This window comes from Marmota flaviventris, chromosome 1 (assembly GCF_047511675.1).
Source record: "Marmota flaviventris isolate mMarFla1 chromosome 1, mMarFla1.hap1, whole genome shotgun sequence".
In the NCBI taxonomy this organism is placed as follows: Eukaryota; Metazoa; Chordata; class Mammalia; order Rodentia; family Sciuridae; genus Marmota; species Marmota flaviventris.
In genome coordinates this window covers 149283437-149353351 of record NC_092498.1, presented here as the reverse complement: position 1 = coordinate 149353351, position 69915 = coordinate 149283437, and the positions used below count along the sequence as shown (strand labels likewise).

The 69915-nt window shown below is 56.3% G+C and overlaps 1 protein-coding gene across 1 annotated transcript; it reads left to right on the top strand.

Moving 5' to 3' along the window:
• The first annotated feature begins 26126 nt into the window (after positions 1-26126).
• Wscd2 (WSC domain containing 2) lies at positions 26127-63260 on the top strand. The gene is made up of 8 exons (XM_027923396.2): positions 26127-26499; positions 31965-32079; positions 36135-36319; positions 46196-46317; positions 48890-49064; positions 53958-54122; positions 56242-56442; positions 62908-63260. Exons 1-8 carry the CDS (start codon positions 26127-26129, stop codon positions 63258-63260), a joined length of 1689 nt encoding a protein of 562 aa, XP_027779197.2.
• The last annotated feature ends 6655 nt before the right edge of the window (positions 63261-69915 follow it).

The window sequence follows — 69915 nt, the reverse complement described above, 5'->3', positions numbered from 1 at the left end:
CATATGACTTAAGAAATTTATCGATGCCTTCACTATCTTCTAATTTATTGGAGTATAAGGATTCAAAATAATTTTTGATTATCTTGTGTATATCTGAAGTGTCTGTTGTGATATTGCCTTTTTCATCCCGTATGCTAGTAATTTGAGTTCTCTCTCTTCTTCTCTTCGCTAGCATGGCTAAGGGTCTGTCGATTTTGTTTATTTTTTCAAAGAACCAACTTTTAGTTTTGTCAATTTTTTCAATTGTTTCTTTTGTTTCGATTTCATTAATTTCAGCTCTGATTTTAATTATTTCTTGCCTTCTACTTCTTTTGCTGTTGTTTTGCTCTTCTTTTTCTAGGATTTTGAGATGAAGTATGAGATCATTTATTTGTTGGTTTTTTCTTTTTTTAAGGAATGAACTCCACGCAATGAATTTTCCTCTTAGAACTGCTTTCAATGTGTCCCATAGATTCCGATATGTTGTGTCTGTGTTTTCATTAATCTCTAAGAATTTTTTAATTTCCTCCTTGATGTCTTCTATAACCCATTGATCATTCAGTAACCTATTGTTCATTCTCCAAGTGATGTATTCTTTTTCCTTCCTTCTTTTATCGTTGATTTTCAGTTCCATTCCATTATGATCAGATAGGATGCATGGTATTATCTCTACTCCTTTATATTGTCTAAGAGTTTCCCTGTGACATAATATATGATCTATTTTTGAGAAGGATCCATGTGCTGCTGAGAAAAAAAGTGTAACTGCTTGATGTTGGGTGGTATATTCTATATATGTCAATTAAGTCTAGGTTATTAATTGTGTTATTGAGTTCTATAGTTTCCTTATTCAACTTTTGTTTGGAAGATCTGTCCAGTGGCGAGAGAGGTGTGTTGAAGTCTCCCATGATTATTGTATGGTGGTCTATTAGACTCTTGAACTTGAGAAGAGTTTGTTTGATGAACATAGCTGCACCATTGTTTGGGGCATATATATTTATGATTGTTATGTCTTGTTGGTGTATGGTTCCCTTGAGCAGTATGTAGTGTCCCTCTTTATCCCTTTTGATTAACTTTGGCTTGAAATCTATTTTATTTGATATGAGTATGGACACTCCTGCTTGTTTCCGAAGTCCATATGAGTGATATGATTTTTCCCAACCTTTCACCTTCAGCCTATGTATGTCTTTTCCTATCAAATGCGTCTCCTGTAGGCAGCATATTGTTGGGTCTTGTTTTGTGATCCATTCTACTAGCCTGTGTCTCTTAATTGGTGAGTTTAAGCCATTAACATTTAGGGTTATTATTGAGATATGGGTTGTTCTTCCAGCCATATTTGTTTATTTATGTTACTAAACATGGTTTGTTTTCCTCTTTGATTATTTTCACCCCCTTTACTGTTCTACCTCCCACTGTTGGTTTTCATTGTTATTTTCCATTTCCTCTTCCTGTAATGTTTTGCCGAGGATGTTTTGAAGAGATGGTTTTCTAGCTGCAAATTCTTTTAACTTTTGTTTATCATGGAAGGTTTTAATTTCATCTTCCATCCTGAAGCTTAATTTCGCTGGATACACAATTCTTGATTGGAACCCATTTTCTTTCAGTGTTTGAAATATGTTATTCCAGGATCTTCTAGCTTTCAGAGTCTGTGTTGAAAGATCAGCTGTTATCCTGATTGGCTTACCCCTAAATGTGATCTGCTTCCTTTCTCTTGTAGCTTTTAAAATTCTCTCCTTATTCTGTATGTTGGGCATCTTCATTATCATGTGTCTAGGTGTGGGTCTCTTATGATTTTGCACATTCGGCATCCTGTAGGCTTCTAGGATTTGGGATTCTGTCTCATTCTTCAAGTCTGGGAAGTTTTCTCGTATTATTTCATTGAATAGATTGCTCATTCCTTTGGTTTGAAACTCTGTCCCTTCCTGTATCCCAATGACTCTTAAATTTGGTCTCTTGATGTTATCCCATATTTCTTGGATGTTCTGCTCATGGTTTCTTAACAGTCTTGCTGAGCTGTCTATGTTCTTTTCAAGTTGAAATACTTTATCTTCATTGTCTGATGTTCTATCTTCTAAGTGTTCTACTCTGCTGGTAGTATTCTCAATTGATTTTTTAAGTTGGTTTATTGCTTCCTGCACTTCTAGGATTTCTGTTTGTTTGTTTTTTTATAACCTCTATCTCCCTGTATAGTTGATCTTTTGCTTCTTGGATTTGTTTATGTAATTCATTATTGAAGTGATCTTTCATTGTCTGATTTTGCTGTCTGATGTCTTCCTTGAGACTCCAGATCATCTGAAGCATGTATATCCTGAATTCTTTATCTGACATTCCATCTGCTGCAGCTATTACCTCTTCTAACGTTGAGTTGACCTGCATTGCTTGTGGTCCTTTCTTTCCTTGTCTCTTCATACTGTTCGCGTTCCTTTCTACTTGGTGAAACTGTTGTGCTATTGAATTTTCCCCCTATATATTTATATTGGTCTTGTATAGTTGCAAAGTCTCCCTCACAGGCGCGGGCGGCGGCTCTGCCCCTCCTCCAATTGGGGCAATGTGCCTACCACGCCGGCAGGCTGCTGGGCCTGCTCTGCCGGTCGGTAGCAGGTCCGCCTACCTTGCAGGCGCGGGCGGCGGCTCTGTCCCTCTGCGGGCCGCTAGGCTTGTTCTGTCGGTGGTCGCAGTTCTGCCTACTTTGCAGGCGCAGGCAGCGGCACTGCCCCTCTGCAGGCCTCTGGGGCTGTTCTGCCAGTGGGTCGCAGGTCTGCCTACCTTGCAGGCGCTGGGGGGGGGGGCGGCTCTACCCTTCCTCAGGCCACTGGGCCTGTTCTGTCTGTCGGTTGCAGGTCTGGCCTGTTCTGATGGTGGTCACAGTTCCGTCTACCATGCAGGCGCGGGGGGAGGGGGCGGCTCTGCCTCTCAGCAGGCCGCTGCTCCTCTTCTGCCGGTGGGTTGCAGGCCCGCCTACCTTGCAGGAGTGATTGGAAGCTCTGTCCCGCCGTGGGCCACTGGGCCTTTTCTGTTGGTGGTTACAGTTCCACCTACCTGGCAGGTGCGTCTGTCTTGTCTTTTGCCTCGATTCTGTAACGTCCTCCTCGGCGCAGCCAGACAACTTCCTGAGACACACGTCTACGTGTGAGGGACATTCTGTGGCTCCCCAGTGCCCTAGAATAAAACCACAACTCCCCGGGCCCCAGCCATTGCAGCCTCTTGGCTGCTCTGAAGCTGAGCTGGCCTCTCTTGCCTCTGAAGGCTGACAGTGTCCTTTCCTCCAAAGAGTGTCCCCTTCTCCCCAGGGGTCACTCTGGACCCAGCCAGCCCTCCCTCGCCCTCCCGCCTCCCCAGCCCAGCCCCATGATGACCAGCCTTCTGCATACCCAGCTCTGCTCTGAGCCCATGCGTTAGGTCACCTCCTTCCGAACTCCCAACTCCAGGTAGGGGTGAGTGCTGACACCCATTTTCCAGAGGAGACAACCAAGGCACAGAGAGGAAAGTGGCTAAGCTGGAGTCCCACACCCTACGCTGGCCGCTGGCCCCTGGATGCTGAGGCCCACGGAGGCAGGGAATCTATTTTTGCCATCCCTTCCTTCCCAGCACATAGAGCCTGGCTCCTAGTAAGTGCTCAACAAACCCACTGAAGGCTGCGTGCCCATGTTGCTGAATAAACGCACTAGTGACGGCCACAGCCAGCTCCCTCTGCTCAGGGTGGTCTGAATGGGAGGCCCGTTAGTCCTCCAGGACCAGGAGGGACTCTGTCTTCCTGCCAGAGGGGCCCTGGAGGCTGATGAAGCGTTTCTCACTGGGGACGGGGCCGTGGGGGCCTTGTTCTGTGTCGACTATTTTCCAACCCAAACGACCCCTTGGCTGGAGACGGACTCCGAGGGTTTGGTGTGGTTGGGGGGTTTCTGGCTGAGGGCCCAGGGCCAAGAGAAAAGGCGTTTGTGTGACCAGGGCTCTGCCGGGGGCCTCGTGGTGACGTGAGCACCGAGGCTCACTCCTCACAGCCTCAGAGTTGATTTAGGAGTTTGGGGGGACCAGGGCGGGCTGCTTGGCCTCGGAGCCGGGCCTTGAGTGCCAGCCTCCCCAGGACCCAGGGTGGACACGCACCTCCCCTGGGTTCTGCAGGAGGGCGGCTGGTTCTAACTCGTCCCAGAGCTAGGAATCCTGTCCCTGTCCTCTGTGGTCCTTCACCAAGTGACAGAGGACCTGGCCTGGCATGGGATGGCATTATGATGTGACATGGTGCCCTGTAGGCTACGGTGCAGCGACCGATCACACAATAATGCCGACGCTTCTCAGCGTACAGGGGGGTCACATCCTGCTGTGAACTGGAACTTGACATTGAAGATATGAACGCCCGGCATGTCTGTGACCTTGGTGACGGGTCTCCCGCTCTGTGACCTCAGCAGGGCTGAGAAAACGCCGGTCCCCCTTGACCCAGCGGAGCTGAGGTAAGAGATGGCGCCGTGCATTCGGAGGTGGCCTGGTTCGCTGGTGTCCCCACCTACCACAATCCGTGTATGGAAAAGTCCTGACCCTCCGTGTCTCAGAACGTGGCCTTGTGTGGAAATAGGGTCCTTGTGATTGCCATTGGCTGGGGTCAGATGGGGTCAGAGAGGAGCCCAGGGGACCCTCCACCCAAAGTGGCGGGGGTCCTTCTAGAAAGAGAAACGTGGACACACACCGTGGAAGACTGTAGAAGAAGTGGGCAGACACGGGGCGCCTCTGCCAGCCAAGGAGCGCCAAAGCTTGCCGGCAGCCCCCCAGAAGCGAGGGGAGTGTCCCGGAGCCAACCCTGCCAGGACCTCCATCCCAGACCTGTGTGACAGCCTCCAGAGCTGTGTGACAATACAGTTCTGTGGCTCCGGTCCCTCGGCTTTGTTAGAAATCCTAACTCACACAGGCCAGGGCTCAGCCCAGAGCCTGGCACAAAGTGGCCATTGCAAGTGGCCATTCTTGTCCTTACAGTCACGACACTGTTCTGCCCTGTGACTCTTGGTCACTTGCGGTGGCTCAAGAGCTGGTCAGAACCAGATGTCCTCAAACAAGCTGGGCTGTGTGATGTGGGCCGGTTGCTGTCCCTCTCTGGGCCCTTGGCTCCCTGACCCATAAAATGGAAACTCCTCCTGGTCAAAAGAGCTCATGAAACTCCGCACCTGCAGAGTCCACCTCGGTTTTGTGGCACAGGGTCAGTCGGACCCTCATCTCAGCCAGAAGCATGGCCATCTTCCCCATTTTAGAGACGGGGACATCAAGGCTCACAGAAAAGGAAACCTAGGGCCAAGTGGCAGCGAGAGAATCAAACGCGAGTGTCCATGTCCAGCCCTACCCTTGGTCCCAGAGCTCTGTGGGGCAGAGGGCCGGGCCAGTGGCTGCAGGTTCTCTTCCAAGCCTGCTGGGGACAGTGGCCTCGGTCCTGTCCTTCCCTCCCTGGCTTCTCCAGGGAGGCACCCGGCTCTGAGTCCTGCCAGTCTCCAGGGAGGAGTGGCCACCCCCGTTCAGAATCTTGGCTGGTGTGATGGCGGCAGGCGCCTCGGAGACCAGCCAGGGGACCTCTAGCTGTGCAGCCAGGGACGAAAGTGACATCTCTGGTCCCTGAGTTCACAAAGCTTCCTCCTCCCAAGGGGATCCGCTCGCCCTGCCTGTGTCGGGACGGAGTTCCGCTTGTGGGCAAAGGACTTTAAAACCCTCTTCCTCTCTGCATCTCACCTTGGATGTGCACCGGGCACCCACCAGGAAAGCTGCTCCCAGCTCCCCGAAGGACGCACCCCGTCATTTCCTGGAGGGGGTCGTCTCCCGGGGACCCTCCCCGGAAGTTTGTGAAGGAGTCTGAAGTCACACAGGCCTAGGGAACCAAGCCACCCTAGCAGGTGGCTTCTTGCATTGAGATCGTTTGTCCCTTGAGCGTCACGAGGTCTCGGGCCACTTGCTGAGCCCCTCACCGTGTGCCCGACTCTGTGAGTAGCCTCACGGGTCCCTTGCAGCTCCTTCTGGCAGCCCCAAGGAAATGCAGTGACAGCCCACTGGTGTAGATGGGAAATCTGAGGCTTCAGGAGAGGCCGGGTCGAGCCTCCGAGGACACGAAGCTGAGGAGAGGTGGCTCAGTGGTCGGCTCCTGACAGATCCCACCCGGGTCCAAGTCCGTGCTGTTGAAGGGCTCCCCCGTCCTTCTCTGAAAGACTGGGGGGTTGAATAAGGCTCCTGCCCCTGCCCCAAGCTGCCTGTGGTCTAACCCCAAAACCTGGGGCCAGAGGAACCTGGCATTTCTACTTGGTCTTGTCATGGGGACACTGTCCTGGATTATCCAGATAGGGCAGGGCTGGTGTCACCCAAAGGGTCCTAATAAGAGAGAAGAATGAGGGCAGAGACAGGAGGACGATATATGACCTCACAAGCAGAAGCTGGGAGTGACATGAGGAAAGATCTAGGAGCCCAGGAGAGTAGGTGGCTTCTAGGACCTGAGAAGCAAGGACACAGAACTTTCCAGAAGAAGCCAGCCTTGTGGACACCTTGACTTTATCTATTTTTTTTATTATTATTTTTATATTTTGGTGCCAGGAATTGAACCCAGGGGTGCTTGACCACTGAGCCACATCCCCAGCCCCTTTTTTATATTTTAAGTTACCCAGGGCCTCGATGAATTGGTGAGGCTGGCCTTCAACTTTCGATTCTCCTGCCTCAGCCTCCCGAGTGGCAGGGATTATAGGCGTGCGCCACCCCGCCCAGCGGCACCTTGATTTTAGGCCTCTGTCCATCAGAGCTTTTATAAAATAGTGTGGTTTTAAGCCACGAGTTTGTGGCAGCCAAATACAAATTAAGAAAAGATAAGAAAACAATTAATGACGCTCTAGAGAAACATTGGATGAACGAGGGATTTTGACGATGCCCTGCTGGACATTGCCAAGGGTCCTTACTTTCTCATGGCCCAGGACCCCAGGAGGCAGCGGTTACCTTTGCTAGTGGAATTTATGGTCCTTTATTTATTTTCCGTCCATCTACCTAGTTCTTATAATACTTGTACGCTCCTTTAGGACTCGGTTGATGTTCATAGACTACTTCATTGATCCTTAAATCCCAAATCCTTATTTTAGGGGGACAGGGTTTAGAGAAGCTTTTTACGAGTGATAACTTCGCAGGTGCAAAAAAAAAAAAAATCAAAGAGTTTTTACAAACATCTAGAGCCACCCTGCAGCCATCCCGGAGGAAAAGAGGGAGGACATTCTCATCCCCTTCGAAGTTCTTCTGTGTCTCCTGATGAGTCCCTGCCCTCCCTGGAGTTGGGTTTGCCTGCCCTTGACCTTCCCGGGATGGAGTCACGCACTCTTTTCCCTGGGTGCGCCAGCGTTCTGTCTGAGATGTGCCCTGACCTTGCCTGTGTCAGCAGTTCCTCTCATTTCCACTCAATTTCTACCCACTCTGCTCTTGAAGGACATGTCACTGGCAGAGATGCTCGGAACTTTCTCCTACAGGTCTTGGGGGAGATAAAAATGCGCATTTCTTGAACTTCAGAAGACCCTGCTGGACCGAGCTCTGAGCATGGGGAACCCCTCTGTGCCTGCATAGGACTATTATCCTAGACGGTCACCTTCCACCTCTGTGCCCTGCTGGTGACCCTGCTTGTGAGATAAGGAAGGCCCGGGGGTCCCTCTCACCCTGGCCAGGAGCACCTTAGCTGACCTGGTGGGTTTGGGGGAGATGGGATACGGGGGAGGGTAGGAAAGGAAGGGGAAGCCACTCTCCTTTCTAGGTCGGGCTCCCCATTTTCCTAGTCGATAAGGCAGAAATCGGGGGCTCAGCGGATGAGAACTTGGCACCGTTTCCCAGACTTAAGTCATTGCCACCTTCACGATTTTTCCCAAATTTGCTTTATTTTTCCTTGAATTGATTTCGTTTTCTAGTGAAAATTGTTTATCTGGGAAGTTAACTCACCTGCAAATAGGAAATCAATACGCCTTTCCCTAAATAGAGGTTAATCACTAGAAATACTCAAAACCACAACCACTTCGCTCAATTGCAGCCCCGCCATGTCCCCAGCCTGGGGCTCAGAGCACGAGGCTCCGCGTCCTGAAGGCACAGGAGCCGGGGTTAGTTAAAGATCTATTGGCACCAAACGGGGACTTTCTTCTGGATGTATCCAGAGAGACCCAAAGGCAATTAAAAGCAGATCGTTTCTCGCTTTGCGATTGGAGGCGACAGAGCGCCGGCCCAGAATGTCCCCGCCCTGTGGACGTCCCCGGTGTACTGAAAGGTCTTCTGATCGGATCTTGCTCTGAGTGTTCTGCCAGCTCTGTCCTAGTACGTGGGTGACTTCCCCTCTCTGAGCCAGGACTCCCTCCTTGGAGGCACCCAAGAAATGACTCTGCGGCTGGCCTCCCCGTGCCAGGGACATCTAATGACCGCTGACACGGGTGGCGGAATGAATGCCCGGGACGTTTCTGGGCTGAGATTCTGTTAGGGCTCATCCTCCGGAGGAGCAGAACTGTCCCACAGCGTCAGCAAAGCCTTCCACCATGCCAGGAGCGTTGATTGCCCTTGGGATCCCGCCAAGGTCAAGTGTAGAAGACTCGGGAGCGTCCTAAGTCTTGGCCTCAGAGAAGTCCCGCCCCTCAAATCCCATTGCATTCCAGAAGTTGCCAGTGTTCCCACAGCCGTGGTGGTCCACAGACCTGCGTGGACATTCTGCAGCAGCTCGGGCTCAGGTAAGACTTTCTTTACTGAAGGCCAAACACGACTAGAAAGAGTTTCTTAAAGAAAGAAAGGAAAAAAAAAAAAAAACTTATTTTAGCTCACAGACATCAAAATCTACAAATATCTTGCAAGCTTCAGGTGTGGCCTGATCCAGGCTCAAACAAAGCCGGTTGGATCCTGGTTTCTCCACATCTCTACCTTGGCCCAGTTGTTGGCAGCCCCCGTGGTGACAAGAGGACCCCAGAAGCCCAAGCTCATAGATGCCCGCTTCCATAGGAAGCCGGAACCTCTTTCTCCCAGGCAAAGTCTCATTGGTCGTGATTAGATGATCTGCCTGTTCCTGAGCCAATCACTGAAGGGGGACAGGGAGATGGGCTGTGCTGATTGGCTCAGGCTTCCTCATTCTGAGCTGAGCGCCGGGCAGACCCTCCTCAGACTGCACCTGCTGGATGCCCTGTCCGGGTGTGAATGGGAAGCAGGTGCCCAGGGCTGGAGGATCCAGGGGCTGTGATCAGCGCCTGTTCCGGGATTTTTCTCTGTCCTCTGGCAAAGAAAATCAGATTTTTCCATTAGAAACCTAGCAACGCAGCAGAACTGAAAAGCAGAGCCCCCTCCCCGCCCCACCTCACTACCATGCAGCCCAAAATAACCAGGGGAAGGCAGCGCGACGAATGGAACCAGCGGCCTCCACACTCATTTTGCCTGGAAGCTGGAGCTATTTCGGGCTCCTCCCGAGCCCTGGTTTAGCTGAGCTGTGAAGGAGTCAGCTTGACCTCAGGAGTGGGGTGGTTGCAGTAATTGTGCTGGGTAACTTACACAAGCATATAACCAGGGCTGGGCTCGGTCAGTGTTACCTAAGAGAATGGAGATTCTGAGGTCCAGGTGGGACACCAGACTAGGGAAGCCACATCTCTACTCTCTCCCAGTGTGAGATACCTAGGGCTGGGGCAGCGAGTCGCTGTCTCCTGCACCTCTGCATCTAGACTTGGGCCCGGTGTGTAGTAGCTGCTCAATAAAATCTATTGAATAAATGTCCCAGTTCAGCATGTTCTAGGGTGTTCTCTGGCTCCACTGGGAGCATAGAACTGCATAACGAGGCTGCTCCCAGACCTCGACAGCAATGTCACATTTGAAAGGCCACCGTGAACCCAGAGGAGGCAGCTTCCTGTGTAGCTGATTATAGTGGCGCTGAAATCGCTTCCCTTCTTTGAAATCCCTTTCTCTGCTCTCCCCGGTTTCCACCCGCCCAGAGCCTTGGGGTTCCCCAAGTCTACTGCCACATCCTGTCGCTGGCATCAAAGAAGGGGACAGAAGGGGGGTGGAGGAATGAAGGAGTCACAGAGAGGCCACCTTCAGGGGCAGGGGTCTGACAGGTAGCAGAAGAGCATGTTGTGGGTTTGACCGGGCTCTTGGCTTGCAGTGATTCTATGGAGCTGGTCTCCAGTGCTGTTAGAAGACCCAGCACAATGTCCCCCAGGGACAGCACCCTGTGGACCCAACCCCGGAGCTTCCCCATGGAGTGGCCAAGAAGCCAAGGCGGAGACTGCGCTCCTGGACCCTCCTGTGCTGGGAGGAGAGTCTACACCCTGGGGCACCTGGACAGGCCTTCTAGGTGTAGAAGTATAGACCATGGGACCATGGGAGGTGAAGAGACAGGAGGCCATGTCTGTCTCCGTCCCTCCCAGCTGACGCAGTGGGAAGATGCCTATCTGCAGACCAAGAAGGAGGCCCTCAAGGGTTTCGGGATCAGCGGGCGCTCTGCCCTGGACTTCCCAGGTTTTGGAACTAGGAGAAATGCGTGTTCGTGGTGGTGAGGTCAGTGGGCTTATTTGTTATAGCAGCCTGAAGCAGCCTGACACCAGCTGCGCTCTTTAGTCAGCCTCTTTGCCTCGGTGACCCACAGACCTGACAAGCACAGTCTCAGAAGAGGGGAAGTTTATTTGGGGCTCACAGTTTCAGGTCTCAGTTCACAGAGGGCCAACTCCATGGCCCCGGGTCTGAGATGAGCAGGACATCAAGGTGGAGGAGGGTGTTGGAGGGGAGCGGCTCAGGACTCTGCAATCAGGAAGCAGAGTGAGCCCCAAGGTCCACTCACCAGGGACAAAATATACACCCTGAAGGCACCACCACCCCCGTGACCCACCTCCCCGGCCACACCTGCCTGCCTACAGTGACCACTGGTCCCTATCAGGGGATCCATTCATCACTGGGTGAAGGCCTCCCCTCTAACCTGCTGTCCCCCACATGAGCTTGGGGGACACCTGACATCCAAACCATAGACCTAACTCATCCCAGGGAGTTGTGCCCATGGGTCCTCCTCCTGTCCCCAGCCCAGACCCTCCCTGCAGCTGGGCAGCCTCCAAGGACCCCCGGCTCTGGGCGGTGGGCAGTGCAGCCCTCCCCCCTTGGGGTGCGTGGAGAGCTGTGGCAAATCACCGTTTTCAGTTGAAAACAGGGTCTCAGTGCCCAGCGGGCAACAGGACGCTCCTGAGCCAACACAGAAGCAGAACCTTCCGGGCAGCAGCTGGAGGCCCATGCTCCCCACCCTGCACCAGGCCCTGGAGGGACAGCACTGCCTCTTGGTGGCACCCCAAGGGCAGCCTCTGACTGGAGTCCAGACCCAGGTCCCCGGGGGCTGCGGGATGGACACTTCGGTGTGTTCAGGGTCCAGGGTGCCCAGCTCAGCCCTGCAAGGGGCCAGCTGCCCTAAGTGGAGGGTGATGACAAAGACACCCGCCTCTGTCCCCAGGAGGCTCGGATCCCGCCCAGGGAGAGGCTGCACCTCCTCACCTGGGGGATCCGGTCAGGTGGGAACAGCCTGGACGGGGTCCAAGTCCGCACATGGTGGCCAGAGTCCCATGGACTTGCTGGACATTGTCCCCCCAGCCCAGGCAGCTAATCACCATCGGCTTCAAACGGGAAGCTTCTCAAACAGGAATGTGGTCTGGGGAGGCCATGTGGGGGGGGACAGGGCACTGTGCTCAGGTCAGCTCTCTGTGCGCCCCAGTGATCCTTACCCGGGGACATTTTGACAATCTCTATTGACGAGTTTGATGGGCCTCAGGACTGGTGGGTCTCCCCGGTGGCAAAGGGTGGGGGATGCCCCTCCCCCAGCAAAGTGTCGCCAGTGCTGGGAGTGGGGGGACACCAGCGAGCACACTTGTCCCCTCTGCACGGAGACCCCGGGGCTCTGCAGACTTGCTGGGGGAAGAAGCAGGGTCCCCTCCTCCCTCCTCCACCCAAGGCTGCCTCCCACCAGCAGCCCCAGCCAGATAATCAGGACTCCCCATCCCTGTCCCTGTCCCTGTCCCCGAGTTAACAGGAAAACAGAGCTCAGTGCAAACGTGTTTTCCTGTCAACACAGCAGGCTGGCAGCTCCCTGTGGGGAGAGCCCTCGGCTGGCACTTCTCCCAGCAAGATAACCCCAGGCTCTGCTGGCAGGGAGAGGGTCACTGGGAGCCCAGGTGCTGCAATGCCCTGCAGGTGAGGGACCCTCCGCCCAGGTGAGAGCGTGCCCCGGGGGCCCAGGAAGAGCTGGCAGGTGACTCTCTCAGAAGCATTTTTCTCGGGAGGCAGCTGGCACGGCAGGAAGAACGCCCGGGGTTGCTGCTGGCTTAGGGGGTTATTATTATTATTAAGTAATAATTTACCTACAGAAAAACTCAGCCATTTCCTTTGCGGTCTCTGCCACCGTCCAGCTATCCGGGAGCCCCATGCCCCTGGCCGCTCCTCTGCCCTCTCCCCACCCTTGTCCCTGGCAACCACTGCTCTGAGTGTCTTTGGACCTTTTCTAGAATGTTCTGTAAGTGGGATCCTGCAGTGTTCTGACTCTGGCTTTTTCCAGTCCCCTGTGAAATCCGTCCGTGCTGGGGAGCGCCTGGTTGTCCCCCGCAGGGCTGAGTGCTACTCAGGACCTGGACACTCCAATCTCTTTGTTTTAGGCAATCACATAATTAGGGCAGCTCTGATCATTTGCATACAGGCTTTGTGACCACGGGGTTCATTTCTTTGGTTTAACTGCCCAGGAGAAGGGACTGCGGGGCTGTGTTGAGTGGGCATTTCTGACTGTATAAGAATGAATCGTTGTTGCTGAGTCAGCTTTCCGGTACTGTGACTAAATGACAGACACAAAGAATCAGTGGAAGAAAAGTTTCTTTTGGCTCCCGGCTGAATGGCTCTGGGCTTGAGGTGAGGCAGAACACCATGGTGGAATGTCACGCCCCAGCTCCTGGCAGCCAGGGAGCAGAGAGAGAGAGGAAAGTGGGGACTGGAGAAGGGGCCAGGGACAAGATCCAGTTCCCAAGGGCACTCCCTGGTGACCTACTTCCTCCAACCAAGCCCCATGGCCCGCAGCTCCCACCACCTCCCAGTCCATCCAAACAACAGAGGGAGGGTCAGAGCTGAGGCCAGAGCCCTGGGCACCCGGCCGCGCCCCTAACGCTCCACCTCTGGACACTCCTGCCCTGGGGCCTGAGCCTGCGTGGAACATTCTAGATGCAAACCGCAAAAGGCCCTTTGCCCTTGGCATTCCTGCCCCCAGGTCCAGGAGCTCCCGTCGCCCCCTCCTGCCCAGCACCCGGGTTGTTGGTTTGGGTTGCTTTTTTGGGTTGTGTGTCTGGGGCGGTGGCCACCGTCCTGTCTTATCGTGGTTTTAATTATAAAAGTGCCACCTGCCGAGTCCCGGGAGGCAGAGGCGAAGGGGACGGATTTGAGGAGCAGCTCTGCCACTTGCAGGTGGTGACCGTGGACACCCCCTCCACCGCCCCCGCCTCGGTCTCCTCTGTGAAAGGGGATCCTGGTGGTGCTGGGTGACGCGGTGGCGTGGGCGCCATGTGGATCGTCTGTAGGTGCCATGTGGCTTCGGTGCCCTCGTCTCCTGATGGTCTCCGACTCGTGACGGTTCCACTTGTGACATCTGTGACTCAGGACGATGCGCAGCTGATACACTTTGGGTCAAAATTGTGCTTTGAATTTCGGAGCGTGATCTTCTCCTGGGCTGGCAAGAGCAGGAGGGGCCACGACTCTGGTGATGCTGGGGAGCAGGGTGCGCCGAGGCCCAGCATGCTGGGAGGGAACGTCCTAGAACACTCCGTGTCGCTGAGCCAACGCTGGGTGGGTTAGATGTGGCAGAGAGCCCACTGTGGACCTGACCCAGAGTTAGAGCCATTGCTTATTAGAAGTCCCTGAGGGTGACTCATGGATGAGTGCCAGTTATACTTGCTGGGCATTTACTGTGTCTTATAAAAGCAGTGGGTACAGTCAATCCTCGCTATGCCGCCTATACCCTAGCTGTGTGACCTTGGGCAAGTTAAAGAACCTCTCTGGGCCTCTGACCCCAAACCTGTAAAATGGAGCCTTTCTCAAGGGCTTTTTGTGAGGGCAAGGGGGTCGAAATGTCAAGGCTGGGCTTCCTTTGTTCCGCATCCTTCAGCCGTTCCAGGACTCCAGGATGTGCAAAGTGAATCTATGGTGACAGACGTCAGAAAAGTGTGATTGGGGACAGTTGTGTGGCTGGGGGACGGTTCGGGGTCTTGATGTAGGGAGGGTCACAGGACTGTGCACATGTGTAAAGTTCCGTCCACCTGGACACGTAAGATGTGTGTATTTTGGCCAAACTGCACAGAAAGTCTCTTTCATTTCAAAAAAACGGGGGTAGAAATCCGAGGATCTTGGCAGAGAGCAGCGTGTAACTGTCACAAAGTGCCACCTCCTGGGGGCTTAAACAACAGAAACTCATTGTCTCAGGATTCTGGAGGCTGGAAGTCCAAAATGAAGTCCCCGCGGGCCAACCCCCCCCCCCAGGGCCGAGGGGGCACCTGCTCCTGGGCTCACCAGGTCCGAAGAGGCCAGCCTCCTCCTCCCTGCCTCCAGTGGCCTTCCCTGGACAGGGATGTCCAGAGTCCCTCCTTCTGTGAGGACACCTATTGTATTGGATGAGGGCCACCCCAGTGACCTTATCCTAACTTGGGGACTCTGTGCAGAACCTGTGTCCGAGCAAGGTCACGGCCCCGGTGTCCATGTCCATGTAAGGGCTCGAGAGACCCAGGGCAGCCTCTAGCCACCTGGACGGTCAACAGCGCTCCCTGCCGTGAGTCCCTCCCTACTGTTAGGACTCGGGGCTCCCGTGGTCCTCACGGCTCCTCCGGGAGCCCGTCCACTCAGCCTTGGAATCTGAGACGCAGGGAGGCTGCATGGGAAGCCCGTCCCCCGGGTGAGTCACACACAGGTAGTCAAGAAGCATCTGTTATTGATCAAATTGCATTTTAAAATAAGTACAGATGGGACACGATGAACCCCACCGTTCTGCATAAAGAATATGGACCAATTTTTTAAAAAGGAGGGAACAGAAACACTGTGTCCCCTGCCCCTCAGCCTGGGGCTGGGAGGAGAGTGCTTATGGAATGAATGAGCAAGTGAATGAATGCATGCCAGTTGTACTCAGGATTGCTTCAGGAATGGTGTGTTCCAGGCACACCGCATTAGAGCTTAAATATGGGAGAGGGGCAGTGGGAACTGGAAGACATTTTAAAGCAGTTTTCGTTGTCGTGTTTCATTACTAAGGACCTGGAGGATCAGAGAGGGTAACCCACCTGCTCTGGGTCACACAGCATGATCTTGACAGGCGGGGTAGGAAGAAAGCGAGAAACCACAGTATGGGCACTTTCAGGGGCAGGTCAGGAGCCTCCTTCAAAGGTCCTCACAACCGCTTAGGACAGCTCCCTCATTTGCAGGCTCCAATGCAAAATGGAAACGCAGAGCCACTTCTTCATAATTGGTTAAGAATCGCAACATCCGTGTGGACACCTGTACCCAGCGACCCAGGTGTTCTCCTGGCCCCGTGTCGAGTCGGCGACACACACAGAGGGCCAGTGGCGCTGCCCATCACCCAGGGCCTGGGTGCTGTGGTCCCCATCCTGTTTCATGGCTGAGAAGCTGTGGCCCGGGGAGGCTGAGCCCCCCCCCCCGCCCCCCCCCCCATGTTCTCAAGGCTGTTAGTGACGAAGCCAAGATTCAAACCCAAGTCCAGTGGGTGTCACAACGCACACAGTCCCTGCCACTTCCCTGAAACCACAGCGGGTTGTGGAAAATGAAGACACAGATGAGCAAACTGAAGAAATGGCCCCCAGCCTCCCCTGGGAGGCCGGTCTCTGTGCCCGGGGCTGGTTCCCGCTGGCCAAGTCCCCTCCCACTGGCCCTGGTGTCCCCTAATTACCGAGCAATTTCCAGATGACTCAGGATCTATAATTCATGGCGCGTCTCTCGTCCTGGTCGCTGGAAGGCAGCGAGGCGTGACCGTCTCCCTGGGAGCCTTTCAACCTGGACACGGGAGAGGACAGGGCTCGGGAGCCCAGAGCGGAATGTCAGAGCCCAGGGGGCCACCGCACGAATGGGCACAGCCTGCCTGCGTGGGGTCCGAGGTTTCGGGGACCCTGGCGTGGAACGTCCCCGTGGGAGCTCATGATGGAGCGCGGCCTCCGGGCTGTGCACCCGGGGACCTGGGGTCCACCAGGGGTTCATTCACAAGGGCAGGGCCCAGAAGGACATCTGCACATGTTGGTGGGGGTCCCAAGGGTGACATCCAGCAGGTGCAGGCCAGGGACACCGAGGACCACCCCACAATGCCCAGGGGGCCACCCCCCGTCCCCAGCAGCAGAAAACCCCCAGTTCAGGACGTCAAGGGTCGTGTCCATGGGGGTGGGGGACAGGCGTGTGCTGGGGACAGGGGAGGGGCAGGCATGGCAGTGCCTATGTGGTCGCACATGCGTGACTCTCTGCTGGCCTGGGACCGTGGTGTGATGAGGGATCACAGCGCTAAAGCGTCACTGGGTTTCTGGCTGTGGTCTGGGGGCTCAGAACCTTCTAGAAGGTGCTCGTCGCCCACACGGGCTCTGAGCCCGCAGGGGAGAAAGGCTCCCGAGTGTGGGGACTCCCAGTGGCCCCAGCCGCCCCACAGTCAGGAGGCCCCAGGGTCAGAGGTCGGACATGGGCAGCACTGGGGAGTTGCAGAAGGTTCTGGAACCCGAAGGGCCTGGGCCTGGGTCTTGCCCTGCTACTGGCCAGTTCCCCCGGCCAGGAATGGGCTGAGCTCTTCGGCCTCGATGGCCTGATCTGCAAAGGGAGACACGGGGGAGAGGCCGTGGCGGTGGCGGTGGAGGGACCCGGCACACAGTAGGTGTGCAGCCCGGTCCACCTGGGTCTCCTCCTCCCCAGGGACGTGGGCAGGCTTAGGGCTGCAGGGCGGAAGGCCAGGACCGGCAAGGAGTCGCTCTGTGATCCCTGGGTTGTCCCCTCCTCCTGGGGCTCGGGCCACAAAGAAGCCACCCTGGGGACGGTGGAGGGTCACCTGGGGCTCTGGGGGGCCGTGGGCTCCTCCTCACTGCTCAGTGCAGACAGAGAACTGTAACCCGTGGAGCCAGGCTGGGGCGCAGAGCACCCCAACACACACACGGACATGAAACGGGGTTGGGCGGTTGGCGGCGGGGTCAGCGGTTCTTACTGGGGGACTCCTGTGGAGAACTCGTCTGCAGGGAATGGCACCTGTCACTGTTCCCGAATTGCAGCTGAGTCCCTTGGTCAGCGTGGAGACCTCGGGAAGGCAGGTTGCTCTTGGCTGTGGCTGGGAGTGATGGGGGGCAGGCAGCAGTGTAGACCTCGGGATGAACCTGCAGGGCAGCTTGGCCCTGGCCTGGCTGTGTGACCCCAGATCACTCTGTCAGTCTCTCTGATCCCGAGAGTCCTCATCTATAAAACATCAGACTAGTCCTGGCTGGTTCTGGGGCCCACTGAACTCGAGGATTCTGTGATATAATAATAATGATGATATTGGACACGTACCCGGATCCAGGCGGCACCAGGAGCTTCCCACGGACAGGGCTCCTGTCATTTGGTTTCCCCGGGGCCTCGGTGACCCTTCTGGGAGGGAAGGCCATTTTGCTGGGTGGGAGATCTCCAGGATTCACCCAGCTCTTTGTCACGTGCCCTAAGGACAATTCAGAGTGACCAGAAGGGGATCTTTGAGCACTGGAGACAGGGTGGCCTTCCTCAGTGGGCTTGGCCGTGCCCCCCAATCTGCACATGAGCTTCCGCTACAGGGACCTGGGTAAATGCCCTGGGCTCTGAGGCCCCCACGCCCTGCGCCCCCCGAGGACCCGAGCCTCCGCCTGTCTCAGCTCCAGAAACCCGGGCACTTCCCCCCCAGCTCAGCAGTGGAGCCACTGGACGGGGCCTGGCCCAGTGGGGCAGCAGGGTCCTGGGGCTCCCTCCTCCAGCTCGTCCACTCTCGGCGGGGCAGAGCCCAGGTCAGGGGAGCCGTCCAGCCCCCGCCGTCTCCGCCTCCCTCTGCCTGGGTGCCCTTGCCTGGACGGGCCACCATCGCCTGGGGACACGTTCTCAGAGGGTCCTTCTGGGACCACCCTGGCCCACGTGGTTCCCCCTCCCGCCCCCATCACTCGGGCTGTCGGATTATTTGGGGGGAAGCTGCCTGAGGATGGCCATTGACGTTGGGGTGGCCGCGGAGCCAAGCCGAGAGCCTCAGATCAGCTCTGCTGCTTCCACCGCCACCCCCAGAGGGCTGTCCCCAGCTGCCCTGCCCCGGAGTAAACAGTCGGCCCAGAAACAGCACAGCTGGCCATTATCCCCCCAGAAAATTAGCAACCTATTAAGGCAGCCTGTGCTAATTGACCCCCGAGGGGGAGGGGGAGGGGAGGGGGAGGGGAGGGGGAGGGGAGGGGGAGGGCAGGGGGAGGGCAGGGGGAGGGCAGGGCAGGGGAGAGGGAGGGGGAGGGGAGGGGAGGGGGGAGGGGAGGGGAGGGGGAGGGGAGGGGGAGGGGAGGGGGAGGGGAGGGGGAGGGGAGGGGGAGGAGAGGGGAGGGGGAAGGGAGGGGAGGGGAGGGGAGGGGGAGGGCAGGACAGGGGAGAGGGAGGGGGAGGGAGGGCTCCAGATGGCTTAATGACAGGCCTGGCCCCGCCTTTCTGGCCAGTCCCTCCTGGGGAAGGAGAGCCAGGCTCAGAGGAGGGCTGCCAGCTGCCCAGCAGGGGCCTGCACCTTGGGCACATGTCATCATGCTGCTGGGCAAGGGGCTCTGCTGGTTCTCCCTGGTCCCTACCAGCCCTGTCCCCTCCGGCGGCTCAGCCCCTCCCCCTCCTAGAGTTGGCCCCACAGCCATCAGTGGGCCCTGCTTCGTGAATACCTGATTGTCCTTTAAAAAAAAATTAGGATAGTGGCCCACGCCTGTCATCCCAGGGGCTGGGGAGGCTGAGGCAGGAGGATCACAAGTTCAAAGCCAGCCTCAGCCAAAGCGAGGCCCTAAGCAACTCAGTGAGGCCCTGTCTCTAAATAAAATACAGAATAGGGCTGGGGATGGGGCTCTGTGGTTGAGGGCCTCTGGGTTGTATTCCTGGTACCAAAAAAAAAAAAAAGGATAATATGTTAATTCTAATTGTCACATAGTAAATGGGGGCTGCACTGTGACATTTCAGGATACGAACACAATGTACAAGATCGGATCCAGGTAACTGGCATTTCCATCGCCTGGAACATTTATCATTCCTTTGTGTTGGGGACAGTCTAACTCCCATCAGCTGTTCTGAAATATGCCATTAGTCACTGTTGAGTGGGGGTGGGGACAGAGCTTCGTGGCAGAATGATCCCTTGGCATTGTTCAATCCTCAGTGCCACCAAAAAAAACCCAAAACCAAAACAAGACATATACACGTCTCCCACCAGGGACCGTCCTCCTAGTGCCCAACAGACTTCGGTTCTCAGGGCGACTAATGAGCGGGCAGATTCCCCATGTCCCCCCCTCCCCCACAACCTCCGCACTATCAACGTCCCCACCAGAGTGACACATTCATTACCATCCAGGAGCCACAGTGACACATCAGTGTGGCCCGAGACCCCGTGCACCCTGGGGCTAGCTCCTGGTGTCCTGTGTTCCCTGGGTTCAGACGCGTCCAGCCTCCGTGTCCTGCAGAAGGCCTTCGCTGCCCTGGGGTCTCCCTGCGCTTCCACCAGCTCCGCCCGCCCTCCCCCCAGCCCTGGCCACCCTGGTCCCTACCACTGCGCCCTGGGTTCGCCTTTTCTGGAATCTCACGCGGCTGGGAGGACGCAGCGTGGAGGCCGTCCAATGGGCTCCTCTCTTGGTGCTGAGCCTCCACGTCCCCCGTCTTCTGGGGCTGGAGAGCGCAATCCTTTCCAGCACCGGATTCGTCATCGTCGTCTGGGTGTCCCCAGGTCTCCATGCCATCATGTAAATGCCAAGAGCAGGGTCTGGGGTCACGTGGCCAGAGGGGAGTTGGGCTAACACGGTCACAGCCTGCAGAGCAATCGTAGCTAAGACGGCCGGCTCTCCAGGTGTCCCCAGCTGGGGTAAGAATGGGGTCTGGACCTGGAAGGCTGGTACTTGGCCCCTCCGAGGTCAGGAGCCCAGGGCTTGCTGGGACCCCGGGCCTCCCCTGTCTCTGCCCCTCTTTCTCTTTGCCCCAATAGTCTCTTTCTTTGGGACCTGGTGACTGCTCCTGAGGCCGCAGGTCTTTAGGGCAAGTGGCCAGCAGAGACGACCATGTCTCAAATCCCAACTCCACATCCCCGGGGCAAGTGGAGGGTCGGAGTCCATCTCTGGTCCTGTAGCCGTGCCACGGGCAGGGAACGTGGCACAGACATGACCCCGAGAGCTGACCCCGGTGGGCAGGGGCTGGGGATCACACAGACTCCCCCAGGTGTCCTGCTCACCTGCCCCAGGTGGCCACCAGCCACGGCACCAATGCCCTGGGTCCTCATCTTTTTCTTCACCACAAGAAGGGGTAAATGCTTTGCTTGGTTCACCAAAATTGGAACAGAGAATGCCGCAGTCTGGCTGGGCACAAATCACGAGCCACTGAAGCAGGAACAAACTTTATTTTTAAACTGCAGGAAAACACTTCACACAGCTCCCGGGGAATCCTCCCGAACGCGCCACGAGGCTTGTCCAGCAACCCCCAGCCGGAAATATCTCTCCCGGAAATCCCTCCTCCTGCACTTCCCCAACCAATGGGAACTCTCGGGGAATCCCCGGAAATCCCCACGAGAACTCCAAAATAGTGCGAGAACTCAAAAGTTGCGGCAGAGGCAGATAGTAATGCCTCGCCTGTCAATCAATACTGTTGGCAAAATGCCAGGGGCCATACAGACTCAGCCGTGGCTCTCAGCAAATGACCATCCACAGAGAGGCTGTCACACCTAGTGGACATTGAAAAGCCCAGGCAGAGCCAGACCACCTGTGTTCCATACGTCTTCTACCACTTTCTAGCTGTGTGACCTTGCACAGATGACCTAACCTCCTTGAACGTCAGTCTCCTCATCTGTAAAACGAGGTTAGGATAGGACCTTTCCCTTTGGAGTGTTGTACCAATGGAATAAATTACTATGTAGAACAGTGACGGATACATAGTAGGTGCTCAATAAACAGTAGCCCACATTCTCAGGAGGGAGCTGTGTGTTTTATACATTGTAACCCATTTAACCCGCCAGAGGCAGGGTGGGCTGGTCCTCCTTTGCACCTGAGAAAACTGGGTCACAGAGAGGCCACTTGCCGCGCCTGCTGCAGCTGCCCAGGAAGGTCCGACCCCTCCCCGCGTATCCTTCCTTCCCGCCTCATTGTGTGGCCCAACCCGCAACAAGTGAAAGCGACCACAGAGTTGGCCCACGGAGCCAGAGGACTCAAAGTCATTATCCAGGGGAAAAAATGTTAATATTTATTTATAATGGGCACCATATGGTCCTCCTGGTTTTTTATTTAATTACATCATGGCAGATGGCGGGGGTAAAGGCCATGAGCTAACGGCACTTGCCTCCTCGTTCATTTTCTTGAGATCTGGAGGAGATGAATGGGAGTGGACCTGGATGAGGAGCTGTGAGCCCTGGGAGTGGCGGAGGGCGCTTGTCCTGGGAACAGAGGGTAGTGGGCAGCTCTGGGGGTCTCCCTGGGACTGGGGCACGTGGGCTGTGATTAGGGGCCTGGAACACGTTCCCTCCGTGTGTGTGCGCATGTGTGTGTGCATGTGTGCGTGTCACTGTGCAGGATCGTGGCCACAGCAATCCCGCTGTGATCTAGGTCTGTACCTACAGAAGGGTCCGTTGCACGCTTGCTCAGAATGATTGAAACCTGGGAACACCCTGCGTGTCTGTCCCGGGTGTCACGGAATCACAGAACTACAGCCGCCCGGGAGCAGAAGGGTGACCCCCAGAGGAGGTCATTGGTGATGGCGTCTCTCCTCAAGCTCTTTCTTCACATCTTTGTCTTGCCAAGCAGCTGCCCCAAAGGCAAGAGGACGAGGCGTCCCTTTGTTGAAGGAACCGGGGACAACCACGTGCCAGGCTGGGGTTCATTCCCAGAACCACAAAACAAGGGGCATTGCGCGGTCCGTGGGCCTGGAGCGGCCTTTGAGGGGTGCTCCTCCACGTTTCCAAGCTTAGGAGACCCTCGGGGGACGGTGGGACTCCACGGAGAGACGCCGGGTTTAGGAGAGAGCCCAGCTGTCCTGCGGCTCCAGCTGGTGGGATGGCAGTGAGGCTCAGGGTTCCCACTTGACCCCGGGCTCCTCTTCTTTCTGGTCATGGGTCTGGCGAGGTAAGAAGCTCCCGAGCCTCAGCCTCAGCTTCCTGTCTGTGGAGTAGGTCTCCGTGCAGCTGGGCTCCGTCGGGGTCCACAGGTCCTGGGGCGCCTGCACAGTAGCCAGGCGAAGATCTCCACCTGTGACGGCCGCGTGCAGGGGCTTGGTCATAGCAGGACTTATTGATCGGGAAGGGACTTTGCAAATATTCTGCACCATTTAAGAGGAAGGAAAAGCTTGCGCAGACCCTGCTCTGTTCCGAGGTGAGCAGCAGGGGAGGGGAGGCGAACTCTCGCCCTTCCCTGAGTGGGGGAGACAGATGGGGAGGAAGGTGTGGGTCAGGGCAGCTAGTACCCAGGGTGGCCGAGGCTAAAGGCGGCTGGGGACACTCAGGAGCCTGCGTAAAGCACACCCCCCAGTCATCCGGTCATTGGCCCCAGCTGCTTCCAAATGCTAACTCCCAACCACGCCCAGCAGGTCAGGCGCAGGGGCCCAGAGAGCATCTCCAGTGTCAGAGAAAAACTCTCAGGTAAAGGGACATAGACACGCACCTGTTTGCTCCATATCTGCCAGATGGGGACAGCAACACCAAGAGGCACGTTGGAAAACAAACCAATCATTATTAAGATCGTCAGAGGATGCTCATGGGGCCGACTCCGTGGCAAAGTGCCAGTAATCCCTTCAACTCGGGAGGCCGAAGCAGGAGGATCACAAGTTCCAGGCCAGCCTCAGCAAAATCAAGGTGCTAAGCAACTCAGTGAGGCCCTGTCTCTAAATAAAATACAAAATAGGGCTGGGGATGGGGCTCCGTGGTCAAGTGCCCCTGAGTTCAATCCCTGGTACCCCCCAAAAATATTTTAAAAATAAGTAAATAAAAATGGCTGGGAATATAGTAATATATATATATACACGCACATACAGAAAGACCTGGCAATTTCATTTCCACTCTGTTAATTCTTGTCTACAGGGTGCAGGAGAGAGGCAGGAGCTGGTCAGGAGAGGCCATTAGGAGAAGCCATTCTACCCGTGGCTCTAGTTGTCATTTTCAAAGGGGTCGAAAGAAGGCCGTGGTTGGGAAGATGGGCTTTGCAGTCGGGTGGCCCTAGATCTGCAGCCCAGCGGCCATTGCCTGCTGTGTGGCTCTGGAGGAGTGACTCAGGCTCTCTGACACTCATTCCCCAGCCACGCAAAACAGAGACAGCTCGCCCGCGTGGCATTGTGACAGGGACTCACTCGCCAGTGAAGTCCCAAGTTTTCAATTCTGAGACTAGTTCAACAAAAGTGACACTGGTGCCTTCAAATAAGCTGGAAATGACGATCCAGAGCTTACATAGATATTATATTAACTAATCTTACTACATTATGATTATTGCACTCTGATGGGATTATATTGTTGTTATTGTCATCTCTTTACATGTTCTGTAAGTTCTCACAGGTGTCTCACATCAGGGATGATGCCACCAATGGATTAAATCAGAGCACGCAGCTGTGTAGAAGAACAATTTATGGCACATATCAAGTGCTCAATAAACATTGTTGATATTCAGTGCTGCTCTCCACTAGGGTACTTGTCCTTGTCTATCTGGTATGGTTACTATTTAAATGGCCTTCGCCCTTAGTTGACTCTGGATTCCCCGAAAGCAGACTCTGAGCTACTTAGTCCTCATTCCTAGCTCACACATAGTCGGCAACCAGCAGGCATTTTTAAATGAATGGGAGGAAAGTGGATGCCTGGGTGAACAGAGATGGTGGATGTTTGGATGGATGGATGGGTGGGTGGATGGGTGGATGAGTGGATGGGAGGATGGGTGGATGGGTTGATGGATGGGTAGATGGATGATGGATGCCTGAATAGACAGACAGAAGTATGGATGATTGGGTGGACAGACTGACTGCACAGGGCCTGTCTTTTTTATTGTGTTGTTCACTGATCTATTCCAAATGCCTAGGAGGTGGTTGGTGCATAGGAAGTGCTTGGTACTCAGTTCCATAGTGGACGGGCGGGCGGCCTCCAAGCCACAGTTAAACTCCCCTGCTGCTGTCTGGATCTGGAGGGGCCGTCTCGCTTCAGAGCTCCCGTCCAGTGGCCCTGACTGAGATGGGCGTCGGGCGGCCATGCTGTGATTTCCCCGAGGCCCTCTTCTGCTTTCTGATTCACACTCAGCTCCTCTTCCCGGCTGACGATCCTGAACATTGACTCCTACAGCAGCGGCCCTGGACTCTGTCCTCACTCCATACCCGAGGGCAGCTTGCTAACCAGAGGCGCTGACCAGAGAGGTCAGGAACCTTCCTGTGGGCCAGGCTCCCCAGTGATTCAGAATCAAATGCTCCTCAGGCCATTGTCTGAGAGACCCTAAAGAAAGACGAGCCTCTGTCTGTAACTGGTAGAAGGGACAGATGGCTCGCAGCTCTGGGAACCGTCTCTGAGTTCTCAAGCGATGTCCAGATCATGTGGGGGAAAGGCAGAGGCCAAAAGCCCATGAGTAAGAGCTGGACTTTGGCATTAGAACATCTGGCTTCAAATCCCATCTCTGCCTCCATCAAGCCGTGTGACCTCAGTTTCCTCATCTGTGAACTAGGGAGACGCTCGCCCCCGTAGGACTGATGAGAAGGATGAGGAGATGTGTGCAGAAGGCTTGGCACAAAGCCGGGCACACAGTAGACACTCAATAAAAGCTGAATAAACGAATGTGTTGCTGAGTAATGCCAATGTCCCTTTCTTCTTCAGGTGGAGGAGAGGGACCTGTGGATTCCATTTCTGTCCCTAGAAAGTGAGGCTGGTGAGCCAAGGGCTTTGGTCTCTCTGGCTCCCAGCCTCGGACAGTTCTGGGCACATAGGACGGCTCTCCTTAAATATTTGTTGGGGGAAAAAAATGAATGAATCTGAGCAGATTCAAAATCAGCTGGGCCCAGCGGGTAGTTCAGCAGGAACTAGGAAATGCCTTGGGGACCTCACCCACATGTGGATGTTCATATTTGACAAAGATAGAAGAAGCGTGGGGCAGAGCACAGTCGGTCTCTGTATCTGCAGGTTCTGCAATCAGAGATCCGACCAACTATGGATGGAAAACACTCGAAAACATGATTTTGCTGTTCTGCACATGCACAGACTTATTTCTTGTCCCTTTTCTCTAAATACAGTATAAAAACTGTCTCTATAGCATTGACATTGCGTGAAGTATCAGAGCAATGTAGCAATGATTTAAAGTGTCTGAGAGGTTGTGTGCAGGTTCTCCGCCAATACGGCACCATCTTCTAGAAGGGGTTGGAGCATCTGTGGATTTGGCTATCTGTGGGGTGGGGGCCGGGTCCTGCAACCAACTCTGTCCCCGACGAAGGATGCTCAAGACCCCCTTGGTTCTGTCTTTGGAGAGGGGCTCCTCATGCCGGGTTCTGTGCTCTTTTGCAGGTGGCTGCCCGGTGTCCCGATGCTTGACAGTTGGAGGCCCACCGGTTTCTGACCCCAGAGGGTGGACCCCGGGAGCCTGGCCCCTGGCTGGGAGATAAGGCCAGAATCCAAGCCCTGGGTGAAGTCACCCGGCTCCCACAGGCCTGAGGAGCGGAACCTCTGCCGAACTGCCACTTTCAGAGCCCCTGGGGGGAGTCCCGAGGTGAAGAACAAGATGTAGGGAGATGGGACCACCTCCCGCGCGTCCCCTGGCTTGGCCACAAGAAGCCCACCTTGACCTTGGGCCGCCTCTCCCTTGGCCTAACCAAGAGCTGGACGTGTCCTGGGCCTCAGGCCTGGGCGACCCCCTTTGCAGAGGGAGGAAGACTGAGGACCCCCGGGGGTCCCGTCCCTAGGGGAAGCCCGGAAAGCCACGCCCCTGTCGCCTCCCCAGCCGCCCAGCAGCCAGTGGGTCCGGAATGCCCGCGCCATGGCCAAGCTCTGGGTCAAGGTGCAGCGCTCCTGCCGCAGGAAGCCCCTGCGCTTCCTGTCGCTCCTGGCCCTCTACCTGGCGGCCGGGAGCCTGGTCTTCCTGCACTCGGGCTTCGGGGGTCAGCCCGCCCCCTCCCAGGGCCAGGCCAGCCCCGCCGCGGGCGGCGTCCAGGGCCACGAGCTGCCCTTCCTGGACGACCTGCACCTGGGCAGGGGCTTCCGCGACGGCCAAGCGTCCAGCATCGCGCGCAGGTACGCACCCTCGTTCAAGGGCAAGGACGCCAACGAGAGAGCCAAGCTGGGCGACTACGGGGGAGCCTGGAGCCGAGCCCTCAAGGGGAGAGTCCTCCGGGAGAAGGAGGAGGAGCGAGGTAAGAGCCCCGCGGAGCCGGCAGGGGACGAGGGACGCCACCGGAGGGTGACAGCACCCTAGCGCCATGCCCTTTAGGAAGCAGGTGTCCTAAGCTTGTAGCGACATGGTGGAGATTTCACTCTCGCCCCCACTCCACAGAGGGAAAAAAACTGAAGCTCAGAGAGGTTAAGCAGCCTGGGCAAGTTTGCACAGCTTGTGGAGTTTGCATTTGTCCTCAGGGGACATCACTGCCCTGGGCTTGTTTCGCTGCATTTCTCAGCTGTCGCAGGCAAAGGTGGTTTACTCTGATTTTCACTGAATTCCATGGGGTTGAACCGGACACTTACAATCCTGTGCCCAGTTAATAGATGTGAAAACTGAGGCTCGAAGGAGCAGAGACGCTGGCTCTGGGCGGCAGTAGCCCTGGGGTTTAAATCAGATCTCCCTGGCCTGGACGCTTGGCTGTCTGTGATGCACCCCAAGTCCACTGGCACCTGACGGGCATGCTGGGGAGAGACCCAGCAACCCTGGCCATCCTGAGATTAACACAGATGAGGTTCCCAGAACTCAGGCTGGATGGTCAGGGGCATAAATGAAGGGGAGGGAAAACCAGCCCTGGGTTCCACTGAGAGTCAGCTCACAGAAAGTCCTTTCTCCCGCCAAGGCCCAGGCCAACGGCTTCTCTTCCCTGTGCCTCGGTTTTGAAATCTGTAAAATGGGGATAAAGATCCCTTCCCCCCAGGCGGTCTGTGAGTTCAGTGAGATGCCACCCGGGAAGCACCTGGCACCCCCAGGCCTGGCACTGAGTGGTTACAAATGTTCAGGGGGTGCTCCTGGGGTCTGCCTGGGGGGAGCCCTCTCACAGGTACAGGTGAACAGGAGGAGTTGTGACTGTCCCTCCATATCTGTGGGTCCACACCTTCAGATACTGAAGGATTGCTATACGCTGCTGCTGCTGCTACTACTAATTAGCCGTTCTTGAGCAACTACTACATGCCATTAAGTTGTATTTGCTCTTCATAGCTTAGTGACTTGTGTAAATGCTTATCCCATCTTCTGGCTCATGAACACAGGTCCCTGAATCGTTGCTGTCATTCTTAGTAGCAGCTGGTCTCTACTGGACGCAGTGATGCAGGGCTTGAGCTGTAGGCAATGGAGACCCTGCCACAGGCTGAGGCGGAGGAGGGGTGCTTTACCACTGAGCTGTATTCCCAGCCCTACTTACTTATTTATTTGGGGGGCAGGGTCTCACCAAGGTCTCACTAAGTTGTTCAGGGCCTTGTTCAATTGCTGAGGCTGGCCTCGAACTTGTGATCCTCCTGCCTCAGCCTCCCAAGCTTCTGGGATTACAGTTGTGCACCACTGTGCCCAGGTTTGGTTTTGTTTTGGTTTTGGTATCAGTTACTGAACCCAGGAGCACTGAACCACTGAGCCACATCCCCAGCCCTTTTTATTTATTTATTTTTATTTTGAAACAGGGTTTGTATTTACAGACAGGGTCTTGCTCAGTTGCTTAGGACCTTGATAAGTTGCTGAGGCTGGCTTTGAACTCACGATCCTTCTGCCTCAGCCTCCCGAGTTACTGAGATCCACAGGCGTGTGCCATGCACGTCACCCGGCCCCACATGGCCATCTTCTTGTAAGGACCCCAGTCCTATTGGATTGGGGCTCACTGTCCTCCAGTTTGGCCTCGGGACTCAATTACATGTGCCGGGATCCTATTTCCAACAAGGCAGCATTCTGAGATACTGGGGATTAAGACTCCGACATATCTTCTTTGGGGGTGAGGAGGACCCAATTCAATCCATAACATAGTAGAATTTTTATTTTCACTTTTTCTGGGAGAAAAATCATACTTCCAAGAGCCCGAGTGACATTCAGAGCTTCCTGCAGCTTGGTCCCGGGGATTGAAGCCAGACCTGCCTGACTGCAGGACAGGGAGACGCCGCCTGTTGCAAATCCACTTACCAGGGACTGGTGAGGGGGTGCAGGTCAGTGTGTGTTCGTCTCCTGGGGACAGAAGGCCCTGCTCACAGACAGCAAAGCCTTATTTTATTAAAGATGAACTGGAGCCGCAGAACAAAGTTAAGAAAGAAGGATCAGATGCCCCTCACGGGAGGCTTCCTGACGCTGGTTCTGGAAGCCTGGCCACTCCAGCAGCCGGTCACCATGGAGACGAGCTGATAGCTGGAAACTTGGCCATAGAATCCACCCTCCAGTGGCCTGGGATTTGGGGAGGGGGCCCCAGAAGAGAGCTGAAGGGGTCGGCAGAGGCCGTAAAACCCCCAGGACAGGGACAGTGGTAGGGTGGGTGGCAGCCTCTACCAGACGCCAGTGGGAAAGGCGTCCCCAGATCTGTCCCAGGACCCGTAGGAAATGGACTCATTATCCACACCCCGGCCCCCAGGGCTCTGCCGACTCATCAGGCCCTGGTACCCAGGACCCTGAGTCTGTCTGTCCCTCCCCCTGTCCACAGATAAGGAGGTGGAGGTCAGTCAAGTCTTTGTTCTGTGGGACACTTCAGCCCAGTGGAGGGAAAGGTGAGGGTGGCCCCGCACTCCAAAGTCTAGGCTGTGGGGACAGTGGCTGCATAAACACACCCTGTTTTTTCTCTGAGGGACCCAGCCTCTCCCAACCCCTCCAGAGTCATGGGAGGAATCTGCAGGTAGCGCCCCTGTCACTGCGGTCCCTGGAAGGGGATGGGCTGGGCTCGGGGGATCTGAGACCATCACTGCCAGATAAGCTCTGCCAGTTGGGTGTCGGCGCAGGTTGGTCACGCCCCGCTGATGGCAAAGGACAAAAGGCCCCCAGAACCAGCTTTAATAAAGAGGAAAATGCACTAGGCCATGTCACCAGGCTGCAGAAGGGCTCCCTGGATGCGATTTTTGTCAACTCACCACAGTCTCCTTCTGGAACGCTGCTCTCTGCCCACCCCTGTCTTGGCTGCTTGTCCTAACGCAGCTGCTGCTGGCCTGGGGACTGGCTGTTGGTAGTGCTAGACTTGCACGAGGCCAGCGTCCCGAGAGGCTTCACCCTGTAGGAATCCAGCGAGCGCCTCCTGCGCCCTTCCCTGGGCCAACACTGTGGCTGCGGGGTGGGCACTCTGAGAGGCCCTGTCCAGGTCAAGGTCTGAAAACCGGGAGAGGGGCGTTCTGCAGGCCCAGAGCGCCCACCTCGGTCTACCCGCCATGCCACTGTGGAGGTCCGGATGCACCCGCACTGACACACTTTTACTTCTGTGATTAGACGATACCATCCTATCTACGTGATCGCTGTCCCCCGGTAGCCAAATGCACCTGCCCGCAGCCTAAGCTGACAGCCCCCAAAGTCATGTTGCAGCTGGTGGCAGGCCCAGCCTTGGGCTTGGAAGTTGTGCAGATTATGTGGCCTCCCCGGTTCATTTAGAAAAGAGGGGGACAGAGGGAATGTCAGTAGCTGCCCATCAGAGCGTACGCCCCGTGCCCAAAGTTGAGATTCGCTTGTGAGGCCAACAGACAGAAGAGGCATGGCGGTCAGTTTGCTCATCTGTGAAATGGGTTCGTGAGAGCGCAGATTGAACGGGACGGGGCGTGGCTCCGTCCACGTGGTCCAGCGTGGCCCATACAGTGGGCCCCGCGGGGAGGCGCGCTCTGACGCATGCGCATCTGGTGATGAAGCCCCTCTCCCCTGTCTCTCCCTCCCTCTCTTTGCTTTCTCCTCTCTCTCCCCGGGCTTTTTGTCCTCCTGCCTACCCCACTGTGTACCCTGGACACTCATCCTCTAGTGAACCACTGGACACGCCCACCCAGTGCCCCCGCCCAGCTGGGGGGCGTGGCATCCCTGCTGGAGTCCAGGGGCTGCGATCCCAGCCAGGAGAGAGGGGCTGAGCACAAAGGCAGGGGGCGGGGCCTCCAGAGCGGCCACTGTCTGGTGTCCCTGCTTCCTCTAAAGATGGACTGTCCCCAGCCCAGCAGATCAGCAGATCGCCTCTGTCTCATGAAAGAAATCCTAGGGGATGGCGGCGCGTCTCCTGCAGCGCTGGGAAATGCTGCTCTTGGCAGGGGAGCGGCAAGGGGCCTGACAGTCCATTGTGACAGGCTGTCGTCCTCCGATAGACCTGCTCCTCATGACAAGACAGGGGAGGGGGCGCGCACGGTGTAGACTGGACAGCATTCTCGGCAGGGAAAGGGGTCAAGGGGTCCTTAGCATTTCCCTTGGTCTTTCCCACTAGCTGGATCCACGGTCCCGCCTCCAGGTGCGTCTGAGCGCAGCGGTGGGGAGAGCTGGTGTGGGTGCCCCGGACCTGATTGAGGAGGCTTTGTTCAGGCAGAACACCTTTCTGGGCCTCTAATAAGAGCGTGAGGACCATGGTGCTTCCCGCTACCCATGGGGCATTGAAAAGATCCCCTCATTCAAGAAGCAAGAAGTTCAGAACGTGGGCTCTGAAGCCAGACTGCTTGGGTCCAATTCCGGCTTCCTATGTACAAGCTCTGTTACTTTGGGCAAAGACTTACCCTCTCTGGGCTTTGGTGTCCTGTTCTGTATAGAATGGGAATAATATTCTCATGAGATTATTTTAAAGATCCAATGAAGACAATGTGCATGAACCACTTACCAAAGCGCATATACAAATAATAATAATAACAGTAATTTTGAAGAAATAATGGGGCCGGGTGCAGTGGTGCCGCCTCTAATCCCAGCAGCTCAAGAGGCTAAGGCAGGAGGATCATGGGTTCTAAGCCAGCCTCAGCAACCTAGTAAACCCTAAGCAACTTAGCAGGATGCTGTCTCTAAATAAAATATAAAAAAAAGAGTTTGGGATGTGGCTCAGTGGTTAAGAGCCCCTGGATTAAAAAAAAAAAAAAAATTAAAAAAAAAGGAAAAGAGTTTATATAAACTGTAAAGTCCTGCCCTTTGTGCATGAGAGTTCACTGTTTGCCATGAAGTACAGGAAAGTGTTTAAGAAAACTAAGTGCATGGTTTATAGCTAGATGGTTATTTTATATAGTTTGGAATTGTCCTTTGGATGGGAGAATTCACCTTGACCCACCATAGAGACAAACTGTAAAGTTCCTTACACAACACTGTGAATGGCTCGTTACTGAATCCATTTACCTGAATGTTGCGCCTCTGACATGCAGGACCATGGGAGAGACAATTCCACACACATTCCGTCTAGACCTCCCTGGGCTGTTAGCGTCTTGCGATGGCCAGTAGGAATTGTTTAGCCCATAGAGCTGCTTAGTATGGGCCTCATCCCGGGTGGCTCCAGGATGGCCTTAGCTTGGGTTTCTGGGTGCCCCAATGTCACAAGGAGACCCAGGGGCTTGGCTGCAGCTCCCTGCTGTCCCCTGCTGGCCTCCAGGACCGCGGCCCCTCCTGGACCAGGTTCCACCGAGGCCCGGGAGGAAGGAATCGGTCCCCAACGCCCAGCCAGGCCACCGTGCCAGCCAGCCTGAGGCTCCTCCTGTCCCCCACATCTGACTTCTCACCTTTCCCCCGAAGCCAAGTACATCGGCTGCTACCTGGACGACACCCAGAGCCGCGCCCTGAGGGGTGTGTCCTTCTTTGACTACAAAAAGATGACCGTCTTCCGTTGCCAGGACAACTGCGCCGAACGGTAGGTCCCCACGTCCCCAGATCCACCTGTTGGGGTCCCTCCCTTCTCCCTCCTGCTGTACCATAGTGGCTGGGGGGGGGGGAGGGGGTGAGCACCGGGGCGGCTTGCAGGCGAGCGTGTGCGCATGTGTGTGCCAGGAGACTGTCCAGAGGTGGCCGCGGGTGTGATGTGAGCCCAGGAGCCAGTCCCTGGTGTGCAGAGTGGGGCTGGCTGGCGACACTGGGGAGCGCAGTGGTGGCGCCTGATGATCTTCTAGTAGAGGTCGCGGGCTGGAGCCGCGCACCGTGGCCAGGTAGCCGATGGCACTGCCCACACGCGGCACTGAGGTGACGGCGTACAGGTGTGAGGACTTGCAACTGGTGGGCGTGTGCGCGTGCGCACTATACACACGGAGCTAGTGAGAAGGGGGAGGCGAGAGCTTGGGAATGGGGGTATCTGGCCTCTCTCCCAAGGAGAAACACTCAGCTCTTCAGACAGGATCCCCAACCCAGGAACAAGGGGATAGATTGATTAGAGTGGGCACCGAGGGGGCCAGGAGCAGTGGCCCACGACTGTTAACCCAGCCACTAGGGAGGCTGAGGCAGGAGGATCGCAAGTTGGAGGCCAGCCTCAGCAATTTAGCAAGATACTGTCTCAAAATAATAAAATAAAGAGGGCTGGGAATGTGGGTCTGTGGTAAAGTGCCCCTGGTTCAATCCTCCCACAAAAAAGAATGTGCATGGGGGGGAGAGAGAGTTGACTTGGGGGGGTACCAGGGGTAGAACTCAGGGGCACTCGACCACTGAGCCCCGTCCCCAGCCCTATTTTGTATTTTATTTAGAGACAGGGTTTCCCTAGTTGCTTAGTGCCTCGTTTTTTGCTGAGGCTGGCTTTGAACTCACCATCCTCCTGCCTCAGCCTCCCGAGCTACTGAGGTGACAGGCGTGCACCACCTTACCTTTTTAAGAGCAGATGAGTCCATGTATGACCAGTAAACAGGGTCAGGACCCTGGGGTGCCATGGGCTTGATCTTTTCCCCTGTCTCCTGGGACCCTTAGCCTTGGGTGGCACACAAGGTGACCTGGAATCCACTCACTGCCATACTTCATCCAGCTGACCGATGGTCACAAGCTCCACTGGCCACATGCTAATGCAGAAATGGGCTAGTGGGTGGCCAGGGAGGGACTCTCCCTTCAGTCCCTGATTAGGACACACTGTCCCCTTTATAATGAGCTGCCTGAGAAGCCCACCATTAAAGTCACGAGCCCGGGACCCTGTCCAGCTTGGGAAGGGCCATGGGATCAAGGATGTGGATTTGCTAATTTATTTGCCAATCCGTGGGGAGATGGGGGGTGGGTTCCCCGGAGCCCCTGGCCCCGGGAGCTCCCAGCCTAGACGGGGGACAGACGAGTACACGGGGCAACCTGTGAGCTAGGGTTGCAACGTGTCACCGCAGGAGCTGGACAGCAGAGAGGCCCCGCCACCCAGAGGTCCGGAGAGGCCGCTCGGGGGTGACAGCCAAGGAGCCCTGGGGCCGCTGTGGGAATTCCGCTCAGCTCAGGGAGCATCTGCCGGCTGTGCACATGAGCTGGGGTCAGGGCCGAGGCAACTGCAGCCCTGCCCATGGGGCGCCCCCCATCTCACCGGGGAAGCCGAGGCACCAACAGGTTAGCTATAGAGCAGCAGCGTGTCCACCCAGGAAGCACTTGCTCCTGCCGAGCACTGTCCCAAAGCACTTTGCAGTTCCTAACTCTTCAACAACACATGATTCCCATGAGGCAGGGGTGCTAGGGACCACATTCTACAGATGGGCAATCTGGGGTGTAGACACACGGAGCATGATGGGTGCTGTACAGTGGAGATCTGAAGGCAGAAGGGGTGGGGGGCTCCACACGGGGGCCTGGGGATGGAATACAAAGGTAAGACCCTGAGTGGGGTTTTGAAGGATGAATAGGAGTTTCCTTGGTACTCCCAGTAGAGTATGGGGAAGAAACATCAGAGCCTGAACTAGGGAGCAGAGAGAGAGGGAAGGTCCAGGCTTGTTCCTTTTAAACTCACAGGAACTACTGAGGGTCCCCTGAGCACTACCTTAATCCCTTCCATGGGCACACCCCCAATGACCCAAGACCTCTCACCAGGCCCCACACCTTAAGCCTCCACCACCTCCCAATAGCACCACCCTGGAAAACCAGGCCTTTGACACATGGACCCTTGGGAGACACTCAAACCATAATCAAACCCAGAGCACCTTGGAAGGTACTGCCATCTGGGTTCATCAGCTTGCTGTCACTGTGACAAAATACCTGAGACAATTAGCTTATAAAGAGAAAAGGTTTATTTGGGCTCCCAGTTTTGGAGTTTCCAGACCATGACTAATGGGCCTCGTTGTTTTGGGCCTGTGGGGAGCAACACACCATGTGGAGCACATGAAGAAGCAAAGCCACTCACCTCTTGGTCAGGAAAGGAGAGGAAGAGGAAGGGGCTGGGCCTCACGGTTCTCTTCAGGGCATGTCCCCAGTGACCCAAGGACTTCTGGCTAGGCTCTACCCCTGCAAGGTTCTACCACCTCCCAGCAGCACCACCCTGGGGACCAAGCCTTCAACACTCTGGAGGACACTTGGGATCCAATTCATAGCACCGTCTCCACTGCCACGTTCTGTTCATTGGGAGTCTCCAAGTGGAGTCCCAGCTCCAGGGGAGGAGGACTAAGCTCCATCTTTAAAAGAACGGAGTGGCTCAGAATTTGCGGATACAGTTCCGAACCTCCACCCTCCTGACCCAGGACACTCCCTGGCACGTTTCTTTCCAGAGCGGCTGGACCCTCTCCTGGGTGGGTCTCCCTGACCCACCGGGGCCTCCATCCTTCGGGCCTCTGAGGGGTGAGGCCCCTCTTGCTTTGGATTTGGCAACACTGCTGGGCCCTGTTCTTGGAAAAGGCTGTTTCTATCAGTGGGTACCATCACAAAAGAGAGGACCCAGGACACCTGAGAACCAGGGCCTGAGAGACAGGGAGCTGAGGCAGGCAGAGGAGGGAGGCTGGCGCAGCCCCAGGATTGTGCTGGGTGTCAGATCCCAAGATGCTCAGCTCATCTAAGATGCTCTTGCCCCTCCTGCCCAGATGAGCAGGTGGCTGTGGCAATGCCACATTCTACCCCAAGTTGCTGGGGCATGTGGGGGCCACCAGCCTGGCTGGGCATGTCTCTCCATCCAGGACCACACCAGCCATACGTGAGCACACGGTCCCTGCAGGCTGCTCTTCGGGTGCCCAGGGTGCAGGCTGCTGCCGGAGACCACCATATCTCAGAGGCCACCGTGGATGAAGGGGCTGAGCAGGGCCTGTCTTCCTCCCCTCCCCAGCCCCCCAGGCCTGGGACCCGAGCCAGCAGGGACCTTCATTTGTTCCTAGACTGTGGAGCCCCTGAGCATCCTTTTTAGGAAAGGATTTCATGCTTATGAAAAAAAGTTAAAAATCGAAGCGTGCCTGGATTGTTCTGTTTTAGGGGAAGGAATTTCTCCCTTGGCTGGGTCTGGAGCTAGTTTTGCCATCTTCCAAAGGAAAGGAGAGTCTCTGCTCCTCCCCTGGCCCCAGCTCCTCTAGAGACACAGCCACATCATTCCTGAGTGACATTTCCTGGAATAAAGAGGCGGGGCTCTGGGGAACTGAAAGTCTCCGGTCCCCAGACAGGGAGGACCAGGGGAGGGCACCAGGGTCTGGGCGCATGTGTGATTGTACACTGTGGTGGGGGCTCTGCAGGGGTGACGCTGGGCGTGGCGGAGAGGGCAGGTGGGTGGTCCCTGGGGTGCTCCAGTTCCCTTCCTGGGTTTCTCTGACCTCAGGGCCTCTTTTCTTTCTTCCTGGCTCTGGAACTCCCCAGCCTCCCTGACTCCTCTTAGGAGTCTCCTGGAGTCCCCCTCTCCAGGATCCCCAGGGGTCTCCTGATGGCCTTGGGATGCCTCTGTGTCCTGAAGGCCCTTGTCCACCGGGTCTCCGCGCTGGCGGGGTCTGTTGTCGCGGGGTCTGCAGTCGCGGGGTCTCCCGGTGGCAGCCTCCCCCACCTGACAGCGGCCTCCCCTAGGGGTTACCTGTACGCCGGGCTGGAGTTCGGGGCCGAGTGCTACTGCGGCCACAAGATCCAGGCGGCCAACGTGAGCGAGGCCGAGTGCGACATGGAGTGCAAGGGCGAGCGGGGCAGCGTGTGCGGTGGCGCCAACCGCCTCTCGGTCTACCGGCTGCAGCTGGCACAGGAGTCGGCCCGCAGGTGTACGTGAGTCGGCCCCGCCCCGTCCAAGGCTCCTCCCCTGGCCACACCCGGGCTCCGCCCCATCTGAGGCTCCTCCCTTGGCCACACCCCTGGGCCCGCCCCATCTGCGGCTCCTCCCCTGGCCACACCCGGGCCCCGCCCCATCTGAGGCTCCTCCCTTGGCCACACCCCTGGGCCCACCCCATCTGAGGCTCCTCCCTTGGCCACACCCCTGGGCCCAGCCCTGCCTGCAGAGCCTCTGCAGGTCCCATGCCCTCTGTCTGCCCCTGGCCTCCCATGGCTCCCCATCACCCAGAGGCTACTGCTGTGCCGCCCAGCCCGCCTCCCGCACCTTTGCAGAGCGAGCCAGTTCCTGCTTTCGGGACATTGTCCCACGTGGCCCCCTTCCTGAGGGTCAGGGCTGTTTAATGAGAGTTAGTAACGATCTGTCAAACATCTGCCAGGTCTCTGCTAAGCCTCGGGCAGGCCTTGTTTTACTTACCTTCCCTACAGGCTTTTCGGGTCACTGCCATTGTTAATTATCCCCATCGACAGCGAGGGAACAGAAAAAATTACAGTGAACTTGCCAAAGGTCACGCAGTCTAGTGCCAGATGACCTTCAGACCTATTAAAAGATCTACTGGGCTTGACGAGGAGTGGGAGGCTGGGATTACCCTCTCGGGCAGTTGAACCAGAGACAGGACAGAGCTCCACAGTGAAACCCTCTAGCCCTGTGGCCTGCGCTTCCCCAATTGGAACATGTCTGAGAGGCCCCAGAGACCTTGTTCAGCTTCTGTGTCAGCAAGCCAGGGACATTCTGCATTTCTAAGGAGCCCCGTGTGACGCCAGGCTGCTGGCCCATGGACCAACTTTGAATAATGAGGCTTGATCTCAGCAAATCTCTCCTAGAATGCAGACAGACAGTTACACCTCTGTTTGCATAAAAAGTCCTCCTCTATGTGAATTTCATATTTTATAAACTCATTGTTTGCTGGGGTGCGGTGGGGCACGCCTGTCATCCCAGTGGCTTGGGAGGCTGAGGCAGGAGGATCTCGAGTTCAAAGCCAGCCTCAGCAACTTAGTGAGACCCTGAGCAACTCAGACCCTGTCTCTAAATAAAGTACAAAATAGGGCTGGGGATGTGGCTCAGTGGCACCTTGGTGGCTCGGTAACACCTCCTTGATGTCTCATTTTATACCTAGAGAAACTCAAGATACAGCCGAAGTGGCTCAGCTGAACAGCCCTGTGGGGAGGGGCTCCAAAGAGAAGAGGCTTTGTATAGGGGCCTCAAAAAATGCATAAGGTCATGCCCAGTGGATAGGGAGAGGAGATCCAGACCAAGGAAGTGGTGTGTGCAGAAACCCCGAGGTCATTTCATTTCTGGAAATAATGGGCAGGTGTGATTTTCTTTTTTTTCCAAAGCCATGTCTCCTCATAGTGACTGATCATGGGCAGGAACCCAGTCTCCCAGTTTGGGTGCTCACTCAACGCAGTACTGTGGACAACCTGACTCCTTGAATTGGATTCAGGATCCCATCTCCTCTTTGTTGGGGGTCACTCCTTAGCCCCAGCTGAACTCCTCCTGCTCCCAACCCCTGAGCCTTCCTTCTGCTTTGCTCCCCGACTCTAGGCAACATGAAACCACCGATGTTTTTTTTCTCTGACTTTCCATGCCCGGGATCTGTTTTATACATAAATAAATCAGAAAGAGATTGCCCTCCAAGTCACTGTCACACAACTCTAGCTTGTATCACATCAGAAGGAGAAGTGAGCCGGTGCTTCAGGAAACAGGTGGTGCAGGGGACAGCTCTTGTGTGTAGAGTCACTCCTCCGTATTAACGCTGTTTCCTAATGGTTTTCCCTGAAGATCCAAAGGCGGCTTCTTATGTCCCCAACACTTTGATGACTGGGTGTCTGCCTTGGGTAGGGAGCCCGGCAACATGTTTTTGAGGCCACAGGGTGCTTTAGTTAGCTAAAGCACCAAAGGCTGGCAGAGCAAATATCTGCAGGCACCTGCTGCTCTCCCTTCACACAGACTCCTGGACACTGGGGCTCTTTGCCTGGTTACAAAAGAACCAGGAAATGGACTTCCTTCTTGATTGGAGTCTTTTTTTTTAATACTAGGAATTGAACCCAAAGGTGACTTAACCACTGAGCCACATCCCCAGCCCTTTCTTTTGTATTTTAATTAGAGACAGGGTCTCACTGAGTTGCTTAGCGCCTCGCTAAGTTGCCGAGGCCAGTTTTGAACTCGCGATCCTCCTGCCTCAGCCTCCCAAGCTGCTGGGATGACAGGGGTGCGCCACCCGTGCCAGGCTGGACTCCATTTTTCACAGTCGCCTGCTAACTGTGTCTGCAAGAGAGGCTCTTCTCCCGGAGAGGGACACCTGATGGATTCGTGAACATTATGATTTCATAGCATGTTGCAAGAATAGTCACTGGCCTCAAAGAGTCTTGCAGATTTGGGTCGCGATGGAAGAACGCTGCGCAGCAAGCTGTCCGGCCCGCGGGCGGCTGTCCATGGTGCTGACTGCCCTTCCGTGGGGCTGTAACCCGGAGCCCCGCAATCCGGCGTCTCCGGGCCTCAGCCTTCTTTCTTCTTACCCTTTCAGCTATCTCGATGGAGCCTTATGAAGCTGGCACCCTCGCTGGGAAAATACAGATCTCTGCTTCGTGCTCACGGCTTCCATGATGGACTTTGTGCAGGGTGGTTACTGTTGGCCACTTGTGGGTTTTGAAGGTCACGAGAATTGAGTGCAGACTTGGCCTTCATGCTCACAGCTCCTCCAATCAACACCTCTGCTGAGGGGGGCTCAGGCGACCCAGGAAATCTCATCTCCAGTCCTCAACCCCCCCTCAACATTTGTCTACAACTCCTGAATTTCATAACTCATACGAGACTTCACGGATTCCCTGTGTAGAAACAAGGGGAGAAGAGAAAATATTCCTCCTTCTGTATCACAGTGGGGGAGACTTGGGGGTTTTGTTTGTTTTGTTTTGGGGGTACCAGGGGTTGAACTCAGGGGCACTCAACCCCTGAGCCCCATCCCTAGCCCTATTTTGTATTTTATTTAGAAACAAGGTCTCCCTGAGTTGCTGAGGGCCTCACTTTTGCTGAGGCTGGCTTTGAGATCCTCCTGCCTCAGCCTCCCTAGCCACAGGGATGACAGGTGTGGGCCACCATATCTGGCTTGAGACTTGATTTCTTTCTTTTCTCCTAACACAAATTCAGGAAGGCATTATTATGGCTTTGGGAGCAGGGCCTGCAGACCTTGTTTTTATGCAAGACTTGCTGTCCTGACTCTGGCCAAGCCACTGAGCCACGGTGAGCCTCAGTTGCTTCGTCTGTAAAATGGAGACATTTCCCCACCTTTCACAATGGCTCTGACGTCCAAGTGGGATAAAGTCTAGAAAGCACCAAGTGCAAGGCCTGTTGCAGATGCTGCCCCTTCTTCCTCATGAAGACCCCCATTCTACTCTGAGAATCACCCAATTCTGGCTCTTCCAGTTTCCAACAGCCTGCGGGCGCCTCTGGGATGTCTAAAAATAGCCAGATCGCATCCTCCTCAGACCGTCAGCCTCTTTGTGTGATTCAGTCTCTTGCTGATGCTAGGTAGCGAGGTGGCCGGGAGCGGCTTCCAGCTCTCGGCTGTTCCTCGTCAACAGCATTTTAATGCACTCGAACTTGGCCTAATTACTCAGGGGGGGGGTGGCCTCTTTCAAACCCAGGAGGACTCCCCAAGCCTGCCTCTAAGCAGATGCCTGCTGACATTTCTCTCATTTTGGGGAAGCCCCAGAACAAAGAGATGAGAGGACTTCAGAGGGACTGGCCACTGGTTCTGGGCTGTTCTTCGTCTGCCCCTCGCCTCTTGCTAGTAAAAAGCTTGGGCAGCTGAGGTCACACCCTGTCCCCGCTGGCCCGCCAGGGAGCTGGTAGTGTCAGAATGTGGGGCACAGGCTTCTGCAAGCCTCGCACTCCTGCTGTGGGCATGGGTCTTTGGAGCCCCAGCATGTTAGGGTTGGGCAGCCGCCTGTAGGCGGGAAGTGAGGATGTGGTGTCCAACGAGATTGGGGTCACATCCCGATTCTGTCCCCCACTGGCTGGGTGACCTGGTAGAGTGATCAGATCTTGCTAGGTCTCCGGGGCTCTGCCTGAACCACAGGATCACAGTATCGTCAACCTCAGAGGTTGTTGCAGAGATTAACTGAGATATAGTGGAGCACGCTCAGCACCAAGGAACAGCTGTTAGGGTTTTCATTATTGTTCAGCTTCAGTGAGGGCTGGTCATTGGGAAGATGCCACTCAGGGCCACTGGTATTGCCCAGGGCTATGGAAGGCACAACCCCAGGAAGGACTAGTCCCTGAACTTTGTGAAGGATTTTCCTTATGAATTACAAATGCTCAGAGATCCAAGATGGGCTCAGTTGGGTTTCTCCAGATGCAAGGACACGCGCGAGCCTTGGGCGACCCTGGGAGATGATGTCAGTGTGCACCTGTAGGGGACAGGGAAGGGGCCAGGAGAAGAAGGAAGGTCCTTCCCAATGCAGGCCACCTCTGAGGACAGCTGAAGCCTAATCCCCCTGCAGAGCCCTGGGAGGCAGGTGTCCCACCTGAGGGGACAGCCGGCTGCCATCTCTATTCCTCAGCTCCCACCCATGAGCTAGGGTGAATTCTGGTAGGTCCAGCCTGTCCCTCACGGGCCCTAAGGCAGAGAGTCAAGGTCACCGCCAGCCCATTCTGGAATGGAGCATGCATATGAACAGGGGCTATGACAGTGTCCCCTCTGTGGGATCCAGCCATCTTCACACACCATGGACAAGGCATGGGGAAGGGAACAGGAAGGAACACAGCACTTGCTGAGTCTCGGACAGTCGTAAGTGCCATTGCAGGGACTTCCACCCCATCTGGCCAGGGTACGTCCACATGATGAGCCCCATTCACAGATGAGGAAAATGGAGACTCCTTGAGGTGAAGACACCTGCCCAAGGCACACAGCTGAGCGTGTGCGTGACCTAAGCAGATGCCCTTCCTGCTGGATCCAGAACCCTCTGCAGAGAAGAAGGCATCTTCTCACTGCTGCGAGGTCCAAATGTCTTCACGCCACAGGAGAATGTCAGAAAGGCCGAGGGATGCCCTGGCCACTTCACTCTCAGAGAAGAGAGCGTCTCACCCCTGGAGGAGACAGCCAGGTGGCCCATATTCCAGATGGAGGGAAGTGGGAGATCAAATGCCGGGGCCGCCGATCCTGTTCTCAACGCCCAGATCATCAGGATGCTGTGGAGAGCCACCGGCAAAGACAAAGAGCTGCCCGGGATTCCCTGGTTTCCGCCCCCACCTCCCAAGCAGACGGCGGGAAGATTCCCCATCCTGGATTCACTTCCCTAACTGTCCCCTGTCCCCCGCCCCAGCACACACCTTGACCAAAGAGACACCCAGCAGTCACTTCTGATGGTCTCTAGCCCTTTAAGGCCTCTGAAAACCTCACCTGCTTTGGTACTCAGGACATTCAGGGGGCCCACCTCAAGGAGCTGGTACTCAGGGGCTCCTTAGCAGCTGCTTAAAGGTCAGAGGTGACCAATCTCTGCAGAACTGGGCAGCGAAGTCGGCCTGTCCCTTCTCTTCTTTACTAAGCTAAGAGCCCTCCCCTGATCCCATTCTACAGGTGAGAACACTGAGGCTCTGGAAGGCAGGGAACTTGCCCCCGATCAAAGGCGAGGGGCGTGCAGTTGCCAGTAGGAGCTTCATGGAGGACAGCTTCTTGTTCTCCAGGTGACGATGAAGGGTTCATGGCCTTCTGGTGTGGCATCAGCTGGAAGACCTTCCAGGGCCCTGCATTGGGGCTGGGCCACTCAAGGCCATCGGAGATGCATGCTGACGTGGCCCTGTCAGACTGAGCCCAGGAAAGGGAAGTGGGGAGGGCAGAGCACTTGGCCATGGGACCCCAGATGAAGAGCATGGGACCCTGCTGATGCCCTGGTGCCTTCAGTTACCCAAAGTCATGTCTGCCAGAGTGACTCCCAGTGACAGTAAGGAGGACCCAGATCAGCAAGGGGACCCCAAAGACCACCCGAGATGCATGCTACACAGACACCAGTTGTCCCTGGCTGCAGGCTGAATCGGGCATAATTGTCCCCCAGCTCTTGGCTTCCTGGGGAGAGGCCCTGCTGGGCTGGTCCCCACCCCTGCCGTTCCTGTCTGTCGGGTGCCTTGTCCCTGCTCTGGGGAAGTAGACATCTTGTCCCAACCAGGCGCCAGCTGCTCGGGGGATTGTTGGGAAATGCCAAGCCCTGGTGGCACTGAACTGGCAGGATGCGGGAGGTCAGCTGAAGCTCAGCCTCACCCTGTGCTAGGAGGCCGGCAGCCCTCCTCAGCTAACTGTTGCCAGGCAACCCGGAGAGGACCTGGTCATGTGTCCACGTGCACAACCCCCGGTGGTGAGACTGGCCTCACGGTGGAGTGATGACAACCACCCAGTGTCCGCCAAGAGCAGGCGGCGCCGTTGGACACCCATTGCCAGGAGACCCGCCAGGCCCGTGGGCACAGCCACCCACAGCCCCAGATGACCAGGAGATCACGGGGCCCCAGTGTCCAGCACCCACATGCCCAGTGGGAGGCTCCGTGTCCCGCTGCCACACTCACACGGGGACACACGCTGGCGCTCAGATTCTGTGCACAGCCAGACGCACTAGCAGCCTCACGTCCGGACCCCGGATCGCCCCCTCGGAGCCGTCGGGCGGTCATCCAGCCCCCAGCTCCCTGCCGCATGCGCAGACGGACGCAGCCGCCCACGTGCCCACAAGCCCGTCGCCCTGCCCAGGCTGCGCTGTCCTGATCCGAGGGCCTCAGGCCCCTTGGGGAGCTGTGGGAGGGGACACAGGGAAGGACCCGCCTTGGAGGATGAGCTGGGGGCAAGACCCCTTTCTCAAGGGCTGGGGAGAAGACGGGGGGCCCCGCAGCCCCCGCGGAGCCTGGCTTCAGAGTCCCCTGAGCACTGCGGGCTGCAAAGGCAGCATCTCACCGCCCTCTGTCCCCAGCTGGCCTTCCGCCCACTGAGCTTCCTGGGGCGATGAGGGTCGTCACCCCGCTGGAGACGTCCTTCCTCAGTGCCCCGCGTGGCATATTCTATGAGCATTAGAAACGGGGCTCCCCCTGGGCAGCCACGGGGCATTTGAGTCAGGATCCTTGGGTGGGGACCGTAGGACAGTGCAGCCTTCCAACTGCCAGTGCAGCCCGGGGACACTGAGGCAGTCAGAGGCCCCTCCAGGCTTTCCTGGACAGCAGGTGTGACAGTCCTTGAAATGTCGGACCCCTCGTTGCCAGTTGTGTGGGGGAAACTGAGACCTGGAGGGAGCAGGGGGGGTGGGGAGTCTGGAGCATCTTGGCCATCACTGCTACTGATGGCCGCTCCCTCACCAGGCTGGGGACAGAGTCGGGGAGCGTCTGCTAGAAGTGCATGCGCTGCCTGCAGCCTGCTCCAGAAATTAGCCATGGAACCAAAATCAGCTGTCCCTAGTGTGGTTTGGCACCGCAGTAAAGGACCTCTGGCTGCCAGGTGTCGGGTGGTAAAAATAATCACTCGGGTGTCTTTGGTGGCTAAAATTTGAAAGCATCGTTGGTACACACCCCCATCCTTCTGCTCAGGGAGGCATTGCGTATCCTATTTTCTGCACATAAATATAAATATATGTGTGTGTGTGCTCAAAAGTGTCAAGTTCTATACTGAGATACACCCGATCCCACAGAGACGGAGGCTTCTGGATTTTTGCAGTTGGCTTTGCTCTTTCCAAGGGCTGACAGTTGTATCTGAGATGAGCCTCAGGAAGGTTTTGCAAACAGTGGCTCCTTAATTTCTTCCAAGTCCTGTTTCTGTCATCTGTGAAACGAGTTTCCATGAACTTTGCCCAGTTTTCAAGAGAGTGGCAACAGCTGATGGTTCAAAAGTGCTCAGCGGCCAGGCGTGGTGGTGCACGCCTGTGATCCCAGGGCTCTGGAGGCTGAGGCAGGAGGATCGCATGTTTGAGGCCAGCCTCAGCAACTTAGTGAGACCCTGTCTCTAAATAAAAAGTAAAAGTGGGGTTAAGCTTATTGGTTAAGTGACCCCTTGGTATCAAAAAAAAAAAAAAAGTCCTCATCATCATGAACCACCCCTAGTAGGGACTTGATAATGGGCACCTGTTCTTGTGCTCTGATTTAGATGCACACGATGTCACAGTGTCCTTTGTTTTATGTGATGGCTGCTTCTGGGAAAGTCATTCAACTCAAGATCTGAGAAATAACTGAGGCTAATTTTAAAAGTGCATGATGCAAATTTGACAGGAGCCACTTCTTATTTTTTATTTGTCTTTAGACCTCATAGAAAGAGTTAGAAAGGAGTCGAGCCCAGAGATAGAAAGAAAATTTCCCTCTGACCCTAAGGGATCTGAGTTCTCTGATGTAGAACCGACTGGATGTGTGGACGTATGTGCCTATTAGATCTGTTTTTAAGGAGTTGGTTCACATAATTGTGGGTGTTGGCAAGCCTGAAGTTGGTGGCCCAGGACAGACGCCTGGAAACAGGCAGGAGTGAGGGCTTTGTTCTGTCTTGACATCGAATGTCTTCCTGTCCAGGAAACCTCAGCTATAAGACTTAAGGCCTTCATCTGATTAGACAATGCCCACCCATATCGTCAAGAGCAATTTCCTTTACTTAGAGTCAAATAATTGTAGGTGTTGATCACATCTACACAGTACCTTCATAGCAACATCTAGATGGTGGGACCAAACAGCTGGGCACCTGGGGCCCGCCAAATCAACCCAGAAAATTTACCCATCACACTTTCCAGAAACATCATGGTTATTATATGTCCCTCTGGAGATTTCTATTGATAGTTTTTTTTCCTTACAAAATTGATATTTTGTGATAGGTGAAACTTTATATTCTTGGTTTTTATCCATTGTTGTATCCAATCACATCTTTACCTGGTTAAAATAAGCTTTAGCACCATTACTTTCGATGGCGGCATAGAATCCCACTGCTGGTGTGGCTACGTATTTTACTTGTCTAATCCCTCATTGTTGGACAGCTCTGTTGTTTCCAGTCTTTCACGTGTTAGTTCAACAGAATGAACGTCCTTACTGGTAAGGCTCTGCACGGCTGTAGGGATGCTCTCGCGGTTCCCAGGTGCCATGGGTGCCCACCCAGAGCCCCTTAGTACAGTGACACATCCAGGGGACAAGCAGAGGACATCGTCTCTGAATGTTTGCTAGGAGGTGACTTCTCCTGAGATACCAGTGGCCTCCACATTGGCTACTGTGTGGCTGGCACGTTGCCAGGTCAAATGGCCACACAGGGCATCCCCCAACACAGCACCCCTTGCAGCCTGAAGGTGCTCAGTCCTCAGTAGGGGATTCCCAAGGTCCCTGAAGCCCAGGAGGAGGGGAGGGACAGGGCCCCTGGCAATCAGGAGGAAGGACAGGCCTTCCGCTTCCTCTGAGCCTCGAATGCTCCACCATCTCCTGATGGGATCAGGAAAGTCCTCCATGGATTGTCACTTCCCCAAAAGGGGCTTGGCCACCGTGAAGGAGGAAATGACACACAGCAACGTGCTGCTGAAGGGAAGAGGGTAAAGTGGCCCAGGAGGAAATTCACCTCAGGGACCCGGATTGTTAGCAAAGATGCCAGCACCCAGAAGAACGTCCTTTCCATTACATGGCACATTGACTGTGAACCGTCCTGTTCAAGAGCAAAAGCTGCAATTGCTCTTTCTGTCTCTGTTTTGACTTGCTGTGTGATCTTAGGCAAGACTCTTGCCCTCTCTGGGCTTCAACTTCCAAGAGCTTCCTCTAGAAGGTGGTTCTCCCATCTAGATCTGACTCCGTCTAGATCTGACTATGCTTTTCCCCTCCTGGTCTTCAGATGGGAGTGCAGTATTCCGAGGCTGCTTCCACCGGCCTGAGAACCTCTCCCTGGCCTTGCCCGTGACGGCCGCCATGCCCAACATGTCTGTGGACAAGTGCGTGGATCTCTGCACAGAGAAGGTGAGCACAGGGTCCCGCTTACCGCCTTCAGCATGGGAGACCGCGGGGCAGAAGAGCTGCAGGAACCAGAGGCAGGGGCCCGGCTGGGATGGACGAGGTGGTGGGCTGTGGTCAGTGACGTAGGAGAGGGCGGTGGTCATTTCCTAGGGACCCAAAGGGGCGGAGCCACACAGGTGGGTCCCTCCCTCTGAGGGAGTGCTTAGGAGTGAGGTGACATTTGCACGGGGCTCAGTAGCCTGAATCGGGGGTTGCCAAACGAGGACAAGCACAGCCCCACTGGGGACGGTGAGTCTCCGTGGCTGCAGGTGGGCCTGCAGAGGCAGAACTCTGGGCCCTGGACCGCCGTGGCCACAGGTCCCTTCTCAGCCTAAGCTTCTCGACGACAGCTGGCTGGGTCCCCTTCCTGCCCTGATCGGGGAGGAAGCTGCACCTCTCACATCCCAGGTCCCCCAGTTCCCAGCACAGAGAGGGACATGTGACCAGCACTTGAGGTGGCCGACGAGCCCCAGCCCTCCCCCAGATGAGCTCATTATGGAGAGTTCGGGGTGCAGTCCCCCCAGGGCTCAGAGCTCACCCAGATCCTGGCTGCCCCCACCCTGGTCGTCCTGCATGGTCTTGCTCTCCTGGTCCAGGAGCGTTTCTCGGGAAGCCCAGAGGACGCGGCTCTGAGTGTCCTCCTCAGGGCCCTCTCGGGCCACACAGTTCACTGCCCCCCTCTGGCCTACGGGTCGGAAGTTCTCATCCCCATTTCACTGATGAGAAAACTGAGGCCCTGGAGCAGGCGAAGGCCCCCCAAGCTCCTGGTGCGAGTGACCGGGGGCACTCCAGACCCGCAGGCTTGACTTCCAAGCTGCCCTGGCAGCTGCAGAGGGGCCTCCAGAGCCATTCAGAGGGAGCCGGGACACTGGTGGCCGCTGGGCAGAGGCAGCCTGGAAGAGACTCCATGATTGCCTCCTGCTCCCTCCCCGGCCAGGACCCCTCCCCCGTGGCCTCCCCTCCAGGTGGACCCGGCTCGTCCCTGAGCCCTGGGGGAGCCTACAGGGGGGGAGACCCGGCAGAGGTCCCCCAGGACTGGAAGGCCGTGCGGGCGGGGGGTGGGGTGTGGACAGGAAGTCCCCTCCCCCTTGCCTTCTCCCTGTCCTTTTCAGGGGCCAGAGGACAGCACCCGAGGGGGTGAGGCGGGCGGGAGGCGGAGCTGCTGGTGCCAAGTGTGGAGGGTCTGAGATTCAGGGTGACCAAGGGGACCTGCCTGCATGTCACCATCTCTGTCTCCGCTCTCCAGCCAGGGACCACAGTCCCCATGTGACATCTGTTAGAAAGAAGCCACACCTGGTGACGCAGTTTGCTGGGGGTGACTTGGGGTTTGAAACCGGATTATTCCTGGATCAGCCACGACCCAGGACAACTCGGGGCTGCGGTTCTGGTCCAGAAGCAAATTGGACAAGGACAGTCCCAGGTCCATCCTGCTGCCACCTACCCGCTGCAGTACAGTGATCAGAGGTGGCACAGCCCACGCAGGCTCTGAGCTCGAGAGTGTCAGGCTCCTTTCTGGCTTAGGAGCACCGACTCTGACAGCCGTCCCCAAAGCCATCCCCAAAGCAGGGTCTGCGTGTCACCGTCAGACCCAGGGGCACGGACTATGGCATGCAGCGTGACAGAGACATTTCTTTCTGGGTTCTTTCAAGTCCTCCAGGAGAAAGCTTCATCTCAGTGCTGACGGGTCTTTAATACGTCCCTCAACTAATCCCTCTTCTGCAGAAAAAAAACGCAGCTGACCCCAGGCCGGAGTCTTGGCAGGCGACAGCGCCTGAGTGGCATTTAATTACAGTCCTTCCTCGGTATCCCCAGGGCATGGGCTCCAAGAGGCTCTGCAGAAACCCATGTCCTCAAGGCTGGGGTTCCTTAGGTGAAAAGGTGGAATATCTGCAGAATATCGCACGTCTCCCCCAAGCTTTCCCTCATTCCCAGCCGGGCATGGTGTGCACACCTGTAATCCTAGCAGCTAGGGAGGCTGAGGCAGGAGGATTGCAAGTTGAAGGCCAGCCTCAGCAACTTAATGAGGATCTAAGCAGGACCCTGTCTCAAGACAGAAAATAAAAGAGCTGGGGATGTGGCTCAGGGTTAAGCTCCCCTGGGTTCAGTCCTTAGCACCAAAAACAGCCCCTCATTTCTGCATGATTCACAATCCTGACACAAGGCCAAGGCTAGGTACTTAATTTTTAACTCCGTCGTTCAGGGAATAACAACAAAGAAGAAAAACCACGTGTGCCCGTCATCAACACAGGTGCAAATTCTCCCCACATATTCTTGATGCCCAGTTGGTTGGACCTGCAGATGGGACGAGGGGCGCGGAGGGCCGCCTGGCCTCGTCGTTTCGCAGGATTTGCTGCTTGGGTTTCCAGCTTGGACCCAGGGGGCCTCTCCCAGGGCTCCCTGCAGGAGGGACAGCTCCCTTTAGAATTTAAGTTTCAAAAATCGAGTTGATGAAAGGAATCGAGTCATAATCCGAGGCCCCCAGGCGGGGCGAGGTGGCGGGTTGACCCTGGAGCTTGCTCTCCCCCGCTGTCCCCAGGAGTTCCCGCTGGCGGCGCTGGCCGGCACCGCGTGCCACTGCGGCTTCCCCACGACACGCTTCCCTCTGCACGAGCGGGAGGACGAGCGGCTGTGCGCGCAGAAGTGCAGCGCCGAGGAGCTGGAGAGCTGCGGCAGCCCCGGCTACTTCGTCGTCTACCAGACGCAGGTCCAAGGTGAGCCGCCCGCGAGACCCCAGGGTGGCCGGGCGCTCCCTCCAACAGAGCATCGGCAGGGGGCAGCCTGGGGGCAGGGGACAGGGGCAGGGGACACGGTCACGGGCGAGGCTGGTGAACTTGGGGGACCCAGGTTGGGCGATGGAGGCAGCCCAGGGGGAGGCCTAAGGACCCCACCGCAATCCCTCGTGGCCAAGGATCTCCGGGGCCCTCCCCCGAGAGTGGAAGCAGCAGGACTGAGTAGAGGGAGCCCGGGCCCTGCCTCCATCACGGACCCACCGTGCGGCCCTGGACAGGGCCTTTCCTCCCCCGGCCTCAGCTTCTCCATCTGTAAAATGAAGCCACAGGTTGCCCACCTCCCGCGTCCTGCCGCACTAGACCCCTGGATGCTTTAGGTTCTTCCTCCTCCAGCGCCTTCTCTCTCCCTCTTACCATTCCCACCTCCATCGCTTTTGCTCCAATAGTGGGGCTCACACTGTCTGCCTGGGGCACCAGGTGTGGAGGTGAGGAGGGTGAAGATGCTGATGGCCATGAGAATGGTGGTGATGGTGATGGTGGTGGTGGTGGTGATGGTGATGGTGATGGTGGTGGTGGTGGTGGTGATGATGGTGATAGTGATGGTGGTGGTGTTGTTGTTGGTGGTGATGGTGGCGATGGTGGTGGTGATGGTGATGGTGGTGGTGGTGGTGATGGTGATGGTGTTGGTGATGGTGATGGTGATGGTGTTGGTGATGGTGATGGTGTTGGTGTTGTTGTTGGTGGTGATGGTGATGGTGATGGTGATGATGGTGGTGATGGTGGTGATGATGGTGGTGATGGTGGTGGTGGTGGTGGTGATGGTGGTGGTGATGGTGGTGATGGTGGTGATGATGGTGGTGATGGTGGTGGTGGTGGTGGTGATGGTGATGGTGGTGGTGATGGTGGTGATGATGGTGGTGATGGTGGTGGTGATGGTGGTGGTGATGGTGGTGGTGATGGTGGTGATGGTGGTGGTGATGGTGGTGGTGATGGTGGTGGTGATGGTGGTGATGATGGTGGTGATGGTGGTGGTGATGGTGGTGGTGAGCAGCAGCACTGGGGAGACCTTGAGTTCTACTCTGTGCCAAATTCGGCACAGATGCCTTCACGTGCACTTTTTCCTGGATCTTCTCAGCTGTTCTCAGTGGTGGGGACAGTCTTGTGCCCTCTTTCAGGGAGGGAAACTGAGGCCCGGGTTGAGGGATTTGCCTGAAGTCACACTATTTATGACCCTGTCTCCTGGGGCATCACAAACAGCGCGTGGCTCCCAGGGGCATCCCTTGCTGGAGCCCAGAGGAAGCCCCTGAGTTTCGCCTGCCCATCCGCCATGCCCTGGCCTCTGGGGGAGCCTTATCTCACTCAGTGACAGACGACACCAGCGCACCAACGACCAGGGCAGTTTTACAGATGAGAGACTGAGACCCAGATGGGTTGGGAACTGGCCACAATGATGCATCCAAGGAATCAATTTGCTTTCAGGCCTCCAGAGCTCTTGCTAGAAACTTCTACCCAGGGTGTGAAGAACACTCCCCACCCCCTCTGAAACGTGGAGAGTCGATACAACACCTCCTCCTGCTCCCCTCCCAGTAACCAGGTTGCCATGCGTGGATGGGCAGGTTGGGTACTGCACAAGTGTGGCCTATGATAAAAACAGTGCCCACGAGCCAGCCTGGTGGCCTGTGTGCACACATCCCAGATGGCAGCACATCAGCCCAGCACAGGGACAGTTCCTTTTTCTGATTTGCACAGAAGTACTCTAGGGGTTGCCTCTTGTTTGGCCGAGGGCCCCAGCAGTGGCCAACTGGCTGATCCGTGGTGGCTGAAGTCCTGGGGAAGCCGTGAGCCAGCGCGGCCCTGGGCTGTGTACATTCCACCCGAAAAGGAGGAGCGTGTTTGTGGTGGGGGTGTTGCTTGGTCTGGGAGCTGCATCTCTGCGGTCAGAGGAGAGGATCCTGCACAGCTTAATTGTGCTGTGACCATGAGCCGCTTTGATGTGGCCCACATAGATGCTGGAGTCTTTTCAACAACAGAGACAGAGTCTCTAATTGATGAGCTTGCTCATTCCCAGTGTCCTGCCCCCAGGCCATCGCTGCTTCTCAGTTGTTCCCTGTCAGCCTGGCAGTTCCCTCGCGCTGGGATGGTCTGAGCCTCAGTGGCTCATCAGGCTGCCAAGAGCCTGCCACACATCATGCTCCTGCGCATGCTCAGCTCTGATGCTCCTGAGGAGAACTAGATCATTATTGAACACTGATTGTGTGGCCAGCACCGTAGGAACCCTCTACCTGCCTTCACTTACCTGACCTTCCCAACAGCCGAATGACTTAAGGGCTGTGATGACCCTTTTACAAATGAGATAATAACACAGAGAGGTTGAGAAGCTTGGTCAGAGTCACACAGCTAAGACAGAGCAGAGTTGGGATTCAAACCCAGGCGATCAGGGTCCCAAGACTGCAGTGTTTGACCACAGCTTTGCAACAGACATTGAGAATCTTTTACATTCGTCATCCTATTTAATCCCGTGAGGTTTATGAGCTGTTTTATGAGTGCAGAAGCTAAGGCTCGGAGAGACCAAGAGCCAAGTTCAGTGTCATGAAGGTCCAGGATGGAAACCCAGGGCGTTCTGCTTCTCGGGCTGAATAACACTGTTCCCTGCAAACTCTGCCTGACTTCAGAGGCTGAGCAACCCAATCTGCTTCCTCTTTAGCGTGGAGAGTGAGTCTTGTCCTCGGGGTTCTTCCTGATCTCCCAGGAAGGGTTGAATGGAGCATTCTGTTTTCAGAAGAAAGGAAGGAGCCAGTTCCCGGCCCCCCAACGCCCAGCCCATCATTATATAAAATAAGTCAGACCTCGGGAACGAGAACAAAGATCCCGAGGGAGCAGCCTGTGCTCAGGGACGGCCCGCCGGCCGGCCTTGTGCCGGGCTGACTTCATTATCAAGCCCTCCCCTGCCCTTTCCCGGGTCCCCCTCATTTCCCACGCATGGAGTCGGTTGCAAGCCTTGCGCTGGGCTGTTTCCTTGGGATTTTTGAAGCGGCGCATCCTGTGAGAGCCGCTCTCAGGTCAGCACTTGGCTTCCATGTGGAGGTGGCCCCTACCCCGCAGCCACAGCTCAGAGCCACCATGGCTGGCCCTGAGGGCGTGGTCCATGGGTCCATTTTACAGCTGCAGAAACTGAGGCTCCGTGGAACCATTTCTTCAAGACGGTCCAAGAAACAAGTGGCAGAATTGGGGTTGAAATCGAAGACTTCAGACCCGTCCACCCTGCCAAAGGCTGTCGCGATAAATCAGCAAGGCTCACAGTAGGGCTTCAACAAGCTGCAGCTAATGCAGGACAGCGGGGACCCAGGGGAAATCTTGGGGTGAATTACCAGAGAGAAGAGGGATCTGCAGCTGCAGGGGAGTCCAGGGACCTGTGCTCGGGCTGGATGTGGCGCTGCGCAGTCTCTGGGGACCTTAGCAGGGCCGTGGGACGAGGGCTGAGAGCAGGTAGGACATGGAACGGGGCGCGACAACTGGGGACCCGAGGCTGTGGCGGGACCGTGGTCCTGGGCTGCAGGGCGGCTTCCCTTCCAGACGCGGGGACCAGAAGAAGCCACTGGGCCGCAGAGGCTCCTCAGGGCTGCGGTGGGAGGTCCCGGGCAAAACGTTTTCCATGAGCTCTGCGGGGAGTGGCCCCCAAGGGCCTCGGGAGGCCAGAGGGTGGAGGACATCGGAAGGGCACTCGGCCAACCCAACCTACAGATGGGAGGACTGAGGGCTGCGAAGAAAGAGCAACCCCGTTGGAGCCCTTTAGAGCAGGGACAGATTCCCTGCATCATGTCATTTAACCCGCACGGAAACCCTGCAGGGTGGACACGGTCCTCATCCGCGGGCCCGTCCCTCTTCTCAGTCCCCTCCGCTGCCGCCCACCAGTCCACCCGTCCACAAGCCCGTTCATCCGCCCACGGGAGCATCTGCCAAGGTCGTGGGGAGCCACAGGTCATCTACGGGGAGGGTTTCTGACAGTCCCCTCAGGTTGTAAGGGAGGTGACCAGGTCCTGTGGCCTAGTAGTTTCGTCCTGTGCCTTCTCCGTTGGCGACAGGCCCTGATGCACAAAGGCGCATTATGCGTGACAGTTGCCCACTGTGTTCAGGACAGTCACCTGCCGCCACCGGGGCCTGCAGCCCGGGACACCAGGCTGCGCCCCAGAGCGCAGGCGCGGGGCGGGCTCGGTTGGTCTAAGTCCGCGCGGATGTTCGCACCAGGATAAAATCACCCACGACGGGGCGTCACTCTTGTTGAGCCACTGTGACTGTGTTCCGGGAAGGCAGGACACAGACCTGAAGCTGCAGTGACGACAGCTTCTGGAGTCAGTGGGGGGGGACCGAAGTCCCAGGTCCTGTGACAGCCAAGGACCAAGCAGGCAGGAGGCAGCAGAGAGGGACCGGCAGAGCCTGCCCAGGTGGGCGGGAGGGGCGCCTGGGTGGGGCCAGGCCTGCCACTCAGGTCCTGGAAGTCAAGGTGACAACTTTGGGCTGGGTCCCGTGTAGATGGGGCCGCTGGGGGAAAGGCTGGGGGAGAAGGCGAAGGGCTCGCTCTGCTGGGGGAAACGGAGGGCGCAGAGGCTCCATCCACCCAGCGGCTTTCCTGGATCCCTACTATGTGCTGAGCACCTGCTAGTCCCTTTTCTTGCACTATCTCATTTAACCCTCGCCTGGATCCTGGGGAAGAGCCGTGGTCCCATTTTACAGATGGAGAAACCGAGGCCCATGAAAGTCTGAGCTGAGAAGTGGGAGGTGGGGTGGGGTGGGGGGCTGAGACTCACACCCTTGTCCCCCTGGGACAGGCCCGACCTGCCCAGCCGCTGACCCTTGTCTGTGCCCAACTCTTTTCAGACAATCGCTGCATGGACAGAAGGTTCCTCCCGGCCAGGTCCAAGCAGCTGATCGCTCTGGCCAGCTTCCCAGGGGCCGGCAACACGTGGGCCCGTCACCTCATCGAGCTGGCCACCGGCTTCTACACTGGCAGCTACTACTTTGACGGGTCCCTGTACAATAAAGGTGAGGAGACCGAGTGGGGAGGCTCTCTGGGCTCCGGAAGGTCCCCACGAGGAGCATCGGCAGTGCCCCTCTCGGAGCGCCAACCGTGTGCCAGGCTCCTCGTGGAGGTTCAGAGCACCGCAGATGCTCTCCTGGCCCCTGTGCCTGGTGTGTGGTCTGGTCTAACCCTGCACAGCAAACCTGGGTTGGGAAAGAGGAAATAACATGCCCAAAGTCACACAGTCCACCAGGGGTTACGCCCTGTCCTTTCCTGATTCCAAAGCCCACGTCCTTGTTACTCTATCACAAGGGCAAAAAATCCCTAGGTATCTTACTGGGGAAGTGAGTTTCTTTTGGCTGTGTGACCTTGGGCAAGTAACTGTACCTCTCTGATCCTGCATGACCATATACAAATAAGAGGTAACAATACTTACCTCATGAGGTTGTCAAAGGCAATAAGTTGGTACTTGCAACATGCTCAGCAATAGTAAACAGACTATGAGTATTATGGTCTGGATGCAAGCACAGCTTGGGGCTGATGAGGAAACATCCCTGAGCCCTAGCTGGGGAGATCTCCGGGTGCATGTCTTTTCCAGGGAGAGAAGCAGAGGGGAGGCAGAGACTGGGGAGGTTGGAGTCGCAGGGCAGGAGGCCGGGGCCTGCCGGGAACCGCAGCTCAGTCGTATTCATTGGCCTCTGGTGGACTTCAGCTGTCATTGGCTGAGTGCCTGTTATGTGCCAGGCTCCGTGATGAAGGTTCACTTCAGGATTTGAACTCGGGCCCTGTGCTCCTACACTCAGGCTGCCCTGTTTTTAGGGAGGTTTCTGGGAGGAGCCCAGGCAAATTCTGGAGCAGTGGCCAGAGGGGAAAGGCTCAGAGGAAGCCACGGCTCAGCCACAACCTAACCCTCCCTCAGGATCGTTGAGGCCAAGGATCCACAGTGGCTTGATCTCCTGCTCTCTTTCCAACGGCCCCTGCTTCAGGGTGGTGTGACAAGGAGGATTCTATTCTCCCTCAGAAACACAGTGACCGCCTCGTGGATCTGCCCGTGGAAAGCTCGACTTTCCGGGTGCACCGTGGTCTGTGTGCCCAGGGCTCGTGATCCCACAGCCTCCTGACCTCAGGGAGAGGGAACTGAATCCCTAGGCAGAGTCAGAGCCTCCAACTTTCCGTCTGAAAGTTCCACCGGAGGCTTCTCAGCAGTGAGATTTGGGGCAAGAGTCTCGACCTCTCAGAGTCTTAACTTTCTCATCTGGAAGATGGGGCGGTCAGTACTGGACCCAGATTTTCCAAAAGTGAGCCCACAGGCCTGTGAGATAAGAGGTGTGAGGCTTGGTATGGAACCTACATTGTCTTCCAACTGACCAGTGACAGGTGATCTCTGACGACCTGGGAATCACCAGGGGCCTTTCAAGTCCAAGGTCAGGCTGACCCCAGTCTGCTCATCAGGATCTTGGGAGCGTCCAGGGCTCGGTATGTTTAGACTGACCCCAGTCTCCCTACTTTTATATTCTAGAATCGCAGGAAGAGCAACTCATGGGGCAAGGTGTCTACTAAAATTGTAACTTTTAAAAAATAAAAAAGACTTAAAAGGAAATATAAACCCTCCCTGTCAACGCGTCCACCTGGAGCTGGTCTTTTTGTTGTTTGTTTGGTACCAGGGAATGAACCCAGGGGCACTGGACCCCTGAGCCCCATCCCCAGCCCTATTTCGTATTTTATTTACAGACAGGGTCTCCCTGAGTGGCTCAGGGCCTCACTGTTGCTGAGGCTGGCCTTGAACTTGCGATCCTCCTGCCTCAGCCTCCCCAGTCGTTGGGACAATAGGCCTTTTTTATCAGATGTCTCAGTCCCCCTGAGAAAGGCCGATGGTGGCTGGTCACAGTCAGCTGAGGTTTTGAATGACCCGCCCATTCACTGGGGGCTTCCCGGGGAGCTCATGTTGGCAGTTGGGTGCAGGCAGCGAAGACCCTGCCAATAGCGGCTGCTATGGCAGAGCCTGGCACATAGTAGGTGCTCCAGAATTGCAGGAGCAGGTGGCTGCGCGAAGGGATGGAGGGCGAGGATGCGCGGGGAGCGCAGAGGCGGGTGGGGGGCTTTGGCTGGGCTCCCCGGCCCCAACCTCTGGCCTCCGCCCAGGGTTCAAGGGCGAGCGCGACCACTGGCGCAGCGGGAGGACCATCTGCATCAAGACGCACGAGAGCGGCCAGAAGGAGATCGAGGCCTTCGATGCCGCCATCCTGCTCATCCGCAACCCCTACAAGGCGCTCATGGCCGAGTTCAACCGCAAGTACGGAGGCCACATCGGCTTTGCCGCCCACGCGCACTGGAAGGGCAAAGGTGAGGCCGGGCGCGCAGCGGGGCCGGGGTCTGGGACGGGGGCGGGTGGTCTCCTGTGCACGGACCCCAGAAGGACGTTCCTAAGAGCCCAGTGTCCTGTTGCTGTCCCCGAGTGCACAGAGCCAAGCTGCTCTGCCACCCACAGACCACCACACCCCCAGCGTCGGCCTCCACCAGCCCGGCACAGTAGGACAGGGCCGGCCTCTGCAGCCGGCCTCCTGGGCGGAAGTCCCAGCGCTACCCGTTCCTGGAGAGCTCCTTGACTACCCCGAACTCAGGCTGCACCTCTGCAAAGGGGCCATTAAATCGTGGTCTGGGCCTGGTGCCCTGGCTCACACCTCTCATCCCAGTGCCTCGGAGGCTGAGGCAGGAGGATGGCGAGTTCAAAGCCAGCCTCAGCAAAATGGAGGTGCTAAGCAACCAACTCAGGGAGACTCCTCTCTAAGTAAAATACAAAATAGGGCTGGGGTGGGGCTCAGGCCATGAGCTCTTAAGAGCCCAGGTTCTCAGAGCATCATTTCATGAATTCTCCCAACAGTCCAATGTTGGGAGGCTCAGAGAGGTTAAGTGACTCTCCTCAGGTCACACAGCTGGGAAAGAAGTGCTGACCCCCAAGATGATCTACTGGTAGATGACAGGGCTGTGTGGCTGTGTGGCTGAACATCTCAGCAAAGAGAGCCGCCCAGCCCCGACAGTGGCCTGAGATTGGAAGTCAGACCCAACTGCTGCCATCTTGAGTGTCTCCAACACTTCCAGGTCTTAAAACTCCAGACTGACAGTGTGATAATCCCTGTCACCATAGTCACTGCTACTGAGCCTTACTGAGAGTTGACCTCCTTCAACCCCTACAACAATGATCCCCCATTTTATAGCTGAGGTGATCCAAGTTCAGAGAGGGCAGGGAGCTTCCCAGAGGGAGAGGGAATGGGGGGGTCCCCGGTCGGTGAGTTCAGAGTCGCAGTGAGACCAGATGATCAGGTTCTGGAGCCCCTCTGGGCTCCGGCCTTCGGGCCCTGCACCTCGATAATGGACCACAGATGGTCCTCAACTTACGATGGTTTGACTTACGATGGCCTGAGATCCGAGGGCTCGAGTCTGTCTTTCTGTTTCCTTAGAGTATTTGGTAAATTATGTGAGACGGTCAACAGTGCGTTCTAAGGCAGGCTTCACGTAGATGGTTGTGCCTGGCTGCGGGCTGAGCTGGCAGGTCTGGTGGGTCAGGGGACTAAGTGTGTTACCTGCAATATTTCCAATCTAGAATGGAGCCCGGGTCAGTGAGCTGTTGGTGGCTGTGAGCCACCTGGCCCAGAGCCGCTGACACCCACAGGTTCTCTGTGACTGTGAGCTGATGGGAGCTGGCCCCTGGTCCAGCCTCCAGGAACCAGGCAGCGGCCAGCCCAGCCCCTCCCCACAGAGCAGAGCAGAGCACGGGGTCGGCAGCTCCCTCCTCCACGTGGTCTCTGTGCAAAGCCTTGGCCTGCCTGACCAGCTGTGCCCCTAAGTTCCCAGCTACCCACCCCCCGGGGGCTGGCGTGTCCCTCTCCCAGCCCCACTCCCCCTGTCGGTGAGGGCTAGAAGCTGGACAGTGGTGACGTGTGTTCCCTCGTCCCCAGGAGAAAAGAGGCCTCTGAATTATTTAACTGCCTGACCGTTGGGAGTGAACCCTGGTCCCAGGGCGACTGAGATGTCTGTGGGTGCACGTGGCAGTAGCGGGCCCCAGGGGACGGCCCCTGCTTGCCAGAGCCGGGGCAGATGGGGGAGATCACGGGAGCCCTGGTGAGCAGCCTGGGCTGCCCGTTGGAAGCCCCAGAGGAACTGGGAGGATCCCAGTGCCCAGGCTGCAGCCCTGAGCGTCACCCGGGTGCAGCAGAGACATCAGCCTATTTGAAAGCTTCTCAGTTCCTTCCGGAGAGCAGGGGGCTGACAACCCTGGGTTCTCTGTTATTAACAGGGAGACCGAGGCCAGTCCCTGGGACACAGTGTCAGGACTGGCCCCAGAGGGCAGCTCTGTGGCTCAGACCTCCCTCACTCCCAGGCCACGGGGGTGGGGGGGGGCTATCAAGAGAAGCCCCAGGGCCCTGAGCATTTGCTGTCTCATCTAAACCCTCCAGGAACCCGGGAAGGGACAAGGGCTCTTGTCATCACGCAGGTGGGCCACGTCACCTGGCTAAAGCCCCAGACGAGCGGAATTCAAACCAGGCCCTGCCCACCAGGCTCCGCTCCCCCCAGGGACGTTGCTGGCCTCCTGGTGCATCCAGAGGTCCTCCTCTCCCGGTTACCCGCCCACCCACCCACCTTAGCTTCAGACAAGTCCCTAATTCCCAGAAGCCACCGCGCCTCTCTTTCCTAATTGAAAACAGCTGGGACCTTTAAATTAACGCTAAGGAAGGAATTGCGACAGGCTGAACCTAGAGGCTGTGGTGGACAGGGGTCCTCCACACTCATCTCCTATCAGCCTAGGGTCCCACATCAGTCGGGGAAGAGGCTTCTCCCAACATCCCCTCCCAGGCCTGACCCCGATCTTCAAGCAAAGAGCCCCTCAAAGCGCAGTGCTCCCAGGCCCCACCCTGCGGATTCCTCTTCTGCCCTGGATCCAGAGTTTGAGACCCTTGCTCTTGAGTCTGCGCAGCAGCAACAGCTTGGCCAGGGAGCTCCTTAGATATGCAAATTCTCCGGCTCCGCCCAACTGCTCCTGGATCTGAAACTCTGGGAGTGGGCCTCGCCCTCTGCAGTTGTGGGCCCCGCCCTGGGCAGTTGGCCCCGCCCCTACATATGGCCCCGCCCTCTGAAGTTGACCCCGCCCTCCGAAGTTGACCCCGCCCTCCAGGAGTTACCGATGTGAACTCAGGCTTAGGCACCTCTCCTACTCAAAGTGCGGCCGCGGACAACCAGCACCTACACCACCCAGGAGAGTTACCGACTAGTCTCAGGCAGGCCCCAGCCTCGTCTTAGGGGATCCGAATCTGCATTTTAACAAGATTCCCAAGTGCTTTGAGCTCAGTTGGAAGTTTGAGAATTGCTGCTTTAGGATGCGCGCTGTGTGGGAGGGGAGGGTCCCTCCTTAAAAGCAGAGGCCACCCAGCTGTTGTGTAGGCCCATTCCCCCCTTACCTTTGCCCCCCTCCCAATTATGGCTGGATTGAGGCTCCTACGCCCACCCCCCCCCCCCCCCCCCGCTTTGGTTCCACAACATTAATTTTACAACCTCCCTGGAGCGAGTCCAAAGTAAAATTTTATGTGATCTGATTACACAAGGTGAATTGTCCTGGATCTGCTTAATGAAACAGAGACTGTGTTTAATGATTCCAGGGGGAACTAGGTAGAGGAAGCCATCCGTCAGGGCTGGTTCCTCCGTGGACAGTAAGATGGGCAGGCGCACCTGGGCGGGGATTCTGGTGGAACCCGCAGTCGTGAGGGGGCCGGGTGGCTCAGTGTGCCTTTGTTACCAGATTTGCAGGCGGTGATCAATGACCAGGAATCCTGAGTTAATTGAGGACTTTGGGTTTTAATTTTCTTCTTTTTCCCAGTGAAGTCACTTGGGAGCTTGGCCACAGGAGGGGGTGCAGAGGACAGATGTGTGGCAGAAACAGCGTGGCTATCTGCTGAGCTTTGGGAGGGAGGCTCAGACCCACATGGCGGGGCATTGCGGGGGGTCTCAAGAGATGCTGGGGGGGACCAGCATCAGCTCAGATGACCAACGCTTACGGAGCACCTCCTGAGCCCCAGATGTTGTGCTGGGATCTTTGCAGACCTTACTCCACCCAATCTGCACCACGTCTGTAGGAGGGGGGCCTTATCTGGACTGCTGATTTGCAGATGGGCCTCAAGGAGATCTAATAATATCCTCAAGGTCACCCGGCTCAGGTGGAGAGGAACTGCGTGTGGAGCCCCCGGCCACCCGATCACAAAGTCACCTATGAATAGACCCCGTGTCCTAGGTGACAGGCTGAAGCTAAGGGCCCAGAGGGTGGAGTAGAAGACAGCTGCCCGGGACCCAGCACAAAAAAGGAAGGCCACAGCCCGTCACACCAGGTCCTCTTCCAGGGTTGGCGTGGAAGCTGGAGCCAGGTGCAGCCTGGGGTTGACGTGGGTTGAATCCTGCCTTGGATTCAAATCGCCTCATGTCTCTGAGCATCCTTTGCCTGGGTCTCAGGTGGGGCTAGCCACACTCCACAGGCCGCTAGAGAGACAGGGTGAGATTGGGCAAGGTGCCCCGTGTAGCCCCTGACGCCCCCAGAGGCTCCAGCATGTCCATTCCCAGCTTACACCGGGGACAGAGGAGCCTGGTCTCCCCCAGAAGTTTGCAATCAGCAAGAACAGAATGTCCTCTCTGTCCCGCTGCATCCAAGGCCTGGGCACCCGGGCTGCCTGAGGGACCCGCCACCATGCAGACCAGCCCCTCCTTTTACTCCAGGGCCACCCTCAACCCCACCCCCACCCCTTGGCATCTCTCAGGGTGGTCAGAGGTGACAGGGTCTAGAAGTGAGGGTGTGGGGGGTGCTGGGTGGCATAACAGTCACCTCGCAGTCACCTCCGGTGACCACAGCAGCTGTCCTGAATCACCAGGGGTGCTTGGAGGTGACTCAGGAGTGGGGAGATTCTGGGAAAGCAAAGCAGACCCTGCCACCACTGGATCCTCCTTAATCACCAGCTGCATCTGGCCTTAACCATTGTAACAGTACGGGCCCAATTAGCCAGAGACATTGTAAATGATTTATTTTAAGAATAAAAACTCTCCCATCACCACCATAAATATTTCTCAAACAGCCGTGGGACCCCAGGAGGGGACGGGGGCGCAGGAGTCTTCCACAAACCCCGATGTGTTCTGCAAAGGAAAAGGAGCCCTTTATCACGTTGTGAGGGTGGTTTTCGGATTTCAATTTAGTTCAACAGTCATTCACTTGGGCCCCTGCTGAGTCCCAGGCCCCGGGAGGTATCTAGGGTGAGGCTGCGGGTGCCTGGGAAAGAGCAGGGGCTGGAATCAGGCAGGCTTGATCTGGATGGTGCTTCTTTGCTGTGTGACCTTGAGCAAGTCGCTTCACCTCTCTGAGCCTCAGTCTCCTCCCTGGTGGTGAATGAACAGGAGTCCTGATTTCAGGGTAGTTGTTAGGGTTAAATGAGACAATGGGTAGCCATCACCCAGCAGGAGATTCGGATTTAGTTGAAGAACTAATAATAAATGTCCTCACACACATTCCCCCAGGGAGGTGCTGGGTGGCACTGAGCCCACAGGAAGCAGTAGTGCCTGTTTGGAACTTCAGAGCACCTGCCCTGTGGTTTTCCAGCTGGGCTCAGAGTTGAGGTGGAAGTTCCTTTTCTCTGTTCCCAGAATCCTCCTCTCACCTGAGAAGAGAACAGGGTAGCAGTCACAGCTGGTTCGATCCTCCATGCCCACGGCTGCATGCGCTTCCTACTTCCTCTGTACAACAGCCCCATTATTACCCTCCGAGTAGGGGCTCGGGCCACATGGGACACGTCAGCCGCCGTTAAAAGCCCAGAACTTGAAGCCAGATTGCCTGAGCTCAGACCTGGCTCTGCTGGTTATTAGCTGAGTGACCCTGAGCAAACTACTTAACCTCTCTGTGCCTCAGTTTCCTCTCCTTTTGAATGAAAATGATGATGTCCAACCCCATAAGGTTGGGAGGATTACGTGGAGTTACTAGCTATATTAGCATAGCTATGAAAATACAATTATAGCCGGGCATGGTGGTTCACGCCTGTAATCCCAGCTACTCCGGAGCCAGCCTCAGCAACTTAGAGAGGTACTAAGCAACTCAGTGAGACCCTGTCTCAAAATAAAATGCAAAATAGGGCTGGGGATGTGGCTCAGTGGCTGAGTGCCCCTGGGTTCAATCTCCTGTATCCCCCCCAAAATATATGTATATATGATTGTAGGTATACACCATAATACATAATTGACATGTTAATATAAGTTCTAGATAATTTATTAATGCATTTGATTCTATATTATAAATATATTCTTTATATGTGATACACGGTTATTTATATATTACATATGTCACATATATCACATGTATATGTATATCATATGTAGTATACTTCTATGTAATTTAATATGATATATAAATATGCATGTATATGTATAAAATATGCATATATCACATATATTATATATTAATCTTGTATAATTATGTAGTGTACACAATTTACAAATTTCCTATCATATTTTCTATATTCATATATGTAGTGTAATGCGCATTTTCTGTCATCTATGATTGTGTATTTCTGTGTTGTGTGTCTCTTACGTTATCTTTCTATGCCGTAGTTACCCAGGTTTATACCTAGGGCTGTGCCTGGCCCGTGGTGACACCAAGTGGTGCCACCTTCCTCCGCGAGGAGGGCCAGAGGCGGTGCCAGGCCCAGGCCGAGGCGGGGGCGCGGCCAGCGAGGTCAAAGGCCGCTCCGCCCCGGGTCCTGCCTGACCGCTGGCTCCTCCTCTCCGCAGAGTGGCCGGAGTTCGTGCGCAACTACGCCCCCTGGTGGGCCACCCACACGCTGGACTGGCTCAAGTTCGGCAAGAAGGTGCTGGTGGTGCACTTCGAGGACCTGAAGCAGGACCTGTTCGTGCAGCTGGGCCGCATGGTGCGCCTGCTGGGCGTGGCGGTGCGGGAGGACCGGCTGCTGTGCGTGGAGAGCCAGAAGGACGGCAACTTCAAGCGCTCGGGGCTGCGCAAGCTCGAGTTCGACCCCTACACGGCCGACATGCAGCGCAGCATCTCGGCCTACATCAAGATGGTGGACGCGGCGCTCAAGGGCCGCAACCTCACGGGCGTCCCCGACGACTACTACCCGAGATGATGGGGCGCGGGGAGGGCGGCGGCCTGGCCACGCCCAGCCACCTGGCCTCTCCGGTTGGGGACCGCCCCCGTGGCGGCCGCTGCTTGCCCTCGGCGAGCCTCCTGCATGACAGAGGAGGCTCGAGGGAACCGACTGTCCAGGTCCCCGCGCCCTCCGCACCCGCCCCTTCCCTCTTGGAGATGCGGGCTACCTGGCTTGGGGAGTTCTGGTCACAGGCACCAGCGTCTTGTGTCCCCCGTGTCCCTGCGCCCACCACTCCGGGTTGCACTGGTGGGCTGCAGGGTTCACCGTTGTCGTAGAGATGAGCTGAGTGTCCTCCCCCGAGTGCCCGCTGATTTGGTCCTTGCCCGGATGGCTCACGGGGCAGAGCCTCGCTTTCTTCAGGAAGCACTTGCTGTGACATGGCTCAGGTCACCTCCTGTTTGGGAGAAAAACAGCGGGCCGCGTCCCGGAGGCCTTAGATGTCTGGGGTCTGGGTAGGTGGAGGAGAGCCCGTGCTCAAGCAGAATGGGCACCCCAGGCAGGGTCACCGGCTTCCTGAGCGCACCCCAGGCAGGTCACACTGTGGCCCGACCCCACCAGGGCTGGAGTCGCACCTCCTCTCCTCCCTCCCTGCCCAGCACCCTGTCTAGGAGGTGAACTCGGAGTCCTGGATCCCATTCCCAGGGCTCCCCAGGTACCCGACAGAAGACCCAGTGACCCAAGGTGGGGGGTCTCACACCTTGATCTTACACTGCCCTTGTGACCCCTACCAGTGGGTCCCGTGCTATCCAGGTGAGAGCCCCAGGGGGCTCCAGATCAGAAGGAACCCCGCCTGGAAGAGATGCCCCTCCTTCCCAGGCACCGGCCTCCCCTTGACCACAGCCCAGTCGGACCCGCCTCCCCCCGGGATCCTCCGAGGAAGGGGTCAGAATGACCCATCATCTCCACCCTCCGCTGCTCTCTTGACACCAAACCAAAGGATTTCTGAGGACCTGAGTCACTGATCATTCATTGACCCGAGATCCCCTCCCGCCCCCCAGGTTGGATCCTTCGGCTTTACATCCTGTCCACAGGACCCTCCCACGACGTCCATGCAAAAGCCATAGGTCACTGCCTCTTCGCCATCCTGTCCAGGGCGGCCCCCCTGAGCCGCCCCTCTGAAGTCGAAGCTCGTTCCAAACAGCAAAGGGGCCTGGGGAAGGCAAGTGAAAAGAGATATATTTTTTTAAGAGGTCTATGACGAATACATTCCGCCCCCTGGACCCTGGCCACGCAGAGAGAGGGCACAGGAGTCGCACCTGATTCCCTTCTCTGGTTCCCACGACTGTAGGATCTGGGCCACCCCAGGGCTGGGCCAGGGGGCGAATTTCTAGTGTTCTTTCACGAAGCAGCAGCGGACTTAGCCTCCGCTCCCACTTGGAGGGCAGCTGTCTCTGGGAGATTCGGTCCAAGACCTGGACCAGCTCTTTGCCGGTGGTCACCTTGGACCACCCGCCTCTGTCTGAAGATTCCTCAGGTCAACACTATCATTAAATGAGAGTTTTGTTGATAATTCTACCACGTGGCAGAGTGTTGTGTTCATAGATGGGATGTTTGCTTGGGGTGTGTGTGTGTGTGTGTGTGTGTGTGTGTGACAGAGACAGGTAGACACAGTGACAGAATATCTGGGGCAAGGGTTGGTGTCTAATCCTGAGGTCACTGAGATAGATAGGGCGGGGAAGACAGAGCTCCGGGACGCGGCGTGAGGTTGCTCAGAGCTGAGGGCAGTGTCCCTCTCCTCAGGGCTTGGTCCTGGCTCCTGGACACCATTCTGTGCTCTGATCTGTGCCCCAGGCTACCCTGGGACCCTGTTGTTAAGCCAAGTCTGACCTGGTCACAGACAGAACCCAATCCAACACCCCGGAACCTGGCTCATGGCTAAACCCTGCTCACAGACTGAGCCCTGATCCTGGGCACGTGCTGATCCATGATCTGGGTCTCCTACTGATCCCTTGTCCACACTCCACACGGAGTCTGACCCTAACCATACCAAACCCTGACCCTGGTCATTGACTTCACTCCAACCTGGGTCGTCTGCCCAGAACCAGGGCTGACAGTGTCTCCTGACTGAGCCCTGATCTCTGTCACCTGAGCTCCGATTCCGGCCACAACCTCAACCCCGGTCCTGGTCCTGGAGGAGTCCTGACCTTGGTCACTCTGAGCTCTGGCCTGATCTCAGACCAAGCGTTGGCCCTGGTCCCAGGCTTGATCCCAGAACCCGTGTGCGGCCAATTCCCCTCCCACCCCCTATGCTGCCCGTTTCTCCCAGCCAGAAACCAGGGACGCCACGGAGCACCCAGCTGTCCTGGATTCTCCCCCGGGACCTCACAGATCCTGTGCCACATCCCGCTCCCCCTCCCCTTCATGGTGAACGACCGGAAGGTGGGAGGAGCTGGGGGCCAGGGGCCGGGTGAGATGGACAGGCTGGCGCCCTGCTCTGTCCAGTGTCTGCCTTTGCCACCTCCTTGGCAGCCCCCTGGCATAGATCTTTATGGCCAGCCTGGGAAGGACCTTGGTCCTGATTCTAGGGACCCACAGGCAGACCCCCCATCCCTGCAGAGCTCCCACTTAACCAGGTCCCGAGCGGATACGTGTACGGGGCCAGACAGCTTCGGGAAGATGCTCCTGGACAGAGAAGGGGAGGACGTGGGAGGCTCTTCATCGACCCTGAGCTGCTCAGAGCGGAGATCAACTCCCTTTTCTGGGGACATGGAGGCTCGTGTGGTCACTGGCCTGAGCACAGAACTCAGCTGCTGGCCTCTCCTTCAAGGGCCTCAAAGCCCATCCCGTTTGCAGAAAGTGACAGTCCCCCTGTGTCCATGGAGGAAGAAAAGCTGCAGATCCCAGTGGTCCTCGGTGCAGGGACGCCCAGGCCCCACAGCGGCTGAGAGCTGCCCTCTACTCCAGATTCTCTAGGAGCCCTGGAGGTCACTGTGAATGTCTCCAGGGGACATGTGGGAGGGGAGAGAGGATAGAGATACTGGGGAAAGGTCCTGTGCGGACCCCTCCTCCTTCTGGGGGCCTGGCTCCGCTCCCCCTCCCCTCCTCTGGTTCCTTCCCCCCCTTCTTTGCCCTCCTCCTCCCCCCGCTCTCTCTCTCTCTGGCTCTTTCCTCCCCCGCCCTCCCATCGCCTTGTCCCCGTGGTCTCCTCTCCATCTCTGTCTCTACACCCTGCCTCTGGATCCTGGGCTCTCCCCCACCCCTGCCGTCCTCTCATCCTGGGGAGCAGGGGCGACTTGGCGGGATGCAGACGCAGTGAGACAAATGGTACCCAGGCTGGTAACCAAGGAAGTGGTTTCCTTAGCAACAGAATCTGCAGGCACAGGCTGCGCTGCCCGGTCCCTTCACTACCACAGGGAGGGAGGAAGAGCCCACGAGATGTGGGGGGGGGGGGGACAGGAAGACAAAAGAGCCAAGAGGAACCCGAGGTCCTGGGCCAGGCAGTTTGGGGGGGATGGTATATCTTTGTCTGAGATGGAGATCACAGGGCAGGGAGTGGGCCAAGGAGGGGAAGGTGTCCCTCTGATTATAGCCTCTGCTCCCAAGAGCTCATCCCGCAGGCAGGGGAGGGCTGGAAAGTAGGGAACAGACACAAAAGCCCTCCTTCAAGTCTCCCTTAGAAATTGGCCACAAGGTTGGGGGGTGGCGGGGGCACCAAGCACAGCCCTGTGGGTGGCCAGAGGCTCCGGGAAGTTGAGCGATCTGGTTTGAGACACAAAAGTTGGTGGCAATACCTGGATTATATTCTGGGAGAATCCAGAGACTGTTCAGAAGGTGAAAGAGGCAGAAGAGAATATGGAGAGAGAGAGAGAGAGAGAGAGAGAGAGAGAGAGAGAGAGAGAGGTGTAAATCATTGATCTGGCAGTTTTTCCCACCAGAAAAACAAAAATATGTTCCATTTTAGAGAAATGAGAAGGAGGAGGAGGAAGCCACGGTGCCCTGCTGTAGGAGAGCTCTTGCTGCTATAAATAACTGTCCCCAAAGAAAACATCTGTCAAGAAGCATTCCCTTCCGGAGAGAAGAATCATGTCCCCCATCCGTGTTGTGTTGGTATTTAAATGACTCAGGGGGGTGCACAGGGGACGGGGAGGATGGGGACACGGAAAGTTGATGGATGCTACACGGAAGCCTTTTCCCCAAAAGCAATTCAAGGTGCCGGCGACGAGGGCTGTGAATCCAGATGATGATGATGACATCCATCCTCGCGGAAGCAGCGTGTTTATTTACCCCATTTGCAGGTTTATCGACCCCCCCCCCAAGGTGATAGTCTGCAATCCGCCAGAGCACAGGGGGCGACCCAGGGAGAGGAGGACCCCAAGGAGGACAGGGGGGAGGAAATGATCCAACACTGATGCCCTCACCCCAGCCCCAGCCCCGCGGCCTGAAATCCAATTTCAGAAGGCGGCCGTGGCTCTGAGCAGGGCTCTCTCTCAGGCCACCGAGGGCCCGTTCAGTGAATGAGCATCGTGCAACAGAATGTGTTGCCGCAAAAATGACTTCTGTGCATTCTGGAAGAATCATTTGCTGAGCAACGAGGGAGAAGGAACAGGCAGAGCAAGTCACCCTGGGCCGTGACCAGAGCTTCAGGCGTTCTAAAGTGGGACCGAGAGGGAGGAGGAGAAATTCTCCTCCAAGACACGAGTTAGGCACCCAAGCCATCGCCACCATTCCCTGGGCTTCTAGAAATTGCCACATCCGGGCTTATTTAGAAATTCTGAGTGTTTTTCCAAAAGATGGGGCTCAGCTAGACAGCTGTATTTTCCAGAGCGTTCCAGGTCCAAAAACCATTACGATACAAGAGTGATCCCATAGATAACTACCCGCCCCAGCTAAGCCACCGTCACCACAGGACAAAGGATGGCTGCCATCCCTCACACCTCTTCAGGCATCATGACCAGCGCATTCCTCCAACCAGCACACAGTAGGCGCCGTATCTGGCACATAGTAGGTGCTAAGGAAACGCCTGCTGATTTTCTAAAGAAGCAAATCAAGGAATAGGAAAGATACTGAGTGAAGGGTCCCAGCCACCCGCCGCCACAGGCCTGAGCCAGTCCCTGAGCTGCCTTGGGTTCCATTCCCAGTGTTATTCAGCTGTTTCTACTCTCTCGCCCCTGCTTGGGGTCCCCAGCCAGCGGTGCGGTACAGCTCACAAATCCTGGTCCTCAGGAGTCGCTGGTTCCCAAATTCTTATGCAGCGATGTCCCATGAGTAGCTCAAGGTCTATCCGAGAGGCAGTTTGCAGTATTTCAGCTCACTCCACAACCCACAGCACCCCGGGAAGCCCCTGCCCGGCTAAAGCTCGACCTCCCTAAACTCAGTTCAGCTCTTCCTCGTCTCCGCAGCCTCCCTGACCACAGAGACAGGTTCTGCTTCTCCTCTAACCACAGGGGAGTGAGAAACTATGATTACAGTGATGATCACAGCTAATAGTTATTAGATACTAAGCATGGGCCAGTACCATGTAGAATATCACCAAATTATGGCCAGAACCCCGGGAGACAAGAGACTCTTATTCTCCCATTTTGCACCTGAGAAACCAAAGCTCAGAGAGGCAAAGCAATTTCCCCCGAGGTCACACAGCAGTGGAGAGGATGGAACTGGACTTTGAACCCAGGCAGTCTGGTTTCAGAGTCTGCGTTTTAACTCCTGTGCTACATCCTGGAGGATAAAATGAGTTCAGAGCCAAGAAAGGAAGGAGAGGGTCTGGCAAGACACCGGGAAGGGGTGCTGCCCAAGAAGCACCTAGCAAGGAGACTGCTACAGGGCTGGGGATAGAGCACCACCAAAACAGAAGTTGAATCTCAAATAGAGTTTGAGATTTTGCACCGCAGAGCTCTTTAGCAATGCCTGAAGATATTTGGGGTTTTCACTCCTGGAGGTGGAGGGGTGTTGCTGGCATGGGGCGGGGTTAGAAGCACAAGAAGTTGGGGGGGAGCTGAGATGGGGCCTCACGCGGGAGCCTCAAGCAGGCCAGACTCTGGCTGGGAGGTTGGTTTACAGGTTCCCATGACGACAGCCAAGCAATGATCTTGGACTCCGCAGCTCAGTGGTTCTCTACAAATCCTTTCCTCTCGGATTCAACCACCACCGCACCCCGACATCTGCCCCCCAGAGATGAAGGGTCGAGTCTGCCCGGGAAATACCGCCCAGGAAGGAAGCGCGGCCTCCACCCTTTCATCCGGACAATGGAAGGGAAAGACTTGGGTAGAGGAGGAAAAAATGGGGAAAAATCCCATCACCAGGAAGAGAAAGGGTGTTCCCAGACCAGCTTCGAAACCTAAGGAAAAGCCGGAATTGCCTCCCCAAGAAAAATGTGCGCATGCACACAACGTGCTGCGTCTACAGCTTCAAGGAGCCTTTAGATCCCTTGGGGCCTAAATTATAGAGTTAGAAATCTAAATTGGTGATTCTCAAATTAGAGCAATTAGGAAACCCTATATCGCTGTGCGGGGTGGCCCACGCCTGTCATCCCAGCAGCTGGGGAGGCTGAGACAGGAGGATCCAGAGTTCAAAGGCAGCCTCAGCAAAAGGGAGGCCCTAAGCAGCTCAGTGAGACCCTATCTCTAAATAAAGTACCAAATAGGGCTGGGGAGGGGGCTCAGTGGCTGAGTGCCCCTGAGTTCAATCCCTGGTG

Bases quoted from the DNA above. Each gene is read 5' to 3' on its own strand.
- Wscd2 (XM_027923396.2), top strand. From the start codon at position 26,127: ATGGCCAAGCTCTGGGTCAAGGTGCAGCGCTCCTGCCGCAGGAAGCCC. The intron at 36,320-46,195 runs GTACGTGAGTCG...CCTGGTCTTCAG, and splicing joins ACAGGAGTCGGCCCGCAGGT to ATGGGAGTGCAGTATTCCGA. The intron at 56,443-62,907 runs GTGAGGCCGGGC...TCCTCTCCGCAG, and splicing joins CGCGCACTGGAAGGGCAAAG to AGTGGCCGGAGTTCGTGCGC.